Below are 72,089 nucleotides of genomic sequence, written 5' to 3'. Positions count from 1 at the left end.
ATTGAATCTTCAATGTTGGATTTTCCTGAAACCATGGAGCAAGCATTTGCAAAACAACAGATGATGACTTTTCCTTCTACAACAGTCATAACAGAAGTTCCACCTCTGGTAAGTACTGAAATTATTTCCACTGCACCTTCCACTCTCCCATCTATGGTTGTAACTGAAGAGGTGTCAGTAGCAGCTATTGTTACTACATCAGCTGGCATGTCATTTGATACTTCTGCTTTGATACCAATAACAACATCCACAACCGCTGCAAGTTCAAGCCAGTTTTCTCCTAAAATACCAATTGGTACTCAATAAGAAGCTACTACTCCACCTGCCAATCCAGAATTACCACCTTGGATGGAGGTAGTAGCATCCAAGAGAAAGAAACAAGTGATTTCACCTGATGAGTTTGATTTTGAGCAGTTGGTTCCCCCAAAGCCCAAAGGTACAAAAAAGTAGAAGACTGTTTCACAGGTATTAGTAGATCCAGCTACTAAGAGGAAATATGCTAAGGTCATGGTGTCGTTATCAGATAAAAGTAAAGATAATATACAACCTTAGGACTATACCATGCAAACCATAGAACTTAGAGTGGAAATGCATGAGAGCGTTAAGCTGGATTCTCAAACTGCTTTTGACTCTTTATTGTAGATATTTGATTAGGAAAGAGATGAGAAGAATGAGTTAAAACAAAAGTGTGAGCAATTAACCAGTGTTCTTCTCAAGATTACACAATCCTCCAAAGAAATCGAGCCTATTGGTTCCTCAATAGATACTGAGGCTCTAAAGAAAGTTGAACAGGTGGGAGTCAAGGGCCGAGTAGTAAATGAGTGAATTGCATGGTTGAAATTAAGGGGGTATCATCTTCTAACTTCAACGATTGGCTTATTGGCTGATTTTGAAGTATTCAAAGTCAAATGCAAAGTATCAAGACTTTAGTATCACAAGAAATTGAAGATATTGAGAGGAGTGGAACCCTTTGGAGCAAAATGGAGGACTTTAGAATAGACGTCCTCGTGGAGAATAAAGTAGTTCCCACAAGAGAAAAATATATCCAAATCTTGTCATTGTTGTCTCATAAAAAAGAGACAATAAGATTGATGATTGCAGAACTGGATCGAGAAAGGAAGGAAGGTGATGATGAGATTGATCGCATTTCTGCTGGAATTGCTGACATTCCTTGCTATCTATATGATGACAATCAGAATCTTGTTACTAGTGACGCCATCACGCAAGAGTTTCTTTCTCTAATGGATCACTACACAGAACAATATTTCTCTCTAAGTGCATTTGATAAGTTACTGGAGATTCAAGTCAGTTTTGAGGTCCTTGCATCCATGCTGAAAGATGGAAAAAAGAAATATATGAAGGTCGAGAATGCAATTTCCCGTGTTCGTTTTATCACAGATTCTACTCCAATGCCGGACAAAGTTGAGATGGAGGCCATCCTGACTAAGTTCAAAAAATTCCACAAATCTAATGAGGAGGAGAAAGACGAACAAAGTATCCCCTTTTGACATTTTCTTTTCATGTAGTTGTATTGTTAGATGCTGCAAGTTTTCTCGCAGCTGCATAATTTCTTTCTGTTGTAGTTGTAGTCAAGTGGGACTGTGCAGTTGAATTAGTCAATTGTGCCCACATTTTTCTCCACTCTTTTCATATATAAGGAGGACCCTCATTTGTATATTTTTTATCTTTGATTATGCTAAGCAAAACTCTGTCGAATTTTTGCCTCAACTAAGACTTTGAGCTTTTGTTGTGGAGATTCAATTAAGCAAATAAAGAAAACAATTTTATTTGATCTCAAACTTTGTGTTGTGTCAAAAATTGTTTATATGAGTTAATGTTCTTATGTTCATTACTTATATATGTTCTTTAAATCTTTGATATTGGAGATATTGTTATGTGGGTAAAAGAGCTCTTGAATTGTGAAAGTAGACTTTGTGCTCCTTGCATATTTGGGAAATTTTCTATTGTTAAGTGATTAGTGGTAGGCTTTGTATTGCTATTGTTGCTTGTAGTTTTAAGGATTGGAGAATTACACTTGAAGACTTTGAACTGGAAGTTGAATTTCTTACCATTTGTGATAATTAGTTTAAGTTAGTGTTACATTTAAGAAAGACTTTGTGCTTCTTGCTTGTAAAATTTGGTATAGTTTGTTGGATTAATTCGTTCATTTATTTAAGTATCAAAAGTGATAAGGAAATTTTAACAAAGTCAAGGGAGAATACATAGACTCTGAAAAAGGAGAGTTATATGCCCGAAACTAACCCACAAATTTTAATTTCTTGTTAATTAGAGAAGAAATTTCAAAGGGAACCTCCCCTTGATGAGAGGAGAGATTAATTTCTCAACATAGCTGTGTGTGAATCATATATTTTGTCATTGGTACGCTAGTGACAAAATATTCACCCAACAAGGGTGTGAGTAACTTCGATGTTCCTGTAGCGCCCTAAAATTGTGACACTTGCAATTTCAACTGCATTTCGGTCTTCACGATGGCGACGCAACATGCAACCTGAATGGAGACCCCGAAACCTGATTATGACACCAAAAACTGCATTTTCTTGCACCCTGGCCTGAACCTCCTTTGCACCCTGCTGTCCCGGGAGGTGGGACCAGAGCGCCCAGTGCCCTAGTCCCTGGGTCCTATTTTGGGCCCGGTCTCCTATGGGACTTCGGGTCTTTTAGTTTGCAAATTGGAAATTATCTTTCCTGGTCGGCCTAAGGTCGGGAAAATCAGTCTTTTAACCCTAATTGACAAGTATATAAACTACATTTTCCTCTTTCATTCGACATGATGGAAAAGGCGTGGAAATTATACTCAAGCATTCAAGCATTCAAGCATTCCTTCAAGCAATTGATCATTTCAAGTCTCCATTCAAGGCTAAGTGTTGCATTCAAGATAAGGATTCAACCATTGAAGAGGAGATCACTTACTACATACTACTACAACATACAAACATACAACATCTATACCTTCACACATAAGGATACAAACATCCTTACAACAAGGTATTAGTACTTGTTTTACATTACAGACATTTACATTTACAGCATTGCTCATTTCTTGGTTAATTCCAAAACCGGGGTTTGACCTAAAGGCAAACCCCTAATCCCTAATCCCCCAATCGTCTTCGCTTTTCTGTGTGTAGGTTGCAGGTACACGGCTGAAATTGAAGATCTGGAATCCTTGTGCAGAGACGAACAGATCCCCCTTCGTTTCGCGGATTTTTCGGAGGACCGTGGCGCTCGGGCGCCATCGTCCCGACAACTTTTGCTCAAATTTGCAGGACAGCGCCGTATCGACATTTTACTGCTAATTCCAGGTCCGCAGCTTCATCCTATATCCCTATCTTAGTTTATAAGCGAATCTTTGTCACTTTCTATGCATTCCTAGCTTAAATTCTTCTATGCACATTCTTTACAAAAGAGGGTAGCCTTGCTTTCTTAACCCTTGAAACACATTTAGCATCCAATCTTGCATTGTGTGGGATTGGATCTTGTGGGTTTCAACCCCTCTTTTGAATGTAAAGTCTCTCCCCTAAGTGAAAACCATCAACCCTAGTGAATCTCCCTTCTCTCTCCTTGGAGTTGGAAGAGGGGAGAGCAACTAGGGTTCGATCGCGATTTTCCGCTTTACATTTTGGTGAACCCAACGTGAACATCCTTTCTGATTATTCATAGTTAGATCTGAAAATTGGATTCCTTGATTACATTTCCGTGTTTGATCTTTTGCAAAATTTTAGAGGTTAATTGCATAAAAACCCTAAATTTTCTTTTTAGTAATTAAGCTTGTGAAATGTCTAAATGTTGATGCTTGTTTCAGATCTGCCCTTCTATTACAAATTATCAATTCATATTTGTGCTTTAATTCTGAAAATTAAGTGGTTAAGTGTCAAAACCCTAATTTTTGAAACCCTCTTGATTCAACCTTTGTCCGACAATTTCACTGATCAAAACATCTCCAAATCAGCTGTAACTTTGGATTCCGCAATAAAATCACAATATCTTTCATCCCTGAAAATTTGGAAAAAAGTTGCAAGGACCGTGTGCACTTCGAGCGCCATCGTCCCCGACATTTTTTTCGAAATTTCGGGAGCGAGATCTTACTGTATTTTCCTGCTAAAATCCAGAATTTTGGCTGATTTTATCAATTTTAACACCTTCAAAATTAAAGTCAAAGTTGGTCTAGGGATTGCTTGGATTAACGCTTCTAATCATTCAAAAATCATTGAAACTGAAATTTTGTGTCAAAATTGTGTTCTTACTGTCCTAAATCTGAAAAGTGTGTTTGCATTCATTAAAAATTTCAGTGCTTTATTCAAATTCTTACAATTTGTGACTTTTGAAATTAAGTGCTTAATTACAACAACTTTGATTTCCGCTTTCAAAATTGAATTTTGCGTGAAATTGAGTCAATTTTTAAATTTCAAAATTTGCATTTCTTTTGACATTCCCTCTAAAATCATAAAATTCAAAATTTCAGTTTCCCTCTCTTTTTCAAAATTCAAATTTTTGCATTTTTCGACAATCTTGGTAGGGTTCAATTTCGAGATTGCAACTTTAATTTGGCCTATCTACAGATCGTAAAATCACTCAATTTTTTCAAATTAGCTCTAAAATCATCATAACTTTCATCCCTGCGAATTTCGAAAAAAGTTGTTGGGACCGTGTGCACTCTGAAGCGCCACGGTCCCTGACATTTTTTCTGAAATTTCGGGAGATTGTCCATATTGTATTTAACAGCTTAAATCCAGAAGATTGGCTGATTTTACTAAAAATTGCTACCTCTAAAAAATCAAAATTTTCTCTCCCTCTCTAGTGCATGAGTTTTACAACAATAAGCCCTACTTACACTATTCCCGTTAGACGAAGTCGTAGAATTAAGTCTTTCCGAGGTTTAACTACTGAGGAGATGGAACCTAATTTGAATAGCCTTTTTAACGAGGACATGGGTAATTCCTCTAATCCTCCTAATGATGAAGAAGCTCTCCATGAGGTTTCTGAAGAACAACTTTCGAAATTGGATAACCAATTTGACGATTTTCGACAATGGATGTCTCAAGAATACCCTGATAGTCAAGCTCTTCCTTTAATTGAGGGTCTAAAATGTATGCTTCAAAGTGATAAGAATGGAATTGATATTTTGCGTGGTATTGCACACATTGTGGATTCGAATGTGATGCCTATGAAGAGTTGTGCTGAAAATTTGGGTTATACACAACCTCCTACTCAAGTCAATCATTCTATTCCTTTGATGACTTCTATTGCTAGCGTACTTACCTTTACATCAAACATAATGGCTACTTCTACACAAGACATTCCTCCTGTGATCACCAGTCATGGGGGCAATCCTTCTTCTTCAATTAACCCTCTTCCTTCATTTAATCCAACTTCTTTATTCATTCCTTCAATGAGTGTCCCTATTATATCTCCACAAATGAACATGACACAAGGGGGCAATTCGTTTAACCATTTCATTCCTCCTTGTAGTGTTCCTCCTGTCCAATCATCTCCTATGACTAATTATCATAGAGTCCCACCACCTTACTCTTTACCTTCTTTCAATAACATAACACCTCCATCACAATCTAACACATCTAATATGAATTCTTCGACTGAAGCGACCATTAACAATCTTGCACAAACTGTCTCTTCTTTACAGCAACAAATTGCCTCTATGAATCAATCTAAGTTTAGTGTGCCCACATTTGATGTTGCGAGCCCACTTTCTCTTGACATTGTTCGAGCTATTCCCCCTAAACATGTTGAAATCCCACATTTGGAGCTTTATAATGGTAAGGGTGATCCTCTAACACATGTTAAGACCTTTCAAACAATATGTACTGATTTTGCTTATGACCAAAGGTTGCTTGCAAAATTGTTTACTAGAACATTAAGAGACAAAGCCCTACAATGGTATTGCTCGTTGCCTTCCTATTCTATTACTTCTTTCGAACAACTTGCAAATGCTTTCATTCAACAATTTCAAAACAATATAAGTCCTAAAGTTACTTTGATTGATTTAATGCATTGTAAACAAGGTGTTAAAGAGAAAGTGACTAATTTCATTGGTAGATATAAGCATTTGTATGCTCAAATTTCTTTCCCAGTGCCTGACAATGATATTCAAAGAATCTTTATTTCTAATTTACAAAAAGATATTCGAGACAAACTTCTATTTTCTGAGTTTACTTCTTTCCAACAGTTGTGTGCAACTCTTCACAATTATCAACTGACTGTGAGTCAAATGGAACAATCACATCCTATGGCTCCGAGTGATAAGGGTGATAGCAGTCAACAACCATTTGGGAAGTTTAAACCGAACAGAGATTCCATCAAATTCAATGAAAACATCATCAACAACAATGTGAATGCAGCATCAAGTGTGTCTCCTATTTCTAAGTTTTTCAAGAAAGAAAGAAAGTTTACTCCTTTGAATGAATCATTGCATAGTATTATGAATAAGTTATTGGAACAAAATGTGCTTACTCTTCCTCCTATAAGGCAAATTGATCCTGCAAAGATTACTTCACCTTATTTTGATAACAAATCTTTTTGTCAATTTCATCGTCAGCCTGGGCATGATACTGAAAAATGTTTTTCTTTAAAGGGTAAAATTCAAGATTTGATTGATAATAATACTATTTCTGTTTCTGGAGTGAATGATAAAGGCAATACATCTGTAGCTCCTCCTAATCAAAATCTTCAGATTTTCACTGATCCATTACCTTCTCATACCTCTAATGCAATTGAGGCTAATGATTCCTCTCTCTCATCTGATGGTCTTGTGTCTATGACTCCGAATGTGATTAACTTTGTAGAGCAGCAAGAAAACCCTAAAGAACCTTCCATCACATTTGATTCCAGTGAAACCATTAGGGCACTTGATGGTCCTTTATACATAGTTGCAAAAGTCAAGAATACACCTTGCCGTGGAGTGCTTATTGATCCTTCGTGCATGATTAATGTTATTACTGAAGAATTTCTTTTTACTTTGCAATTGAATCAAGTGATTTATGACAAAACAGATGTGATTGTGAAACTATTTGATGCATTTTCTTCTCCTTGCAATTGGTTCTATTACATTGCCTATTGAGGTCCATAACAAATCCCTTGATGTGAACTTTGCTATTATTCCATCTTCCGAACAATTTCGTGTGAAGCTTGGCTATCCTTGGCTATCTTCCATGAAAGCTATTGCTTCTCCTATTCATAAGTGTTTGAAATTTCCCCATAATGGTGAAGTTGTTACTGTCAATCATAGTCTCTTTAAACCAACTGAAAGAACTTCTAGCATTCCTATTGATTACTTTTGGCCTAAACAATTCCAATCTCTTCCTCCGCGAAGTGATCATCTTTTCAAATCTTATCAAAAGTGGAAAACAGATATGATCCTATCTTTAAGTGAACCTAGAACACCTAAACTTGATATTCCTATCATTCTTGAGAAGGAAGTTCTTCCTTTGAAAGATAAAACTAATGTCTTTCCTCAAGAAGATTCCCAACCCGTTCCCATGGATGTGATTATGTCTATGCCTAATAAACCTTCTAAAAGTAGACCTATACCTCCTCGTCATGATGGACTTGGTCTCCTTCCTAAACCAAAAATTCCTCCTTTATATGGAGCAGCTCCTCCTCCTTCCTTTTATAGAGAGAAGAGACCTTCTTCTTCTCCTATTATCCAGCCTAAGAGACCACAACCTAAACACCCAAGTGCTAAGGATGAGAACATTCCTCCTCCTCAATCTTCTTCACTTCCTACTAAGACTAGACAAAATCGTTCTGCACGTGAACGCCGGTGAAAGCGTCGTCTTAGAGCTCAAACTTTGCAATCTCCAAAAACACCTTCAACAAGCATTATTCCATTTTCTCCTCAGCCGACAATTGAGCCGAAATCTCCTAAACATAAGATGCATGATGGTCTTGATCCTGTGCGAGTTAAAGATCCTATTTTTACAAATCTTAATGATGCTATAGATGAAAATGTTATTCATGATGAAAATGTTACTCCTCTTGCTTCTGATAGTGAATATGAACTTGTTGATATTGATAACCATTTATCTAATGAATTTTCTAAAGCACTTATCCTAGCTCCTAGACAAGAACACCGTGGCTTGGAACATGAACATAGCCCTTGTTTGGATCTTGTGATAGCTCCATCTGCTATGTTGAATGTTCCTCCTCTAGCGTGTTCCCTGCCTTCTCGAAACATTGATCAGCAAGATCGGGGGGTAGATGACGTGCTAGACTAGTCACATTAGCATAGCAGATTCTCTCCTCCTCTCTTGTGTTACTTCTTCTATGTGTTATTCTCATTCTTCTATTTGTTGTCCTTAGTGTTGTCTACTTGAGGACGATGCAAAGCATTGAGATCTCTCGATCTCTCTCATGTTGACTCAAAAGACACATGTGTTCCCTTCTTCTAGGTGACCTTCCTTGATTGGGGAATGAAGAACAATTATGCATACATACATATGATATACATGAATTATCATACGGCATACTGACCCCGAGGAAAGCGAAGTCACCTCGTGCTTTGTGTTTTGTGTCTATTATCCTTGGGCTTATCTCACACTTGGGGGCTAAATCCTTGTGATAACGTGCTCCTTTCCTTTCTCATTTCTTATGTGTATCACTACGTTAAAACAATCACCCCCGTTGAGGCGTGTGTGATCACTTTAACGTAGGGGGGCATACACCCTGTCTATCCCTTCAGGATACATGAAAATTTCTTGGAGAACTCAGCTTTGCCTTGAAAATTTTCGGTATTTCTCTTGCATGACTCATAGTGAGGGAACCTTACTGCTGACAGTCATGGTTCTCCCTCGTGATCTTCCCTTTTACTTTGTCAATCGAAGTCGTAAGATCCTTAGGCCACTGGGGGCTTGGTGTATCTTGCCTCCTTGACGTGGTGAAAGTTTTTCAATGTTGTTTCCTTGTACTTTACCGGAAGTATTGGCGTACGCTTATACTCCCGCTAAAGTGGGGGCTAAATGTAGCATCCTAAAATTGCGACACTTGCAATTTCGACTGCATTTCGGTCTTCACGATGGCGACGCAACACGCAACCTGAATGGAGACCCCGAAACCTGATTATGACACCAAAAACTGCATTTTCTTGCACCCTGGCCTGAACCTCCTTTGCACCCTACTGTCCCGGGAGGTGGGACCAGAGCGCCCAGCGCCCTGGTCCTTCAGGACCATGGCGCCCAGCGCCCTGGTCCCTGGGTCCTATTTTGGGCCCGGTCTCCTATGGGACTTCGGGTCTTTTAGTTTGCAAATTGGAAATTATCTTTCCTGGTCGGCCTAAGGTCGGGAAAATCAGTCTTTTAACCCTAATTGACAAGTATATAAACTACATTTTCCTCTTTCATTCGACATGATGGAAAAGGCGTGGAAATTATACTCAAGCATTCAAGCATTCAAGCATTCCTTCAAGCAATTGATCATTTCAAGTCTCCATTCAAGGCTAAGTGTTGCATTCAAGACAAGGATTCAACCATTGAAGAGGAGATCACTTACTACATACTACTACAACATACAAACATACAACATCTATACCTTCGCACATAAGGATACAAACATCCTTACAACAAGGTATTAGTACTTGTTTTACATTACAGACATTTACATTTACAACATTGCTCATTTCTTGGTTAATTCCAAAACCGGGGTTTGACCTAAAGGCAAACCCCTAATCCCTAACCCCCCAATCGTCTTCGCTTTTCTGTGTGTAGGTTGCAGGTACGCGGCTGAAATTGAAGATCTGGAATCCTTGTGCAGAGATGAACAGATCCCCCTTCGTTTCGCGGATTTTTCGGAGGACCGTGGCGCTCGGGCGCCATCGTCCTGACAACTTTTGCTCAAATTTGCAGGACAGCGCCGTATCGACATTTTACTGCTAATTCCAGGTCCACAGCTTCATCCTATATCCCTATCTCAGTTTATAAGCGAATCTTTGTCACTTTCTATGCATTCCTAGCTTAAATTCTTCTATGCACATTCTTTACAAAAGAGGGTAGCCTTGCTTTCTTAACCCTTGAAACACATTTAGCATCCAATCTTGCATTGTGGGATTGGATCTTGTGGGTTTCAACCCCTCTTTTGAATGTAAAGTCTCTCCCCTAAGTGAAAACCATCAACCCTAGTGAATCTCCCTTCTCTCTCCTTAGAGTTGGAAGAGGGGAGAGCAACTAGGGTTCGATCGCGATTTTCCGCTTTACAGTTCCTAGGAACAACCTTGTGGGAATGGGATCTATGAATTGAGACATGCTCAAAAGAGGAGAAAATATTATCACGGAGGGCATTTTTTGGATTTATAATAAGGGCTTTGATGCTCTTTTCTGGCATGATTCTTGGGATGGTCATCCCCCAATTCTTTCCAACTTCCCTTGTCTTTATTCCCTTTGTAACATTATGTTTGAAGTTGGTTGAGATAAGGTGGAGGATTTTAAAACTGTTAAGATTATGAGTCAAATAGAGGCGAATTGTTGGAAAGATCCTCAAGAGTGGCCTTAGGGTGGTACAGTAGAAGATCACTTGGAACTTTTTAAGATCTTGATGGGTAGGTTATGCAGCTCCTGTAAGGGGAGAGATATTCTTCCTGGGGTCTTGATCTAAAAGGAAATTTTTTGGTTGGTATGGGTTATTTAGAGTTGGATAGATAGTTGCATGGTCAAGTGGGCGTGTCTTTGTGGAAGTAGGTATGAAAAAAATTCTTAGCCTAAATGTAATTTTTTCTTATGGCTGGTGACCTAAAATAAGTGTCTCACCTAGGAGAATTTGTGAAGGATGAATTTCCAAGGACCTTCTATCTGTGTTCTTTGTTATAACACTGAAGAATGCACTTTACACCTCTTCTTTCAATGTGCATACTCTAGGGAGATTTAGCATTGTTGGTGGGAGGTGTGCCAACATGCTTGTGTTTATACCACCTCTTTAGTTGAATTTTTGGAAAGTATGGGTAGACCTCCAACTAAGACTGCTTTTCTTCAGGTTGCTTAGGTTATTGGCTCCACTTTAATTATTTGGAATCTTTGGCTGGAAAGGAATTGTAAGATCTTTCAGGATTCCAAACTGGTTGTGGTCCACTTGTGCCAAAAGATTATTAGCAGGCTTTAGGAGACTATTTCTACAAAATGTGATGTTTCTATGATAGTGGATCCTAGTGATTCCATTATTATAAGGAATTTGAATTTGGGGGACAATAGTTTGGGCTTCACTGTTGGTAGGAGGCCTCAACAAACCAAACAAAAAATTTATCAAGAAGGGAGATGACTCCCTCCTCCTATGGGATTTTTGAAGGTTAACACAAATGGTTCTTCTCGGGAGAATCTAGGACATGCGGGAATTGGTGGCATTGGTAGGAGCAATTATGGCAATATTGTTTTCCTTTTCTTTATTTATAAAGGACAACACTCTAATAATCTAATGAAGGCTCTTTCTATTATGTATGCAATTGAAAGGGGGTGTTCCCTTGGTTTAAAGAAGGTTATTTGTGAATTTGATTCATAGATTGTGGTGGATATGTTGAATGAGTAAAGGTTGGATGGATTTAATTGACAGTTAGCCTTAGTGGTTAAGCAGATCCCGAACCTTTGCAGCTATTTGGAATATATTTATTTTTGTCATCTTCCTAGGAAGTGAAACAAAATAGCTAATTGTTTGGCTAAGTGGGCTTTTGAGAACTTTCAATTTTGGTGATTAGCTGTTACCTCTGGAATATTTTGAGACTTTGAAGAAGTTAGCCATGGAGGACAAGAATATGTAATGGTTATTTCTAGGTTGTTCATTTTGGGACTTATTCTTACTGATTGAGAGCTATCTTGGTTGGGCCCGAGGCCTTTTATGTTGTACTTCTTGATTTATATTGAATAAATTTTTACCCCTTTTAAAAAAAATAAAAATAAAAAATAAATAGGGATTGAAAGATAATGATAAGTGGGAAGTATTTTAATAGTGAGTTAAATTATGATATTTTGTTAATATTTTGATTGTTTAGGTATATAATCTAATTTATTGATTAGTATTTATATTCATAGACCTTTTACTCTGAACATAAAAATAAAATACAATCAACATTTAAAAAAAAAAAAACTATAACTATAACATTAAAAATATCCCACAAAGGAAACCCTTCCACTACTAAACCCTCCTCCAAGAAACCCAGGAAAGATCCTAAAATTCTGTTAATTGAGTCTAGCACAGAGGATGGTGTGACCCCGCGAAGATCCCACAGGTTTGCTGGCAAACCCCAGATGAAACAAATTATTGTTAGAAAGAACTATGTTAATGAGGAGGATGAAGATTCTGAGAAGGCTGAAAGTGACAAGGTTGAGGATGAGATGGAGGCTACGGAAGGCTCAGATTCCTCTAAGCTGGGTACTAAGGCCCCTGACTCTGAGATAAACAAGGATGATAATAAAATCGCCTCCCCTTATTCTAACACTTCCCCCCTGCACATCTCTGAGGAGGATGGAAGAAAGTCTGAGGGCAGGCAGATTGCTGCTGAAGGTGGGGAGAAGGAGGAGGTGGTGCAATGTGTGGGTTGTAATGCCATCTTCGAGGACCTGAATGGAGTGAAGAAGAAGCTGGAGAATCTCGAGTCCCATGTCGACAAAATTGGGAAATTCGCCATAAAGGTCATGCACTCCTCGACTACTTCAATGTGCCTGTTGCATCAGGAGAAATTGGATCAGGGTGGACTGGAAGGCAACACCACGAAGGAACTGTTTGAGTTCCTTGCTAAAGATTGGGCTGGGCTCATGCTCTCACAACACTTGGGAGCTGGAAAACATTTTTAATGGTGGAAGTTGTTCCTTTTTGTTATAGTTTTATTTTTTGGATCAACTGGATCCCTATTAAGTTTAAGACTCTTGCTACTTTCCTCAGTTATTATACTATGAACAATATGTTGTGTATTTGCTGTTTAAGGGGCTATTTGGACAAGATTGGTTTCAATCTTGGGTTATCCAATAGCTATAGGCGGTTTTTGTTTTTGATGTTTAAGGTAGGGATTGGCTAACTGTTGTTTGACTGCTGTGTGTCTGCTGGTTTAGCTCTCTTTTGAGGCTTGTTGTTCTTCCGGGTCAACCCCCCTGTTTTGGCTACTTTACTATTAAAAACATTAAGAATATCAAACATATAATATATAGAAATAAAACATATACATATAAACCAAAAACAAACTACTTTGTCAACTAATTATTTTTTTTAAAGTAGAAAAGTAGGTATTTATAGTTTAAATAAAAATAAATAAAATTTTAAAATATATATTAGTGTTTACAAATAAAATAATTAAAAAATAACATATAAGTATATAATTTACTACAATTTTCAAAGTAAAACAAATAAAATAATTATGAAATAATAAAGGGTGACTTTTCAAAAAGTAAAATTAAATTATGAATAGTTTATTTAAATTATGATGTTTTATCAAGATTCAGTTGCTAAGATTTTGAGTCAAACTTATTGACTCATATTTCATGAGTAGTTCACATGGACTCATCTCCCATGAGTACAAATGGTCTACTTGGCACTCATTACATCTAGGTGATGATCACAAGGGTGAAACATATAGACTTCTAAGATCTCACCCATCCTAGTGCTACTTTGATTAAAACATACTTAATTAGAAAGTTTTCCTAAAGATAGGCCCATTTAGCTTGCTACTAGTACTATTTGCAAAACATTCAAAATATAATTCGTTGCTCAAAACATCCAAAATGCTAAATCATGTTCATGAGGGATGAGACAAGTAATTAAATAGCCTTGATCTAAGGAGAGACTATGATTAATTATACTCGAGTTGGAGTAGTATTGGGATGGGTGACCTCCTAAGAAGTATTGATGCCTTTGTACGCATCACCTTCGTCTGAATAAACATCACCTAGATGCAATAAATGAACCATTCACATTCATGAAAGATGAATTCTTTTAAATCACCATGCATAATATAAAAATCAATAAAGTTCACTAAAAAACTAGACATGAATCCTAATAAAACATAATATCTAAAAGACACCTTTTAAGAAGTGACATTTTGATCTAAATTTCCACTAATAATTTGATCTTTCCCAATAAGAAAGGTTAAGATAGTAAAACATCATATCTAAAAGACAACTAAGAAGTGATTTTTTAGTCTAAATTTCCTATAGTGATTTGTGCTTTCCCAATAAGAAAGGTTAAGATAATAAAACATGGTATCCATAAGACAACTTTTAAGAAGTGACATTGTAATCCAAATTTCTCTTAATAATTTATTCTTTTCAAATCACAAAAGATGAATATAATAAAACATCATATCTAAAAGACAAGTTTTAAGAAATGACATTTTAATCGAAATTTATTCTAATAATTTGTCATTTCCTAATGACAAAGGTTAAGATAATAAAAAATCAATATCCAAAAGACAAATTTCGTAAGCAACATTTCAATCTATATTTCTTCTAATAATTTATTCTTTCACAATAACAAAGGCTAAGATAATCAAACATCATATCCAAAGACAAATTTTAAGAAGCAATATTTTAATATAAATTTCTCTCACAATCTATTCTTTCCCCATGACCAAAGGTAAGATAATAGAACATCATATCTAAAAGACAAATTTTAAGAAACAAAACGACGTTTTAATCTAAATATCCACTAATAACTTGTTCTTTCCCAATAACAAAAGTTAAAATAATGTCTAGTGTGAGACCCACTAGGACACACTGTAAGGGCCATCTTGTTTACTTAAATCTCCTAGGAGTCACATAGACCAACACAGGTACTTTTCAGCTTTAGCACTTTGGAGAAGCTAAGCACTTATGTCATGCAATGGAATCAAATCCATGCAATCATGAACATCCAAGAAACTTACTACCCAATTCCTAGTTTCAAAGGAATCATTCAAAGAAACTGAAACTAGGAATCTATCTACTGGCCCAATGGAGAAAATAATTCACAGTGCTGCACACTTTGTAAGGTCAGGATTGTTGCCTACCATGGCTCCTATTCCTCCCCTCTAGTAAAGGGCATTCTGAAAGTCAGCACACCTTGGTGGGACCGTGAATGGCGCAGAAGGAAAATTAGATGCATCGTATGTAGACGCCTTCCCGTCCGAACAGGTTAGATTCTCTCGGCTTCGAAATCCCACGTCCTCAGTTTGACATTTTCATTCCTATCACCTTTTCATTCGGAATTCAAAACAAGTGTTGAAGGGCCAGCTATTGGAAACTATATAAGGACCACCCATGCTAGAGACAGAGTGGATCTCTTCCTTGAATTTGAAGCTTTAAAGAATCGCTCAATGTTATGTAGGCTTTCAATAAATGAATCGAATTTCTTGTTTACTGTGAAACGGTGGAAATGCACCTATCCTTGGTCCTAAATTAATTTGCATTTATGCTTCGAATCAATTGCCGCTTTCTCTAGCCCAATTTGGTAAATATGTTGTCTACTGGATTCGATTGTTTATTTTGTATGACATGAAAACAGATATTCCCTTGTCTTAATCCTAGTCGCTCTCTCAGATTTTTGACAAATTGCCTTTTGAATGTTGAATTGCATGGCACGCTATTACTTTGGCATGCAGCTTTTGTTTTACTTCTTTGACTTGACTAAGGATTTTTGTCTGAGAGAGATTTTTCTTTTTTTTTTTTGCAGTTGTTTGACACTTTGATACGTACATTATACTTTGGCGGCTTAGATGATGCGAGAAGCAGGATTCTAGTTGTTTAAAAATTCGACTGACTATGCAATGTAAAAAGCGCGAAGAATAATAATTGATTTTGCTGTTTTCAGAGGACCGCCATTGTCAGTTCTGACTTATCTGAACTGAAATCAGGAAATTCCAATCGCCCTAGTTGACGGTGGCTCACTGAGAGTGAAAATCTGAGGGTGTAGTATATGAATTAGATGTTAAAATCAGGCGGGATAAGAAAGCACGACAAAATTATATACTAGGCGGAAAGAATTGCAAAAAGATCTCTTTGGGTTTTTGGATAGGGGCGAGCTTTGGGTAAGGGGATAAAGAATTGGTTGGAAAACATTGAGGAAGTCGGCTAATTTTGAGGATTCTTTGGGGTAAGTAGTTAACATGGGGCATGTAAATCCTCCACCTGGGTTTGACCCGGCTGGCACTGGACATGATTCCAATGAATTAGACGTTGCAAGCTGCCCCTCTTCTCGTAAAACTATGGATGATGTCCCTGTATATAAGGTAGGCGCTCCGCCTCGTTTGGAGCTGATGAAAGAATTCAAGGCTGCATTGAAGGAGACCTTGTTTCCTGATGACCCTCTTCGCCAGTTCAAGCGCCAGCCCAGGTCGAAGAAATTCAAACTGGGTGCAGAGGCAGTGTTCCCCGTGCTTGAATGGGGAAAGTCTTATTCGTTGAGCAAGTTCAAGGGAGATTTGATTGCAGGCTTAACAATTGCCAGTCTCTGCATTCCTCAGGTATGGACTACCGCCTCCTTATGTTTTCAAGATTTTACAGGTTTTGCAAATAAACCTCTAAATTTTCGAATTTATTGGCAACACATGATAACAAGCGTGGTAACATTGTAGCCTTGAGTGCAGTTATTGAATGATTTTGTTATGAAGATTGCTAGCTGTTATTGCATTAATCTAAGTGTCCCACTTTTGGCCTGGTTAGGATATTGGATATGCAAAATTGGCTAACTTGTCTCCTCAATATGGCCTTTGTAAGTATCTTTGTCCACTTCTCATTAGGGCAAAATTTTTAAACAAAATTATTTATCAATCTTTTCGTTTCAAAAAAATAACATATATATGTAACATAGCCTATAGTAGTTCTTATAAAATTTTGACAAATTTCATAGCCTTACGCATATTTATGGAAAAAAATAGCCAAGAAAAACTTTAAAGACAGAATCTGCTTGGAATGACAGTTTAGCACTTCAGAGGAGTGGCTCGAATATTTTATCATCTAATCTATAGTTTTGAAATTAAGAAATGTATTTATATCACAGGCTAATGTTTTTTAAAAAGGTTGAGATTTACTGTCCATTGTAGTAGAATTTTCCATTCTGATGTTTTAAAAATTTGTGAAAATCGGCAAAATACAACCCAAACATAATCCTCTGTTTTGCATAATTGTTTAGAACTAAACAATAAAGAGTAGCTTAATGTGTGGACAAAGTCAGTTTTTGAAGATTTCTAAGACGAGCTAATTTCAAGATGGCAAAATTTATTTGTTGTTATCAGTGTCTTCAATCTAGTGGGGGTGTTTCAAGTTTAATTTCGCCCTTAGATGAATTTTTTTGTAAACAAAAAGGATTTTTAATTTCCAATCAAATACGTGGTTCTCGAAAAACAAGGAGTAGCCATATTTAGTTATTTGTAGTTTTTTTGTTATTGGGAATTTTTGGCAATATAATTCTTGAAAATAGTGTAAAAAATTACCTGATTCACTAGAAGTAGTCCATAAAAAATCACCTGTTTTGCATAGTGCTTTACCTTTTCATATTAAAGAGTCCCCGATGTATTTGTTTGTGGTTCATTGATTCTTGGAAAAGTTGACCAATCTACTTATTTTGAAAATCTTGTGAAAAGTTAGCATTTCATAATAAAGAATAATTGCTTGCGGTTTACAAGCTCTCTTAGATGCCTGTTCTAGGGGAGTCCTTTCTATAGCTTTAGTGAACAACAAAACTTGATTGTTATAAGCTTCTGGCTATTGATTAACGGCAGATTGCTAAAACGCAATATAATTGCTGTGCTATTTGCTCCAATGGTTAGATGGGTGACTAACTGTTTTGCATTTGTTTCTCTCTTTGACATTTGAAGACACTAGCTTTGTACCTCCATTGATATATGCTGCAATGGGAAGCTCCAGGGATATTGCAATTGGGCCAGTAGCTGTTGTTTCCATCTTGTTGGGAACATTGGCCAGGAAGGAAATAGATGATGTTAAATCTCATGATTACCTCCGTCTTATATTCACATCAACCTTTTTTGCTGGTGCTTTCCAGGCATTGCTTGGAATCTGCAGGTATGCATACATATATACACATTTGCAGAGCAAGTCTGCTGCTTTTAATGCACCATTATCTAATGAAATCTCTTTTGGTCAGGCTTGGTTTCCTCATTGACTTTCTATCACATGCATCAATTGTTGGTTTCATGGGAGGTGCTGCCATTACAATTGCACTACAACAGCTGAAAGGATTCCTTGGCATACAGAATTTCACAAAGAAAACAGACATTATCTCTGTAATGAAGTCTGTATTTGGCGCAGTTCATCATGGAGTATGTATTTTCAATCGTTCTCCTGTTCTTATGCTGTGCAATTGTATAGTATAATTTTCGTAACTATCTATCTTTTAATTCTTGGATCTTTCAAATCAACCAAATTCTTTTGAAGATAGATTGTTTATGCAATGCAGTACTGCTGAAAGTTAGAATTGCTTTAAGAAATCAAGCTCCTATTTTCTTGAGCCATATTGTTTAATTTATTTTATTATTTTACAGTGGAATTGGGAGACAATTTTGATAGGAACAATCTTCCTGAGTTTTCTTATGACAGCTAAATATATTGTAAGTCCCCTGTCTTAGTATTGCAGAAGAATATTCTGCTTTGGAAGTTTCTAATTGCAAAACTTATATCTCTGAAAAACCTGATCTGCAGTTGGCATTTAGGCAGTGTTTGTCATTGATGAAAGTTTCCATACAAATTCAATTAACACACTCTAAATTGTAATCAACTTTGAACAGGGCAAGAAAAACAAACGATTTTTCTGGGTGCCAGCTGTAGCCCCATTGATATCAGTCATTTTGTCAACTCTCCTTGTCTTTTTGACACGTGCAGATAAACATGGTGTGCAAATTGTAAGCCAACTTATCCTCTAGTTCTTGTGATAGTTCTTATTTATTTTTTGTTTGATGGATAAGGGGAAGGAGAGTCAAGTTGTGGTGATCGTTAGGTACTTTTAATTTAGGATGATTATACTGAAATATTCTATTTAACAGGTTAATCATATTAAGAAAGGAGTAAACCCTAGTTCAGCAAGTGAACTTGCATTCAGTGGAGACCTTCTTGCAAAAGGTGTTAAAATTGGTTTTGTGGCTGCTTTGATTGCTCTTACGGTATGGTAAAATATCTAGTGCAGTAATCACTAAATCTTCTTCATGCCATTTTTCTTGTTGATAAGGAGAAGATGCTTGACGCTGAGTGCCAATGATATATAGAACTTATTGTTTGACAATGTTTATGTGCTAGACTAAATACTGAGCTTAGACTTTTACATGCTTATGTTGATCAAACCAGATACTGATATCATTCATTTACATGAGGACTATTTCAGGAAGCTGTTGCAATAGGAAGGACATTTGCAGCATTAAAGGACTACCATTTAGATGGAAACAAAGAAATGATAGCAATGGGTCTCATGAATGTAGCAGGCTCATTGACTTCATGCTATGTTGCAACAGGTTATTTTAAAACTCTGCATTTGTGATCTTCTCTTCCCATTCTTTACATTTTGTATTTTAAATTCATCAATCTTATATATTTGTTTGTTTAAGTGTTTGCTCGTTTTCTTTCACAGGCTCCTTCTCACGCTCAGCAGTGAACTATAGTGCAGGCTGTCAAACAGCAGTTTCAAATGTTGTGATGTCAACCATGGTTTTGCTGACGCTTTTAGTGATTACACCACTCTTCAAGTACACTCCAAATGCAATCTTATCTGCTATCATCATCAATGCAGTCATTGGTTTAATTGACATCAAGGCAGCACGCCTCATCTGGAAAACTGATAAACTAGACTTTATTGCCTGCATGGGAGCCTTCTTTGGTGTAGTTTTTGTCTCTATTGAAATTGGCCTTTTGATTGCTGTAAGTTACTAAGTACCAAATAAGTGGTCTGGGTCTTTGCCATTTTGTGTAGAAAACTGAGGAGGGTAGTTGTTTTTCAGGCTTTGCTCTATCTCTAGACGCACACTTGTGTGTGTATAAAATCTGTGATGAACTTTAATTTATGCTTTCCTACAAGTGTTTATGTGTGTGTGTGTGGATAAAATTTGGAATCAGTTTTTACAATTGCTTTCCTACAAGCATTTATTCTCAAAGAAAGTTGGCTTCTTAACCTTACTTCCAATGGCTTTGAAACAGGTTTCTCTGTCATTTGCGAAAATTCTTCTACATGTGACAAGGCCACATACAGCTCTATTGGGGAAAATTCCTGGAACAAATATTTATCGGAATATTGAACAATATCCAGATGCTGCCAAAATTCCTGGCATTCTTATTGTCCGCATTGATTCTGCATTGTACTTCTCAAATGCAAATTATGTCCGAGAGAGGTAAGAGTTGTTTCATTTGGTTTATTTATGGGGAATATATGCGTTCTTGTATATAGAAGAGTTTCTTAATAAGCACTGTGCTTCCATCTGAATGCAGATCTATATTACAATTCTTATTGCATTTTGACCATGTTCTTCTTCATCTTTTCAAGAATTTATTTTGTGAGATGTGTTCACTCTTTTAATATATAACATTTCAAAGAATATGTGTTTTTGATCCTGTTAACAGCTAAACACCTTTATGAGCGTGCAAACTAGCATCCACTTGAGCCTCTATTGACTTTATCTTAACATATTAAGTGATATTTTCTTAATAATTCTTTCTTAAATGGTATGATGGTGAAATATCTTCCAATGGTAAAAGAAGTCAAACTGATAACATACACAGCCTTTCTGGTAACAAGGTCAACAATCAGTATGGAGCAAACATTGCCATCCTCTATAAACAGATATTTTATTATATATCAAGCTTGAAGGCTTACTAGCAGAGGAAGAGAGGAAATTGCTAAAATAAGTGTAATGGGCAAGGCCAAGCAGATAAGAGTAGAGTGGATGCCTAGATAAACTATATTCTAGAATCTAGATCATTCTCACCGTGCTTGAAACCATTGTTTGTCTCATTCATAGCTTGAATTTATCTTTGAGTATGAGATTAAGTGTGCACCAAACCAAAGAAAATGATGAGGCCAGGGAAGTTGAAACTGTTGGTCCTGTTCTTTTCTATATAAGACTCAGAAGAATCAGTCTGCTTCCAGATGAAAAGTATTATATCAGTCCACTGGCCAAGCAGAAAGATTTTTCCCTAAGACTGAATGTCAATGAATAACATGCTATAATTGGCCATAGAACTGTCAACAAATGATTTGAACCTCTAAAGACATAAAAGTCTACTTCCTTTTCAAGTCAATAAAAGCTTCAACCTTCCGGCTAACAAATGGAAGCCAAATAAAATTAGTGACTTAGAATATACGAGAAGAGCCCCTAAAATGCCTTAGACTTGATAAATAATTTCAAGCATTGATATTTCCAACAATTAAAACATTCATAGACCTTTCAGACCTGGTGATACAAGTGAAGTTAAACAGAAGTCCGTGTTAGTATGATGATTTTGTCTTTTTTATATTTTATTTTAATGAATCAGTATTTTCTGTGTGTCAAAAGCAGTTTCAGCTTTATATTTCTTACCGAGATTCTTGACACATACATTAATGATTGTATACGGTGAAACTGGAATGTTAAATTATTGTAAATCCAACAAAGATCCAACCACATAAAACCCTAGTTCTACAATTAAGATCTACTATACACTAATGAAGAACCTAAAACATGCAAAACATCAAAAACATGAAAGATGATACCATTCACATGCTTAGTAGGGTTTGATCTCCATTATTTCCTATATCCATTGTTTCTCCTATCTCCTTTTATGTAGTCAGATTGATTTTTCATTTTAGTTATCTGTTATGTTATTTGCATCAACTTACAGCTGAGCACATAAATAAGCAGTTACTAGACAAAGTCTTTAATGCAGTAACATAAGCAAATGTTCCAAAGAAAAAATAGTCACTAAATTAGTCCAAGGTAGAAGCAAAGGTTATTAACAACTAATTATCACAAAACCAATTAGGAATCCTATGATAATAGTGAGTGGAATTTGAAAATATTTGCTGAAATTGTTGTACAAAGACACAAATTTATAAAATGATGCAGTGCAAGGCAGTGAGAGCTACTGAATTTGGTTTATATATAGAGGAAATTCTTATCTTCCAAAGGAATGCTGAAAAATGTCTCTTGAAATTTTCAGTTCTCTGCGATAAGTCATGACTAAAAACACTTGCACATGATTTAGCTGCATCTTAGATGGATAATTATAATTTAGTGGAGTTACTAAAATAGAATATTTAATGTTTGGAGCTCTAATTATTGGCAGGCATTGAGGTGTGCCAAATTAATATTGGCTCTTCACAGAGTCTTTTCCATAGTAACTTGTAAACATCCTCATGATTTTTAGCAAAAACCTGTGTTGTGCTGCTAGCCACTAGCTTTGTCATAACAATAAAAGCATACATTATATTCAATGTTTGGAGTTCTACTTATTGGCAGGCATTGAGGTGTGCCGAATCAAAATTGGCTCTTCACAGAGTCTTTTTCAGAGTAACTTGCAAACATCTTCATGGTTTTTAGCAAAAACCTGTGTTGTGCTGCTAGCCGCTAGCTTTGTCATAACAATAAAAGCATACATTTTGAGTATGAGGGATCAAATGCTAGTGTCAAGAAGCTAACAGCAAAATAACAAATGATTCTGACGTATGGGCTGTCCTTTTGCAGGATTCTTAGGTGGATAGATGATGAAGAAGAAAAACTACAGGAGAAAGGTCAAATGAAACCACAATTCCTAATCATTGAAATGTCCCGTAAGTTCCATTTCAGAGATTTCACTTTAATACTCTCATAAATATAAGCTGATTATCTTCTTAGCTCTGAACTGGGAAAATTGAGTAAAGTACTGGAAACACTGATCAATGTATGTGGCTCACCGGCATCTTGGTACTCACTTATTAGCTCTTAAATGTTTCTTTCTTGACTAATGATGGTAATTATCTCTGGTTGCAGCTATCATCAATATAGACACTAGTGGGATTCATGCCTTGGAGGATCTCCATAAAACACTACATAAACGTAATATGCAGGTTAGGTCTTCACCCAGTTTGTTTAAATCTTTGTTGTAATGGTGAACCTTAACAGATCCAAACGGTTAGTAAAGCTTCTGCTTGCTGCTTGGAATTACCGACCACCATCTGTATACTCTTCTTCTCATCCTTTAGTAGTTTTCTGTTCACAGCTAGCACTTGCAAATCCAGCAGCATCGGTAATTGAAAAGCTTCATGCGTCCAGCTTTATTGAAGAAATAGGACAGGATCAGATCTTCCTCACAGTTGGGGAGGCTGTACAAGTTTGTTCTCGTCACTTAAAATTTGATGTTTGAGGAAAACACAAGGCAGGCATGTACAGAAGCCACTTATGGGTGTCAACTGATCCTTCGCCAGATTTACATAGAAGAGTAGGATCAGTGTGTGTGAAATCTACTTTTTTAAGGTTTGGGATCGCTCGGAATGAAATATTGATTCCTAACGAATCAATCTTCGACCAATTTATGGTCTTTTGTTTGCAATTTCTTTCGCTAGTTCTGCAAAGCCCTTGAAAAAATAAATTTAAAAATAAAATAATCTGGTTAAAGCAGATTGTAAATTAGTTTTCATATGCGAGCTCCAAGAAGAGTGTATGGGTGTGGGTTCCTATTCCTTTATTAGGTTTTGGAGCAGTATGTTTAACTTGTTCTGCAAATCCCCCTTCTTAAAAATAAAGATATTAATAAATTGATTTAAATCAGATTGTAAATTGGTTTTCTTTTATGTAATTACAAAGATGGGAGGAAGAATGCACGGATATAGATTCCTATAGAGTCACAGAACTGAAAAAATACAGCAGCTTCTCAAGTTAAAACATTAACGTGCAATGGAGTAAGCACAGTTATGAGAGAATAACTTATACATACCTAAAGATTATGATGAAAGTACTGAGAGAATAGCTTATGCATACCTAAAGATTATGATGGTTCATCTCTTGCAATACATTTTTGAAAAGGAAACAACCCTGAAAATCAAAGAAACAATTATATCAATAAATAGGTAGATAAAATCCTCGCACATGCTTCAGAATTCAATGGCTATATGCCCAAAAAGAGAATCATGGACCGGCTCTGGAAATACATTCATAATGCCTGTTATTAATGGGGATAAGAAACATGAAAATGAGTTAAGCTAAACTTTGCACGAAGTTAATTTGAACTTTGAGGTATTGTTCGTATAAAGGGATTATGGCATGCAATTTTTTGCTCAAAATCTTAAAGTAGCATCGCAATGAAGATTGGCGCCCTTTAGTCCCAACTTCGTTGATATCTGGACTTTGTAAAAGAAATAAAACACAGAACAAACTTGGCAAGTAATGGAGTTCTGTACCAGAATTTTTGTTGTCTCGATTCTCAAGGGTGATACTTAAATTTTGCCAATTTTGCTGTTTTTCTTTTAAGGTAAACTCACTATGAGGATACAATTAAATGCCACATCAAAATTCTAAACCGACTGAGCATATAATCCAATTACAGGTAAGAGAGCTCCCTTGCTTTTGCAAATAAAAATAAGAGATAAGCTTATGTTTACAGAGCTTTATGCAAGGATAACTCAACAAATAGATCTCAAAGCAATTTTCTGCAGCATTCATTATTCTTCTTACCCATGTTAGAGTAGGCGATTTTAAGATGAAATTATAGTGCTCGTCTTTGTGAGGTCCTAGATATTAGGACCTAGCTGTCTCCCATCATACGATGGAGGACCATGTGGACATCTATTTGAGAGGTAGATAGGGAAGAGGATTGGCAGATGAGGTTTTCTTTGTGAGGTAGTTAGGGGAGAGGATTATCGGATGAGTCTTAATAGTTATGATGTTGTGTATTAAAAGATAAAAAGTTTTATAGGGCATATCAAAGAAGCAATTAATTCTATGGTGATATCAATTAGAGGCATCATCCCTATAGTAAATGGGGGTAGAGTGGTAGATAGTAAGACATAAGGGGTTTCAGAGTTGGGTTTCAAATCTTTCAAAATATAGCATGACAAATAGCTCTCTATCATGTAGAGGGGCATGGGAGTGCCTCAAGGGCTTATCAATGTAGTCTTAATTGTGTGCTACAAGGTGATTAATAATATATATTTTGATGTATATGTTTCAGTCTTAACATTTTTTTGGGTTGGACAAGTGTAAGTGAATTGTAAAACCAATAGATCAGCAATGATGACAAATCCAAAAACTCAAATTGAAAATATATACTCATGTTAGACTAATGATGGAGATGAATAAACAACAAATGTGAAACAAATAATTGAAACAACACATCGAACCTCCATTATTTGGGATAAGCTCCAAGGATTGTATGTGATTGCACTTGTGCTAGTTGCTGCTCAAATGGACATCATGACATTTAGACGACTTATAAAAAAATGGAGAGCATGATGATAGTGTGTGAATAGTTGATTATGTTGTTCTCAAATTTTGATTCCCCCTAAAACCCCTTATAATAAAATAATAAAATCTGTCTGCAAAAGAGAAATCAAGGAGAAGGAAACTTTAGAGCAACATATGACAAGGTTTGATGAACCTTCTACACTTTGAACTTATCCAAAGTTCAGGCGAGTATACCTTATGTGAATTGACTTCACACTTTTAAAAGACAGACCCACAGTAAGCCAGTTTGAAAACCAATGAATCTTATCGCCTCAAAACTAACTGAAAAAAAGGAATAAAACTTATGCTCATATTCAGTATCGACCTACAAGATATGTAAAAGATAACCACAAATAGATACCAGTGCCTTATCCAGGCCACAGAGTCATATAAGTTCAAACAATAATCTCACAATTAAACATCTCCAATCATCCCATCACTTCGGCTTCTATAAAACCCCACATATGCCTGACATACATAAGAATTAGCCCTTATCACAACTAGATAGCATTCATCAAATTTAAAGTCTCCCACAAAGAATTTACTGATAGAAATGATTCCTGCATATTTGATTCCCCTCCTGAAGAGAAAAGCTAAGAAACGCATCTATTTAAGAATGCCTTACAATCCATAGTCAAATGAATAACCCTAGATTACTCAAATTGAAAACAACAAATATTTGCAAACACACTTGAAGACAACACAGATTCTAGGCTCAAAGTTGATGGTCTGTATATTGATATTAATTCAGAAAATATTACAAGACACTTAAATGTTCTCCATAAGACTTAAAGAAAGCTCAGATAAATTTATGCAGCGTTTTCTTAAAATTTACTTGTGATCGTTTTTTAGAAGTCCTGGTATCCATTTATAATAGCATGGATGCACACAAGCTTCAGACCTTTCAAAAGAAAGTTTGTTACAAACAACCATCTTTTCCAAGAAGCGGTTACAAGTCCTTTTCAACATCTGTGGCTTCCTCTTCTTGTTGTTATGTTGCAACTTCTTATAACTGCTCTACATCCAACACCGTGTAATTTCTTGTCCACTTCTGGTATACATCATCAGCAGGCCACGAGAAGTTAATCACTTTTCCCTTTATCTTGGCTAATCTTTTCCAAGAGTTTCTCATTTTGTTGACCTCTGAATTTAGAAAACCATAGTGTGATTTGATTTTCTCTATTTCCTCAATTGTTTTGACAAATAAGGAAGTATCATCTGTATTAATGATTCCTTTTATTCTTAATGATAGGTTAGATTCTAATTCATTAAGCCATATTTGTTTGTCCTTCAATTGAGTTGGACTAGCAAAACCCCTTGGGAGTAATTCAAATACTTGATCAGTGTACTCTTTCTTGTACAAGTTGATCTTTCTATCTGCATTATCTACTCCTTCTGCTAACTTTGCTAGATCCTTTGTTATGTCACAAGTGGATTTGACAATGGGGTCAGTCTCTGCCTCATCATAAGATACATAAATAAGTTCTAGATCCTGCTCTCTGGGTTTCCACTTGTCAAAAATAGGCATTAGAACAGCCTTGTCTCCATTTAGCTCATTCCACATGTCCAAAATTTTGCTCATGTTGTTGTATATTAATGAGGACCCTATGGTGTCAACAAAACTCAAAATTGTAGCCCTCACTCTCTCTTCATAGTTCTTTGCAAACAAGGCTTGGGCCTGTTTTAGCTTCTCCAACTCATGGGGAGTGATCTCAACCAATTGGGAACTAGAAGGTGCTAGAGATGGTGGGAATTCAATGATAGGGCTAGTAGGTGGAGGCCGTGCAGGAGAAGAAGCGATCATCAATGTTGAGGACTCACCTTGATGGTATTGTCCTGCCAACTAGCTTTTCAACTTGGCAATGATGTTATCTTTACCCAATACCTCTTCCTTGGCATTGTTGTAAGCTTTTAAAATTGTCTCCAACTTAGCTTGGAGATCTGCCCTTTCCCTTGCTTCTTTATTTGCCACTGCAACATTGAACTTTGCAGTCTCTAGGACTGTGCTAGCGGCCTCCACCACCCTAGTGCTTTGTACTCTTTTCACTATCATACCTCCAAGGTTGCTTGACCCTGGGGTGTCCTTTTTCTTTCTATTTTCATCTCTTTTCAGAGACCACATGACCAGGGTAGCATTATCCTTGCTGAAGGTGACTCCTTCCACACGCTTGGTCTCTTTCCTTACTGCCTCCAAAACCAAGGCATCTGCTATATCCCATTCAGGGAGAATGAGTACACCAGCCTTTGCTACCATGTCTCTTCCTTGCTCAGGAGTGATGGTCTTGAACTCGGTGACCATTTCTTGCTTTATTTCTTCCTCCACCACAACTGGATCCTTGTGGGGCTGCTCACTTTTCCTCTTCTCACATCTAGCATTAAACTGATCAATATTCTGCTTCCACACGAATTGCATGAAAGCTCCTGATGTGACAAAGTTTCTATCAGCCAAGAAATCCTCATTGGCTTGTTTAATATCAGGATCCAACTCCTGGCTTTTAAACTCATTAGTGGTTATGTTCATCTCAGCATTAAGGGGATCTTCTGACATTCCCTCTTCTACTTCATCATAGGTGTAGGCTATCTCCCCAAGACTGCCTAATTGTAATAGTTGCTCAGCTGTTGCATGTTCATCTCCTATATGAATAGGGGATTGAGATGGGGAATACAAGTGTTCATCAGATTACACTTCCTTTCCCACCCTTTGCTTCTTTGGGGAGTCCTAAATGTCAATGACATCTTGTATTTTCCTCTTCCCTCTTGAAGTAGAAGGCTCCCCTGTTGTTGGCACTAGCACACTATATTTGGACTTTTTATGTAGCACATAATCACCTGGAGGGATTGCTTTGGCAGATGTAGACCTAGTTAAAACTAACCTTGCCTTCTCAGGGTTATTTTTAATCACTGCCCCCCTCTTCTCTTTCAATGTCTGCATTACATCTTCTAAACAAAGAATTAAGAATTTTGCCTTTTCTTCAAAGCGGTGGAAACTGGACAAAGGGTCATAGCTGGTGTCGATTAGGTGCACAAAATCTAGGGCCTTCTTGCAGGCCACCCACTTTTCTTTCCTTAGCTCTTGCTCATCCAAATCGAACTCATTCCTGATGAGGTCTTCAGGGAATTGGAATTGGTGAGGTCTGACTCTGCATACTGCCCTTTTTCTGAACATGTCGTTGAAGAAATCTTCAGGGTCGGCACACCTTGATATTGCAGTTGACAAGTGGTAAGATTGAAGGAAATCGTCAAAACACTTCCAACCCCCTTTAGTTATTACAAACTGATGTGCTATAGTTATTGTAGGGAAACTGGTCCCTTTACCTCTACCTGTTAGCTCTGCCTCTTGCACACTTACAATCTGCCTGAGGACTTCTGCAATTCCTATTTTTAGTGGGACCTGATATGGCAACAAAAATGGAGTGCCTCTGGAACCAAACACTCTGAAAACTGTGGAAACAGGGTATAAGTACATATCACCCCAATTGTGGACAATTTTGATATCTTCAACAAACTCCTTTGGCCTAAGGAACTCCAAAAGAGCTTTAGGGACTCTTGGATTCTCTGAGCATAAAACAGTCCTAATCTTGGATGCAAAGCATTTATCAAACCTCAAGTAGATAGCATCTTCTCTATCCCATGACAACACTATGCTCCATAACTGAACTGTCATCTTCTCTCCATCCTTTTCTTTCACTAGGTCCATTCCATTTGCAAAATAATTGCCACCCTTGAATAGAAACAAGTGCATAAGGAGGGAGTACCATCCAAAAGGCCTATCCACTTTTCCATTCTTTATCCCTATCAAGCCTTCATGGATGGCATCAGTAATATAGGGGGCATAATCAAATGTCACTGCCAGAGAAGGATTTAAAATTTGAGCAATCAATAACATGTAATGAGTTGGCATGTTTGCTTCAACATCCTCTCCAAAAATTTGGCAGAGTGACCAGTATAATCCCTTGGCTCTAAGAGTGAACAAATGTAAGGAGAAAGGCTCCATGGTATTAGGTCCTACAACAGTTAATCCGCCTACTTTAACAAAGAACTCTTTAAGAGGCCCATTCCTAAGATGATTCCTCTGTGCATTGTAAACTTGAGGCAATGATTTAAAATTGATGGGTTCCAAGTAATTGGACACTTCACTGAGCCCAAATACATCTCTGAACACCTCATCATTTATTTCAATGAGGGTTTTTCCATTTATGTCCCCAACACTCTTTGTAATGGGGTCATAGTTGTGTGCAATCTGAGTTAGGAGATCCACATCCATGAACACTCTAGGGACCACCAATTTGCCTACATCCAACTCCCAAATACTATTCATTGGGGCTGGGGAGTGTCTCATACTGAATCTGACCTTGAATAAACCCAACCCAGACAATGCTATCTATGAGTCTCTCAACCAATTTCCTTTGTCGTATAATCCTTCTCCTATTCTCAGGCGAGGAGCTTTTGCCACCAACTCTTTAACCTTAGCTGCCACGTTAGTTGACATGGTTAACTGCTCCAGGAAACCATCACAGATTGCCCTCTCATGGTAATTAACTTTCCCTGAGAACTCCCTTTTAGGTGCCATCTCAATAATACTATGCAAGTAACTTAATTACTAACCACAACAATTCTATAACAGAACAAAACCCTAATTCAAACAAACTGTCAAGTAATTGATAAGCAAAAATACAAGAAAACCTATTCTTGGCTTGAAGAAATCTACTCTGCACCTGCCTTTTTGCAACAGCTCTTCGAAATAATGCCTACATTCAATTGATGTGAGACCATATATGGTAATCGGGCTCTTAACTGTGATATTGATACCGCATGCTTCGGTCATCCCTTCAAAATTGAATTCATGGAAGAATTCAAAAATTTTGCTGCAACGGGTGATAATATGTCTATGTATTTTCTCTTTGCTCTTTCGCCATTTCGTAGAGCATAACACCCTTACATGTTCATCTAGCGAAGTCACGCCAACCGCTAGATCAAATAAAACTTGCACTACCTTTACCCTTTTACCTTTCCTCATCTGGCAACGGGCTAGAAATCCTTTCGCTATTTCGCAGACAGTAGCCAACGTGCACTTTAACCCAACAAAGCCTCGCCAACCATTCGATCGGATGGAACTTGATCGATCTTTATTCTCTGCTTAATGTTACTGTGTTAGTGTCAGGCCCTACCTCCTTTTCGCCACTTCGCGGGCTTTAACCCTCGAACACTTTTCTTTCACGAAGCCACACGAGCCATCAGATTGAGCTCAAATCACCCAGTCTTTAACTCTAACTAGGACCGTCAACCTCACTAATTAACCACGCTTCATCTTGACAACTAGTGCTTTTCGCCATTTCGTAGAGGTTAAGCCACGGGCATCTTTGGGGCACGAAACAACGAAAACCGTTGGATTGACCTTGAGATGGATACCTTTTAACAACTTTCGAACCTTTTAAGTGGGCCCTTTAATCTGAAGTCACTTACCCTACTTGTTCTCCGGTTAACGAATTCCACATGGCAGTCGGCCATTAGCTCTGGAAGCTTCTTCAGGTTCGGTTCTAAGTCAGCCACGTGTATTACTTCACTACCCCACATAACTGCCAATTACGCCTAGGCGGGCCCTCAACTACCCTTCAGAACCATGTGGCATTCGACACATCACTATCAAACCCTACGAAATGCACCAGCTATCATGCCACGTCATGCCTTCATGTGATTTCCACCTATCTTTCGCCATTTCGCGAACATTAATCTTCATTCATCTTGTGGCCACGAAACCACGAGAACTGTTGGATCAAAACAGAGTTGATCGGCTTTTACCTTCGTGCCTTGCCTGTCCTTTGGGCCCACCAGCCTTTTTGCCATTTTGCAGGCTTTAATTCACTAGAATCTTACCTTCGTGAATCCACGTGAGCCGTCAGATCTCAAGAACCTGCTCGTTGTTTATTCCTTTTATGACAAGCTTTCCCGAGCCTACTGCGAACCACCAACTGGGTGCCTCGTCACTGCTATGTCATCACCAGCTGGACCAATCATCTTCACTGCCAACTTTAGCAGGACCCGCCAACTTTTCGCTACTTCGCGATTAATAAACCGTGAGCATCTCCCGGCCATGAATCAACATGGGCTGTTGATCTCTTTCAAACCTGATCATCTTTTAGCCTAGGGAGAAGTCCTCGCCGCTAGGTCCCGCCAAACCTTTTCGCTATTTTGCGATAGGTAACTTGCGTTCTTATTTCGGCTGCGAATCAACGCGAGCCATCGGATTCAAAATGAGATGGAGTTTCGTTAAGCTGGCTGCCAGTGCACCCGGTCAAGCCCACTTATGTCGTTCGCTATTTCGCAGAGGCTAACACACTAGCAACTCTGCCCAATGAAACAACGAAAGTCATAGATTTATCTGAGAGTTGCACGATACTTACGGGGCCCGACAAACATTAGGAAAAGCCATATGAGATAGGCGTAAAATTTTACAAGTATTTAATGACCGCCTAGGAAAATAACAATGGGGGGACACTCGAACGACTAAGGGACCCATCACTTAAGTGAATAAAGTAACGCAGAATTAGAAGCCAAAAGGTTTTTATCAGACATTAAAGTGATTAAAACCTAAACCCTAAACCCCTTTGGACTTAAAACAATCTTTGAAGCAACTAGGGCATACCAAACTCAAAATTTTCAAAAACCTAGCCAATTATGGACTGAGAATATCTATTTTTAAAATAGTGATAACAACGGCTTTGACTGGGGATGGTTGATCGCAAGATCAACACAAGAAACTCAGAAAACTCTAGAGAAATAGACCAAAAACAAGCCCAAAAACAACAACTAAAGCAGACCTAAATATATACAAACAGGGACCTACTATGCATGGACTTTAAGAGAAATAATGCTTCAGGAATTGTCCATGCACTGGAAATTCCTGTATTTCATCATTCATATTCTTTAGAAAGTATGAGTCTTTTCCATTCACATCACAGACCACAGAAGGGCCAATCCATAATGACTCAAAATTCTTATGCTTTCCCTTGTCTTGTCCTTTTGCATTCCACTGAAGAACAACATCACCAATTTGAAACTTTCTCAATGATGTCCTTTTGTCAAATAGATACTTAGAATGCAATTGGATCTTCAAATTTCTGTTATGGGCTAAAGTTCTGATTTCTTCCACTTCCACCATCTGAATCATTCGATCCTCCATAGAATCAGACAACTCCATGTCTTTGGCTTGTAGGAATTTATATACTGGAAGAAGATTGTTTACTGGCACTCTAGCTTGTGTACCATAAACCAGTTCAAAAGGTGACATTCCAATCGCCTTCTTGACAGTATTTCTGTCAGCCCACAAAGCTAACTTCAACTTTTGATCCCATGACCTCTTGTTCTCTTCTAAGGTTTTCTTAATAATGTTCAAGAGGCTTTTATTACTGGATTCAGCTTGTCCATTCCCTTGAGGATGATAGGGTGAAGAGTATGACATAATTATCCCATGACTAGTGCAAAAATATAACAAACTCTTCAGACCTAAAACTCATAGCATTATCCATTAGTAATTCTGCAGGGACCCCAAATCTAGTTATAACATTATCTATCAGGAAATCGATGACAACTTTACTTGTAGCTCTCCTGGTGGGTATGACTTTGATCCATTTAGTAAAATAGTCAGTTTCTACTATAATCCACCCGTGGCCTCTTCCTGATCTTTCAACAATTTCTCCAATAAAATCAATGCCCCACTGGACAAAAGGGGCTTCCACTGTGACTGGATTTAAAGGTAGAGCTCCTTCATATTTTAGCTTTGATGAAAACCTTTGGCATGAGTCACATTTCCTAACATGTTCATGAGCATCTTTAAATAAGATAGGCCAATAATACCCAGCCCTGACTATCTTTCTAGCAGTTGTCTTAGTAGAGTAATGACCTCCGCATACTCCATCATGCATTTGAATCAACACTTTCTTGGCCTGAAATTCTTCCAAACACATTAACAATGCTCCATCTCTATTTCTCCAAAAAAGGTCACCCTGAATGAGAGCATATTTTTGTGACTTAAGTTTTAATGTCCTTTTCTGATTATGGGTCATCCCCTCTGAAAATGTAGCATCTCTCAAGAAATGTACTACTTCTGAATACCAGGGTTGCTTTTCAATGCTGGTGATTATAATGTTTTCAACTTCAACATTGTTTATTTCAACATCAAGAAGATTGGATTCAGCCATAAGCTTGGCCAGGCCTAAGCCTCTCACCAATTTGGTGATCTTTATTTCCAAATCAAATTCTTGGATTCTGTTAATCCATCTGCACCTTTTGCCTGTGACTTCAGATTGGGATAAAATGTCCTTGACTACAGTATGTGGAATATAAGCAACTACTTGTGCATTTACAAGATATGGCCTAAAAGCCTTGACAACTTTAACCAAAGCATATGCCTATTTTTCCATGATCTCATACCTTAATTCTGCTGCTTGTAAAGACTTGCTATAGAAAGCTATGGGATGTTCAAATCCTTCATTATCCTTTTGCAACAACACTGCAGCTACTATATGATATGAAGCAAAAGAAAACAAAGAAAAAGGCTTACTATAATCCGAAGATTTCAACATAGGTGCTTCCTGAATAGCTCTTTTAATCTCAGCAAAATCTTTTGAAGCTTCTTGATCCCAACAAAATTTTGTATCCTTCTTGAGTAGTCTAACAATGGGCTTTACCACCCCTACAAAGTTTGCAATGAACCTTTTAACAAAATTAACTTTGCCTAAAAAAGATTGAATACCTTTAACACTCTTTGGTTCAGGCACATTGTTTATTGCTTCAATCCTTTCAGGGTCTATCCTTACCCCTTTATTGGAGACAATATGCTCCAACAACTTCCCTTTAGTAACAACAAAATGACATTTCTTGGGGTTTAATGACACACCAAATTCCAAAGCCTTACTAAACACTTGTTCCAAATGTCCACAGTGGTCATCAGCCCTTTTGGAGAAACATGTTAAATCATCTTGGTACACAACCATGATGATGTTGATAAATTATTTGAAGGCTACAACCATTGCTCTCTGAAATGTAGCTCCAACATTTTTTAATCCAAATGGCATCCTTACATAAACACATGTTCCCCATGGGGTGGTGAAAGCAGTTTTGAATTGCTCAGATTCCTTCACTAGCACCTGATTATACTCTGAGAAACCGTCCATCATTGACAAAAGATCACAGCCAGTTACTCTTTGCAACATGGCTTCCATATTGGGAGAAGAATAATTATCCTTCAGGGAAGCAACATTTAAATTTCTAAAATCAACACACAATCTTATGTCCCCATTTTTATTTCTAACTGGGACCAAATTGGAGACCCATGAAGAATGTCTTATAGGTTTAATAATCCCCCCTTCTCTTAGCTTAGTCAATTCTTGCAGCATCTTGGTTTCTAGCAAGGGGTTAATAGGTCTCTGCTTTTGTTTGAAAGGCTTAGCATCTGGAAGTAAAGGAACTTCATGCTGAAAGAGGTCTTGTCTATACGCCTTTAGGTCTTCATAGAACCAAGAAAACACATGCTTATATCTCTTCAATGAATTAATAAGATTAGTTCTGATATGAGGAGGCAAGTTTTTTCCAATTATACCATCTTAGGGGATAATTCAGTCCCAAAGTTTACTTCCTCCAATTCTTCTAATGTGGTAGTAGATTGCTGGTGCAGGTGACTGTCATTATAGCTGAACATGCCCTCAAGCTCTACCAACCCTTTTGGTATCTCATTTGTTTCCAACTGAACCAAGTCATTGCCGAATATTGTCTCTCTGTTGTCAATCACCTCTACTAACGCATTGCAGTCAATTTTCTGTCCATCATAATCATCAATGCATTGTATGAACCTAAGAATATCTTCATCATCGGTAAAAACTTGCCAATTATACACATTATCAGGGATGGCAGGCCTAGATTTTATTTCCACACTCGATATGTCGGTTAGTGTTGCATCATTATTTTTCAATGCAACATTGGCTAAAAAGTCTGCCATGATATTCTTTGATCTTTCTATCCAATTAACAGAAAAAGCACTAAAATGCTCAATGACATCCCAAACTACATGGTTATATCTTTTCAATCTATCATTTTTGATGCATATTTGGATCTTACCTGAGAGACAACCAATTCTGAATCTCCTAAAACTTTCAACAGTTGTATCCCATGCCTCTTTGCAACTTCAAGCCCCAATAACAAAGCTTCATATTCTGCAGTGTTGTTTGTGCATTGAAAGGCTAGTAAAAAAGAATATTTCAAAGTTATACCTGATGGGGATATAAAAAGAACTCCTGCTCCAGACCCTTCTTTGGAGCAAGCTCCATCAAAATACATTTTCCATAGACCATGCTGTTGTGATTCTAATTCAACCACAATAGAGTTAGTATTCTTTAACTGAGGTAAAATTGGTTGCACTCTAAAGTTGTCAAGATCCACATCAATCATACAATTGAGCATGTTAGGATCTACATTTTCAATTACCCTAGGAGCACGTGGTCTCTGTATAACTTGACTTGATTCCCATTGATTGGGATAGTAGCATAAGATAGATCCAATTGGACATTTCTGCCTATTGCTGCTGCCCACTGCCTAGATAATAACATGCCATAATGAGGCTTAATGTCAGTAACAATAACATCCATCTTATAGGCTGCTTCAGGGAATGCTGCTATCTTTACTTCAACATCTTTCATTGTACCTATCACAGGTACTTCTCTGTTATCCATAGCATAGCATTTCCCATATATTGTAGTCACTGACAATCCTAATTCTTTCATAACACCATGAGGCATTACATTAGCATTTGCACCTGAATCTATCTACAATTTTTTATCAATCGTTTATTCACTAACAAAGTGACATAAAAAGGATCTACCTGTGAAGGCTCTTGAGTAATAGTTGTTCCAACATAAACCTCTGGGGTTTGGAACTCTTGATCCTTTCCATTTTTAACTGAACTGGTGGGCAAGACTGTGTTACTGTCAGATATATTAGAAAACAAAGACAAGGCAACCTCTCTATGTTCTTTTATTTTCAGTAACTCTATTAACAGACAGTAACTTTCATTTGTGTAAGAGCCCGAGCCATGTCAAATGTGGAATTGCTGCTCAACTCAGCATTAGCTTTAACTCTTTCTACCTTAGGTTGACTCGCCTTCTTTATTGTGGCAGCTCCTTGTGTATCATTTATATTTTTATCATCTGTACTCTTGGGTACATCTTTAATCTGATCTTTCTTTTCTTGACCCATCTGGGGGGTAGTAGCACTACTTGTTGCCTTTTTCTGAAAAACCTCTTTTATAAACATAGAACCAGGTTCACCCTGATCACTATCCTTTTTGGTGCTCCTTAGGTTATAATTGTGCTTTGCCTTAGCTATAGCAGCCTTGGTGAGATTTTTCACTTTTTCCTCACTAGGCCTCCTAAGATGAACTTCTTCATCTTCAATGGTTACCACATTCAGAATAAGATGCCAATCAAGTGTTAGTTTTTCTTGAAAGGACCTTTTACTGTCCAACACATCACTAAAATCACTTTGTACAGATTCCTCATCACTTTCTACAATGGTTTCAAACATATTAATATCAGGCTTGACCTCTTGTCTCATGGACTCTTCTAGGGCTTGAGCTACTGCACACTGATGAGGAGAATGTGGTCCATCACAAGCAATACACCAAGGAGTGTTCTCTATGTTGTGAACATTTTTTCCTTTTAAGGGATCAGGGGTGTCTTGGCTCTGAACATTCTTAGGCTTTTCATTCTGAGGTTTACCATCCTTCCAGTTGGTATTATAAGGCATATCATACAATCTGGGAGGTCTATCTTGCCAGTTATAGTGAGGCTTATCATTTTTATTTACTTTAGCAGTTAGATCCTTCATAGCAGTGACTAACTTTTCTATCTTATCTTCCTCCTTAGCAACTTTGTTTGGTTTCTATTTTGTTTCCTGCCATAGCCTACCATCAGTCCTTCTTCCTAATTTTTCGGATGCTTTCCTATTGCTCTCCACATTGATAGTAATTCTGAATGCATTTCTCAGGCCATGTGGATTCTTATCCCTTAAAATATAAGCCATTTTGGAATCAAATACATTATAATAAGTGTTCAGGCACATGTTATCATCTAGTCTCATCACCTGATACAACCTATGCATGGCTTTCTGAAATCTAGCATTGAAATCGGTGACCATTTCATTATCAGATTTTCTAATATTATTGAATTCATTTAACATGAAACTCACATTTGTTTTGTCACCATATTGTTCTTGAAAGCAATTTTTGAAATCCTCCCAAGACCCAATGCTATTAACAGGGAGACCCCTATACCAATCTCTTGCATCATCTATTAGGGATTGGACAAATAATTTCATTATGACATCTTCATCTACTATCTCATAATCATTTATCAAATCACCACAAGATTTTAAATGCTCCTCTGCACTAATTGTATTATTTCCTGCAAATTTATGGAGTCTATCTCTTAACTCAGTAGGAACATGGTTGGGATATCCTGGGATTCCATCAAAAAATAACTGCTTGTACTGCTCTAAGTTGATAGGTCTTCTTTGGAAAGGGTTAACAACATTGTTATTACCGATGTTCATTCTCATAGTAGGGATTTGAGTCTGAGAGATTTGATTATTTTGGTTAATTACAGGGGCTTGACTGGCTATTGCTATATTGACAGGCAAAGTGGGATGAATTTTAACAGGGGGGAGGGAAACTTGCTGAGGAACAGGCTTATTGAGATCTTCTGATGGGAAAATGATAGGGGAAGCTTTTAGATAACCAATTTTTCTTTTGACTTCTTGGTTAGCTGCCTCTAACTCAACTTTCTCTAACTCCATTTGTAGATCTTCTTTCTCTTTCCTCATTTTTTCCATCTCCCTCTCATGTGCTAATAGTCTATGGGAGATCTCCACCGTAGTCTTTGATCTTGACCCGCCTTCCATGCATTTTTGCTTCCCTTTATCAACCTTATTTCTAATAGGTTGTGGGTCACTACAAACCTCCTTATTTGGTTGGATCACTGACTTATATGCTGGTTTGGCTTTGGGAACTAGGATCTCCATGATCACAGGACCTTCATCATCACTCTTTTCTTTTTCTTGGGCCGACAATTCAAGGTCAGCAATCTGCCTGAGAAGCCTATCTCTTTCCATCAGTTTTGCTTTGACTTCCTTCTCCCTATTTGCTTCTTTTTGGGCTCTTAAGGAGATTAAGTGATGAACCTTTCTATTTAGGTCTTCTATTTCTTGGGACACTTCATCTTTATCAGGGAAAATTTCCTCAGAGTCAGATACATTAACTTGGTCTATATCAATCAAGCTGATGTTTCCATCAACTGTTCTAGGCACAAAACGTCTGACTACATTAGAGCTACTTCTGTCTTTCCCAAAAAAACTAGCATGAGATATATCTTGATTTAAAACTTGAACATCATCAATATTTCCAAATGATCCAGAATGAAAACCTAAAACATCATGTTCAGATTCTCGAGAAGAAGAATTAGACTTTGCATATACAGGTCTATCAGATACCTTACCAGTATTGTTACTTTTCAGCACCCATGCAGCATTTGATGGCTCATGTTGTACTGATCTTTTTTGATCTCTTCGTGACTGTTCAGGTAATCCCTCCTGCAACGTCTCACGAGGATGTTTCTTCATGAAGGACCTAGTGTTCTTTCCTCCTTGCATTATGCTTGTTTCCTTTTCAAAATTTTCTTATTTTAAAAGGACTGGTTGAACTAATAGAGTCACCACCCACAAATCTATGGGAAATATGAAAACAAGCTTTGAACAAAATACTGCAAATCTTCAGACCAACATCACGTATCAAATATCATGCAAATTTATTTAAATGAATATATCAAGACAACACCAATATTTTATTGAAACACTAATCTGCATCTGGATTCATAGCATGACTCTCCCCAGCAGAGTCGCCACTTTTGTTGTTCTCAAATTCTGATTCCCCCTCAAACCCCTTATAATAAAATAATAAACTCTGTCTGCAACAGATAAATCAAGGAGAAGGAAACTTCAGAGCAACATATGACAAGGTTTGATGAACCTTCTACACTTTGAACTTATCCAAAGTTCAGACAGGTATACCTTATGTGAATTGACTTCACACTTTTAAAAGACAGATCCATAGTAAACCAGTCTGAAAACCAATGAATCTTATTGCCTCAAAACTAACTGAAAAAAAGTAATAAAACTTATGCTCATATTCAGTATCGACCTACAAGATATGTAAAAGATAACCACAACTAGATACTAGTACCTTATCTAGGTCACAGAGTCATATAAGTTCAAACAATAATCTCACAATTAAACATCTCCATTCATCCCATCACTTCAGCTTCTATAAAACCCCACATATGCCTGACATACATAAGAATTAGCCCTTATCACAACTAGATAGCATTCATCAAATTCGAAGTCTCCCACAAAGAATTTACTGATAGAAATGATTCCTGCATATTTGATTCCCCTCCTGAAGAGAAAAGATAAGAAACACATCTATTTAAGAATGCCTTACAATCCATAGTCAAATGAATAACCCTAGATTACTCAAATTGAAAACAACAAATATTTGCAAACACACTTGAAGACAACACAGATTCTAGGCTCAAAGTTGATGGTCTGTATATTGATATTAATTCAGAAAATATTACAAGATACTTAAAGGTTCTCCATAAGACTTAAAGAAAGCTCAGATACATTTCTGTAGCGTTTTCTTACAATTTAATTGTGATCATTTTTTAGAAGACCTAGTATCCATTTATAATAGCATGGATGCATACAAGCTTCAGACCTTTCAAAAGAAAGTTTGTTACAAACAACCATCTTTTCCAAGAAGTAGTTACAAGTCCTTTTCAACATCTGCGGCTTCCTCTTCTTGTTGTTCTGTTGCAACTTCTTCTAACTGCTCTACATCCAGCACCATGTACTTTCTTGTCCACTCCTGGTATACATCGTCAGCAGGCCATGAGAAGTTAATCAATTTTCCCTTTGTCTTGGCTAAGCTTTTCCAAGAGTTTCTCATTTTGTTGACCTCTGAATTTAGAAAACCATAGTGTGATTTGATTTTCTATATTTCCTCAATTGTTTTGACAAATAAGGAAGTATCATCTGTATTAATGATTCCTTTTATTATTAATGATAGGTTAGCTTCTAATTCATTAAGCCATATTTGTTTGTCCTTCAATTGAGTTGGACTAGCAAAACCCCTTGGGAGCAATTCAAATACTTGATCAGTGTACTCTTTCTTGTACAAGTTGATCTTTCTATCTGCATTATCTACTCCTTCTGCTAACTTTGCTAGATCCTTTGTTATGTCACAAGTGGATTTGACAATGGGGTCAGTCCCTGCTTCATCATAAGATACACAAATAAGTTCTAGATCCTGCTCTCTGGGTTTCCACTTGTGAAAAATAGGCATTAGAACAACCTTGTCTCCATTTAGCTCATTCCACATGTCTAAAATTTTGCTCATGTTGTTGTATATTAATGACGACCCTATGTTGTCAGCAAAACTCAAAATTGTAGCCCTCACTCTCTCTTCATATTTCTTTGCAAATAGGGCTTGGGCCTGTTTTAGCTTCTCCAACTCATGGGGAGTGATCTCAACCAATTGGGAACTAGAAGGTGCTGGAGATGGTGGGAATTCAATGATAGGGCTAGTAGGTGGAGGTCGTACAAGAGAAGAAGTGATCATCAATGTTGAGGACTCACCTTGATGGTATTGTCCTGCCAAGTGGCTTTTCAACTTGGCAATGTTGTTATCTTTACCCAATACCACCTCCTTGGCATTGTTGTAAGCTTTTAAAACTGTCTCCAACTTAGCTTGGAGATCTGCCCCTTCCCTTGCTTGTTTATCTACCACTGCAACACTGAACTTTGCAGTCTCTAGGACTGTGCTAGTAGCCTCCACCACCCTAGTGCTTTGTACTCTTTTCACTATCATACCTCCAAGGTAGCTTGACCCTGGGGTGTCCTTTTTCTTTCTATTTTCATCTCTTTTCAGAGACCACATGACTAGGGCAGCATTATCCTTGCTCAAGGTGAATCCTTCCATAGGCTTGGTCTCCTTCCTTACTGCCTCCAAAACCAAGGCATCTGCTATATCCCATTCAGGGAGAATGAATACACCAGCCTTTGCTACCATGTCTCTTCCTTGCTTAGGAGTGATGGTCTTGAACTCGGTGACCATTTCTTGCTTTATTTCTTCCTCCACCACAACTGGATCCTTGTGGGGCTGCTCACTTTTCCTCTTCTCACATCTAGCATTAAACTGATCAATATTTTGCTTCCACACGAATTGCATGAAAGCTCCTGATGTGACAAAGTTTCTATCAGCCAAGAAATCCTCATTGGCTTGTTTAATATCAGGATCCAACTCCTGGCCTTTGAACTCATTAGTGGTTATGTTCATCTCAGCATTAAGAGGATCTTCCGACATTCCATCTTCTACTTCATCATAGGTGTAGGCTATCTCCCCAAGACTGCCTAATTGTAATAGTTGCTCAGCTGCTACCTGTTCATCTCCTATATGAATAGGGGATTGAGATGGGGAATACAAGGGTTCATCGGATTACACTTCCTTTCCCACCCTTTGCTACTTTGGGGAGTCCTAAATGTCAATGACATCTTATATTTTCCTCTTCCCTCTTGAAGTAGAAGGCTCCCCTGTTGTTGGCACTAGCACACTATATTTGGACTTTTTATGTAGCACATAATCACCTGGAGGGATTGCTTTGGCAGATGTAGACCTAGTTAAAACTAATCTTTCCTTCTTAGGGTTACTTTTAATCACTGCCTCGCTCTTCTCCTTCAATGTCTGCATTACATCTTCGAAACAAAGAATTAAGAATTTTGCCTTTTCTTCAAAGCGGTGGAAACTGGACAAAGGGTCATAGCTGGTGTCAATTAGGTGCTGAAAATATAGGGCCCTCTTGTAGGCCACTCACTTTTATTTCCTTAGCTCTTGCTCATCCAAATCGAACTCCTTCCTGATGAGGTCTTCAGGGAATTGGAATTGGTGAGGACTACCTCTGCATACTGCCCTTTTTCTGAACATGCCGTTGATGAAATCTTCAGGGTCGACACACCTTGATATTGCAGTTGACAAGTGGTAAGGTTGAAGGAAATTGTCAAAACACTTCCAACCCCCTTTAGTTATTACAAACTGATGTGCTATAGCTATTGTAGGGAAAATGGTCCCTTTACCTCTACCTGTTAGCTTTGCCTCTTGCACACTTCCAATCTGCCTGAGGACTTCTGCAATTCCTATTTTTAGTGGGACCTGATATGGCAACAAAAATGGAGTGCCTCTGAAACCAAACACTCTAAAAACTGTGGAAACAAGGTATAAGTACATATAACCCCAATTGTGGACAATTTTTATATCTTCAGCAAACTCCTTTGGCCTAAGGAACTCCAAAAGAGCTTTAGCGACTCTTAGATTCTCTGAGCATAAAAGAGTCCTGATCTTGGATGCAAAGCATTTATCGAACCTCAAGTAGCTAGCATCTTCTCTATCCCATGACAATATTGTGCTCCATAACTGTACTGGCATCTTCTCTCCATCCTTTTCTTTCACTAGGTCCATTCCATTTGCAAAGTAATCACCACCCTTGAATAGAAATAGGTGCATGAGAAGGGAGTACCATCCAAAAGGCCTATCCACTTTTCCATTCTTTATCCCTATCAAGCCTTCATGGATGACATTAGTAATAAAGGGGGCATAATCAAATGTCACTGCTAGAGAAGGATTTAAAATTTGAGCAATCATTAACATGTAATGAGTTGGCATGTTTGCTTCAACAGCCTCTCCAAAAATCTGGTAGAGTGACCAATATAATCCCTTGGCTCTAAGAGTGAATATATTTAAGGAGGAAGTCTCCATGTTATTAGGTCCTACAACAGTTAATACGCCTACTTTAACAAAGAACTCCTTAAGAGGCCCATTCCTAAGATGATTCCTCTGTGCATTGTAAACCTGAGCCAATGATTTAAAATTGATGGTTTCCAAGTATTTTGACACTTCACTAAGCCCAAATACATCTTTGAACACCTTATCATTTATTTCAATGAGGTTTTTTCCATTTATGTCCCTAACACTATTTGTAATGGGGTCATAGTTGTGTGCATTCTGAGTTAGGAGATCCACATCCATGAACACTCCAGGGACCACCAATTTGCCTACATCCAACTCCCAAATACTATTCATTGGGGCTGGGGAGTGTCTCATACTAAATCCGACCTTGAATAAACCCAGCCCAGACAATCCTATCTACGGTTCTCTCAGCCAATTGCCTTTGTCATATAGTCCTTCTCCTATTCTCAAGTGAGGAGCTTTTGGGACCAACTCTTTAACCTTAGCTGCCACGTTAGTTGACATGGTAAACTGCTCCAGGAAATCATCACAGATTGCCCTCTCATGGTAATTAAGTTTCCTTGAGAACTCCCTTTTAGGTGCCATCTCAATAATACTATGCAAGTAATTTAATTACTAACCACAACAATTCTATAACAGAACAAAACCCCAATTCAAACAAACTGTCAAGTAATTGATAAGCAAAAATACAAGAAAACCTATTCTTGGCTTGAAGAAATCTGGTCTGCACCTGCCTTTTCACAACAGCTCTTTGAAATAATGCCTACATTCAATTGATGTGAGACTATATACGGTAATCGGGCTCTTAACTGTGACATTGATACTGCATGCTTCGACCGTCCCTTCATAATTGAATTCATGGAAGAACTCAAAATTTTTTCTCCAATGGGTGATAACATGTGTATGTATTTTCTCTTCACTCTTTCGCCATTTTCCAGAGCATAACACCCTTGTGTGTTCATCTAGTGAAGTCACACCAACTGCTAGATCAAATAAAAATTGCACTGCCTTTACCCTTTTACCTTTCCTCATCTGGCAATGGGCTAGAAATCCTTTCACTATTTTGTAGATGGTAGCCAATGTGCACTTTAACCCAGCGAAGCCGCACCAGCCGTCCGATCGGATGGAACTTGATCGGTCTTTATTCTCCGCTTAATCTTACTGCGTTAGTGTTGGCCCTACCTCCTTTTCGCCACTTTCAGGGCTTTAAGCCTCGAACACTTTTCTTTCACGAAGCCCTTCGAGCCATCAGATTGAGCTCAAATCACCCGATCTTTAACTCTAACCAGGACCATCAACCTCACTAATTAACTGCGCTTCATCTTGACAGCTAGCGGTTTTCGCAATTTCGCAAAGGTTAAGCCACAAGCATCTTTGGGGCATGAAACAATGAAAACTGTTGGATCGACCTCAAGATGGATACCTTTTAACAACTTTCAAACCTTTTAAGTGGGCCCTTTAATCGAAAGTCACTTACCCTACTTGTTCTCCAGTTAACAAATGCCACATGGGAGTTGGCCATTAGCTCTAGAAGCTTCTTTAGGTTTAGTTCTGAGTCAGCCACGTGTATTACTTCACTATCCCACATAACTGCTAGTTATGCCTAGGTGGGCCCTCAACTACCCTTCATAATCACGTGGCATTCGACACATCACTATCAAACCCTATGAAATGCACCAGCTGTCATGCCACGTCATGCCTTCGTGTGATGTCAACCCGTCTTTCGCCATTTTGTGAACATTAATTTTCATTCATCTTGCAGCCACGAAACCACGAGAACCGTTGGATCAAAACAGAGTTGATCGGCTTTTACCTTCGTGCCTTGCCTGTCCTTTGGGCCCACCATCCTTTTTGGCATTTCGCAGGCTTTAATTCACTAACATCTTACCTTCGCGAATCCATGCGAGCCGTCAGATCTAAAGAACCTGCTCGTTGTTTATTCCTTTTATGACAACCTTGCCTGGGCCTACTGCGAACTGCCAACTGGGCGCCTCGTCACTACGCTATCATCACCAGCTGGACCAATCATCTTCACTGCCACCTTTAGCGGGACCTGCCAACTTTTCGCTACTTTGCAATTAGTATACCGCGAGCATCTCCCGACCGCAAATCAATGCGGGCCGTTGATCTCTTTCAAACTTGATCGCCTTTTAGCCTCGGGAGAAGTCCTCACCACTGGGTCCCACCAAACCTTTTCGCTATTTCGTGATAGGTAACTTGCATGCTTATTTCGGCTGCGAATCAACGTGAGCCATTGGATTCAAAACGAGATGGAGTCTCGTTAAGCTGGCTGCCAGTGCACCCGGTTAGGCCCGCTTATGCCTTTTTCTATTTCTCAGAGGCTAACACACTAGCAACTCCGCCCAATGAAACAACAAAATTCGTAGATTTATCTAAGAGTTGCGTGATACTTATGGGGCCCGACAAACATTAGGAAAAGGCATATGAGATAGGCGTAAAATTTTACAAGTATTTAATGACCGCCTAGGCAAATAACAATGGGGGGACACTCGAACGACTAAGGGACCCATCACTTAAGTGAATAAAGTAACGCATAATTAGAAGCCAAAAGGTTTTTATTAGACATTAAAGTGATTAAAACCTAAACCCTAAACCCCTTTGGACTTAAAACAATCTTTGAAGCAACTAGGGCATACCAGACTCAAAATTTTCAAAAACCTAGCCAATTATGGACTGAGAATATTCATTTTTAAAATAGTGATAACAGATTAAATGAGGGTTAAGTCTCCATTAAATAGACTTCTCCAATGGAGAATTGAGAGCCAAGATGTAAAATCAAATACAATTTTGATCTAGGATTAAAGTGACATAGATAAAAGTCATAGCACTTGAGTGTCCCAATGGGGAGGAAGATCCAAGATGAATGGATGGGATTTGATCTAAGTGTACGATTAAATGAGAAGAGGGTAAGTGGCATGTGATGTAGAAAATCTAAGCATGCTCACACATGTGTGAGAGATATACTCACAAATGTAAGGAGGTAGAAATGAGTTACAAGTCAAGGGGCGAGGTGGAAGATTAGCATTCCTTAAAGTTAGTATGTATGAGAAAAGAGTGGAATTAGTTAGCATGCTCACATGTGTTAGCAAGAAATGGGCTAAGTAGGGATTCTTGTGCATGTGGGAGAATGGGGAGGAGTGAGGGCACATGACAAGAGGATTAAGATCCATGTAAATTGATTAAATGGTTAGGATTAAAAGGACAATAATTGAGGATGATGTGGATTTAAAAATAGATGAAATGTTAAGTGGGGTCATTTAGTCTTCATTAATTAAATAATCATGGGTTAATTAATTAATCAAGTTGGAAGAATTAGGAACTAAGGCATTTTAATTAAGTTGATTTAATTAACCTTGGGGAGGAATAGGAATAAGAATAATTAATTTAGTAATGATTAATTAATTTCAATTACAAGAAGGTAGGATAATGGTTGATTGTGGGATAATAAATTGAATAATTCTTATTTAATTAATTTACAAGAATTTAGTTAATGGTGAATTGGGGTGTCTACATTTTGTCCCTCTTTGATGTGGCATCATGCCAAATAAGAATAAAAAGTAGAGAGGGAGATGCTTCGGTGGTGTTGGTGTTTTCAACTGATTGCCCAAATTCACCTAAGAATGAGCCAAGTTTTGTCACCACGAATTTGGATTAATGGCCAACGAATGAGATCTCAACCAAAGGTTGAATGATCTCCTGCACTTTAGGCTCTACCCAAAGGTTGAATGATCTCCTACACTTTAGGCTCTACAAGACCTAGGGGGGTGACCCTTTGCAATATTTAAAGAATTTTCAACAAGATAAACTAATATTGCACTAATACAGATTATCCCAGCACAGATTAACTAGAATGCATGTATTTGAATTCAAATTGGCTCAATTCACAATTATTTAACATTTTCATGAACAATTGGGAGTAAATTTTAACCTACACCTACTCCTACTAATAGAAAAGGAAAATTGAGATCAACAATATTTGAAGTGGTATTGAAAATTCACTTGGAATTCTTATAAATGAGTGCCTAATCAAGGCAATAGATTCATAATTGAGAAATCCCATGGACTTTTAACTACTTAGATACTTAGATCTCATATAATGATGCCTACCACCAATGTAATTTTGCAAATCACTTCAAATCATTCTTATTGATCACCATTGCATCCTCCATCTTGTTGAACTACATTCACAACATTTAATCCTTCCCTTAGAAAGAACCTGTCAACATAATTCACATCCACAATGCAAATTTGTCAAGACAAATGTTCCTATCCTTAATAGAAACAATTCATACAAAATGAAAAATCACAAGTAGGAGACAATTTGAAGCAATTTTTATTCATTCATTCTTTCAAAATGGCTAGTACATTCATGAAAGACCCAGTTCACACAAAATGACATTCTATTACTCAGACTTGAAACTTGCTATTCTACCCTCTCGTTTAAAAAAATTGGAATCTTAGAACCCCTTAAAATTGGCCTTGAATTCCCTTTTATAGAAAAAAAGGGAGCAAACCAAGCTTTGGGCCAATTGTTGTCATGTCAAAATCTAATTTGCCTATATGAGAATATTCGAAGTACCTTTTATGACTTCATATAAGACAAAAGTTATTTGCATTCAAAAAGGGAAAATTGCAAATATAACTGTCTTTACAAAATTGTCGCTACAAAAAACTGTTGACGTAGCATGACAATGAGTTGCATTACTTAGACAACTGTTGACGTAGCATGACGATGAGTTGCATTACTTAGACAACTGCTTCATTTTGGAGACAAAATTTGTTGATGACTTTGTTGAACACTAGATGTCACTGAGAGGGGGGGTGAATCAATGATTTCCAAACTTTTTCCTTTTCTATCCTATGTGTTTATACCAGTTAACAAATCTAACATAAAGCAGATATACCAGTTAGATGGGAGACTAACACAAATGCAACCACACATAAAAGAGACATCACATAACACAAAATGTACGAGGAAAACCCAAGATGGGAAAAACCTTAGTGAGAAGTGTTGTTGGAGACTACTACTCCAATCCAACCTCACAATGAAAACCTCGGTTACAACATTTAGGGCACCAACCCAAGAAGCACCAACCCCTACACCGAGCTCCAACTCAGTGATTACAAAAACATATTTTAAATACAAAAGTTATCTTCTTGTTACAAAAGCACTTTGTAACTCTCATGTATGTTTCTCATCTGATTCTCCTCTCTTAAATCCTCTGTCGGTTCTCTCCTCACCTTCTCACTGCAGCAACCTTATCTCCTATTGCGATCCACTCTCTACTTCACCCTTTCTCTCTACTGCACCCTTGCTAGTTTAGCCTCTTCTTCTTCTCTGTCAGTTCTGCTCTTTGCCAGTTCTCCAACTTTTCTATTACACTATTGTTGGCCACCACTGGTCTACTTTACTCAATCAGTTGTATGATGTTTGATTGCTACTAATTCTTAGCTTACCTTCTTTGCAATCTTCTTTTCCTCTCAATTGTCGGTTCACCACCACCACTGCACTCCTCTGTCAGACGTATTGGCAAACTACCAGTTGCCTCATTGTTGTTGGTTGAGCTCTTCAACCCATTTCTCACTAACACACTCATTCTCTTCTCTGATTCTCGTTGATTACTTGACTCATTTTCTCTCTCATGGAGCAGCCTCAACAACATCTTTGGCTCACACTCTTATGGCTATATTTTCCTACCTAAATGTGAGTTTGAACATTTGCACACTAGGGTTTCTGCCTTGCATTGAATCTACATCCGATCTGATCTCTGATCATCGTGAAATATCATATCCAATCTGATATCATGTCCTTGATCGATGTTTAGCACTCAATCAATGAGCATCACCATCTGTTTACCTTGTGAACCATGTCTTCTCTCTTTTGTCATCTATAGCATGATTTTCAGCCTTTTGTCTAATCAATCATGTGCGTGATACGGTTTCCTTCATCCTCTTCGATCTGCAAGATTAGTCTTTTCTAGATATCTGTTGTTTCCTTGATCTCGAGCCACAATCCTCTGCATTCATTCCTCGAGCTTCGTAGTTGTCATAAATGTTGGACCAGTCACCAACAACTTCACTGACTCACCACACTGACCTATGCATGCATTCCACTTCACCTCCACGTGGCCCCTTTGTCGGCATCCACCTTCGCTAGGTTAGTTATGTCATTCTAGACAAGATCACTGACCAACCACTCAACCGGGTTCATCTACCAATTCCCAGTGTTAGATAGTTCAGATAACCAGAAGACAACTGAGGGGGGGGGGGTGAATCAATCGTCACAAATTACCAAAAGCTTTAGCAATTTAAAATAACAATACTGGAATAGTAGTTAATCCAATTAAGAATAAACAATAATCATAGAATAAAAGCCATCCACACAACACCAAGATTTCTACTTGGAAAACCCAATAAAGGGAAAAACCGTGGTGGGAGGCCTACCCACAATCAGATAATACTTCTACAGTAAGTATGTAAATTTACAATGAAGGGGCTTGCACTTGCAGGAAGGCCAACAACCTAGAGCACACTGCTCATCACAAAAGGAGTCTCACTGACTACATACAAATCCAGACTGCAATCTAGAGAAGTGTTGAACTGCAAAAGATAACATCTTGTATGCTTGATTACAGTTCCGGTTAAGCTCAATACCGCAGGACTAAATTCTCTTACAAACCCAATTCGATCTCCAATGATTGACTGACTCCTCTACCTGAATGATATTACATTATTCACACACTACATTCCTTGACCATGACCTCTTACAATAACCATGATGATCTACAATGAGATATTATATCTTATTTATACAAACCCTCGACTATAAACAATCAGGTTGGCCAACAGACAATAAACCAATTACATAATTATAAACCATGTTGGCTTTAGACTAGAACAAATAATATCCAACACATAAGGCATCCATAACCTAGATCAACCGGGACCAAGTATAGGTCCATGTGCTTCAACAATGATCTCCAAACACCAAGTCTTGAACATGATCACCAACAACATCTTGAAACTCCATCAGAAGCTGCACCAAATATCTCCACCAAAATCTCTATTGGTGAAATCCTCACCGCAACCAGAAACCAATCTTCTAAGTAAGTAGGATAGTATCCAATCACCAGACCAAAACCAACTGACCAAATATGAGTATAAGCATCAAGAACAAGCCAATTGCATCACCAGATTATACCGGAGTCAACCAGATCATGTCGGATCCAAGTTAGCCAAAAACTACTCAAACTACTAGGACCAAAAGGGTGCCAATAAAGCATCCAAACAACTAGTGTTGACATCAATGACAAAACATCAATTCAACACATAATCAATTCCACCAAATGGCCAACAATCTCTCCCTTTGGCATTGATGGCAACACTAGATGTGAAAAATATCTAAGCACCAAGAAATGTCAAACAAGTCTCCCCTTGTGGAAGACAACCAACAATCTCCTGCATATAGCTCTGAATATCAATGTCTCTCTCCCTTTCAATAATATCTTTGTAAAGTTCTGAATTTCTTTTTCACATCACTATCTCTCCCCCTTTGACATCAATGCCAGAAATCTGACAGAAATATCAAAGCAAAAACATAAGCCTCTGAATCTCAAAGCTGACTACTCCCCCTGAGCAGTAGCATCCCACATTAGTGCCAAAATGAATAATATATTTGATAATGCATACCAGACTGATGCCAAACTGCATCAATCAAGTCTCTACCAGAGGGGCAGAAATCCCCAATCTGTCTCTTAGGTACTCAAATGATTCCTTGGATAGAGGTTTAGTGAGAATATCTGCAATTTGTTCTTTATTGTTCATGTAAACCAGTTTAACTTCATTTGCTTCCACTTTCTCCTTCAAAAAGTTATACTTGATAGATATGTGCTTTGTCTAAGAGTGAAATATCAGATTCTTTAATATATCAATAGCAGCAGAGTTATCACAGTGAATAACTACCTGTGCATCACAATCCACCTTTATATCCTTCAACATTTTCTTCATCCATAAAACTTGTGTACAATTAGTAGCAGCAACAACATACTCAGCTTCAACAGTAGATAAAGAGGTACATGACTATTTCCTGCTGATCCATGAAACCAACTTCTTTCCAAGAAAGAAAGCTCCACCAGAAGTACTTTTCTAATCATCAACATCTCCATCTCAACCAACATCTGTATATGCACATATATTAAAGTTATCATCCTTAGGATACCACAAACCATATTTTGATGTACCTTGCAAGTATCTAAAAATCCTTTTCACCACCATCTCATGATTTTCTCTAGGATCACTCTGAAATCTTGAAACAATACAAACATCATTCATAATGTTAGGCCTAGTCCAAGTTAAATAAAGTAGATCTCCAATCATAGATTTTTATCTTGTAGGATTTATCGGTGTAGAAACATCTTTCCTTGTCAATTTCTCACTTGTAAACATAGGTGTACTTACTGGTTTAGAATCTCCCATACCAAATTTCTTCAACAATTCCTTAGCATACTTAGTTTGACAGATAAAAATACCTTTGTCAGTCTGAGTAAAATGTAAACCTAAGAAATTTTTTATCTCACCAATCGTAGACATCTCAAATTCTTTCTTCATGTTCTTAGAAAATTCTATGCATAATTTATCTTCACCTCCAAAAATAATGTCATCAACAAATACTTCAACAATCAGTATGTCATCATCAGTGATTTTACAATATAAATTACTGTCAGCACTGCCCTTAGTAAAACCAAGCTTCAAAAGATATTTATCCAAGCTTGCATACCAAGCTCTAGGTGCTTGTTTCAATCCATATAAAGCTTTCCTTAACTTGCAAACCATATTAGTATCATCTGATAGTGAAAAACCATCAGTTTGCTCAATATAAACTTCTTCATCAAGATCCCCATTCAAGAATGCACATTTAACATCCATCTGATAAACCTTGTAGTTTTTATAAGCAACATAGGCAAGAAATAATCTTACAGCTTCAATCCTAACTACCAGTGCAAAAGTTTCTCCATAATCAATTCCTTCCTTCTGAGAATATCCTTTACAAACCAATCTAGTCTTATTCCTTATAACTTTACCATCCTCATTCAATTTATTCCTAAAAACCCATTTAGTTCCAATAACATTTTTATTTTTAGGCAGGGGAACCAAAGTCCATGTGTTATTTTTCTCAATTTGATCTAATTATTCTTTCATAGCTTTTAACCAAAATTCATCTTTACATGCCTGAATTACTGATACCGGTTCAACTTGTGAAATTAAACATACCTCATTAGTTGCTAGTCTTCTTCTTGTCATCACTCCATTGCTCTTATCCCCAATGATTTGATCTTTAGAATGATTCAATCTCACATACGTAGGAGTCTTCTAACTCTCTGTTCCTCTTCCCTGTTCTTCAGTTACTATATAATTCTCTGATGTTGCTGGAGTAATTGGTTTAACTCTTTGTTCCAGTAAAGGTGCTACCGGTTTAGATATAACCATTTCCACTACTAGTTCCTTCTCATAATTTATGATTTGACTTTTTCTGAGCTCATCTACTTTGACATTAGCATTCTCCACTATTCTTTGCAATCTCTTGTTATAACATCTATATGCTTTGCTTTCATTAGAATAACCAAGAAATATGCCTTCATCATTTCTAGGATCAAATTTCCCAATAGTATCATCTCTCCTAATATAACTTTTACTACCAAAAATTCTGAAATATTTAACTGTAGGTGAATTGCCAAACCATAATTCATAAGGTGTCTTATCGATTTCTCTTTTGATATGTATTCTGTTGAATGTGTAAACCGCTATACTAACTGCTTCTCTCCAATAGATATGAGGTAGATTATCTTTCATCATTGTTCTAGCAACATCCAAGATAGTTCTATTTTTATTTTCCACAACTCCATTCTGCTGAGGTGTTCGGGGAGCAGAAAATTATCTTCTAATACCCTGTGTGTCATTAAAGTTATTAAAATCTCCATATGTAAATTATCCACAATGATTTGATCTCAAACATTTAACCTTCAATCCTATCTTAGTTTCTGTATGCGGGAAAAGTGGGTCAATAAAACTTAAAATGTGAAAATATGACTTGTCCACACACACACACAAGACTTCTTGATGCAAGCCATGGAGTAACGTAGTGTTACTCAGCTTCCCAAGGAGGGTCCCATGGTTCTCTATCTCACAATGTCCCTCAAACCAACGTTTTTGCTCTCAGATCACTGAGCAAAATGGTTTAAGGATGACAAATATGAGAACAAGAGATGCTTTTGCTAAATTTAGTATGAAATAGATGTGAAGCTATGTATGATGCTAAAATGCAATAAACTAAATGATAAGATGACAAGATTAGTATGAATACTATCCTAACATGATATATTTAATCTATGATTGAGCTAAAATGATAAAGAACTTATTCTAAACATGCATATTTAGTCTAATTCCTGATCTAAAAGAGGCTAAATGAGGAGCATAAAGATGATATGAAAAAGCTTGAAAGTATTTGAGCATAAGTATGATGCTTCAAATTTAAAAGATGATTGTTAAGAATGGAGGAATGAGGGCTCTATTTATAGCACAAACAGGGCAATAGATGGTCAAGATTGAATGGTTTAATCAAGGGCTAGGTTTGAAAGTTGGGGATCCATGTGCACAATTGGCACCAATAAAATGGTGACAAGTGTCAACATAGGATTGGGTTGAGAAAAGAGGTTGGAGGCATTAAAGGCCTGAGAAGACCTCATGGTTATCTAAAGGCTAAGGGTCGAGTCTAAGTTAGGCTTACCTACTGGATTAAGAGTTAATCCAAGGATAAACCTTTGTGCAAATGATTAAGAGATAATCATGGTCAAAGCATTAATGGCCTGATGAGACCCTTGGGTTGGATAGAGGTTGAGTCAAAACAAATGTTTTAACCATGTGGGAAGGTTTGAATTAACCATTAATGGTTATTGGAGACTTTGGGGATTAAGTGGTTGAAGATTGGAAGCCTTTAATGGTTTTCAAAGACTTTAAGGGTTTTAGTGGTTGAAGGTTGAAAACCTTCAATGGTTATCAAAGACTTTAAGGTTTTTGAGAAGTGACTTCCCTTTTCTTAGGGATGTGACAAAGTTTAGGGGAGGGTTAGGTTAATTAGAAGCGATTAGAAGATTCTAGAAGGGATTAGGAAGGGGTTTGGGATTTTGCAAGTGGATGGAGGGATAATAGGATTTAATTGAATTAAATGATTTTCATTCAATTTGGAGAAATTAAATAAATTAGATTTATTCAATTTGGGATAGCTTATTTAATTAAATTTGAATTTAATTAAAAGTGGATAGGGGGGATTTAATTGAATAAAATGATTTATTCATTAAATGGATATAGTGAATTTTATTTAAATAAATTGAGTAATTTATTTAATAAAATAGAAGAATGTGGATAATTTAATTAAATTGGATTTAATCAAATAGAAAAATGAATATAAAATATTCATTTAGGAATGTGGTCATTTTTATATGTCTACATTTTGCCCCTCTTTGAAGTGACGTGTGTGCACATGTTATTTCAAAGAAATGATGTGTTTTTGTGATGATTTATGATCAAATGCAATTTTTGTTGTGTCGCTCTTTTATTTGCAAGTCATGCCCCAGATTCGATATTTGATGTGTGATGCCCCAGATTTGATTTGATGTGTGATGCCCCAGATTCGATATTTGTGTCGTGTTGTCATGATTTTATGTAGTTGTCCAATATGAGTGTCGGTATAACTTGTTTTGATGTGAGATATTTCAAGTTATGTAGATATCAATGTGTTGTTTTGATCAAAATATGATTTATTTGCGTGTTCTATTTCAAGTTCGATGTGGGAAGCCTGATGTGTATTACAAGCCGATATGGGTTGGAAACTTGAGTTGTGTTACAAGCTGATATAGGTGGGAAACTTGAGTTGTTTTACAAGTTTTGATATGGTTTTTGAGAACTTGAGTTGTGTTACAAGTTGATATGAAATGATAGGTTTTTGAACTTGATGTAGATGAGCAAATTTGTTTCATGTTGTTGATGTGAGTTTGATTTTGATATCTTTGTTGTGATGTGGAAAATGATATTGGATTTGTTTTGAGATTTGATATGATAATGCCCCCTCGGGAGATCGTTCGTGCACACAAAGCATGAATGATCTCTTGAAAGAAGAAGAATGTTGTTTGAAAGATGGAAGAGTAGATAGTGATGGCATGCATGGGTTTGATAAGATTGATTAGATTGATTGGAATGAGAGCAAGTCTTGTTTCAGGTATGACACCTCCTGTATAAGACATGGATGATCGAGCGTCTGGTTTAAAGAATGATACCACCTGTATAAGATATGGATGATCAAGCATCTGGTTTCAAGAAGGATACCGCATGTATAAGACATGGATGATCAAGTGTCTGGTTTTAGGAACGATATATCCTGTATAAGACCGATCAAAATGCCTGGTTTCAGGAACAATATATCCTGTATAAGAGCTGATCAAAACATCTGGTTTTAGGAATGATATATCTTGTATAAGAGCTGATAGAAGATAGTTTGGAAGAATGATGAAGATAGTTTAGAAGAATGATAGAAGATAGGTTGGAAGAATGATAGAAGATAGTTTTGAAGAATGATGAAGATAGTTTAGAAGAATGATAGAAGATAGGTTGGAAGAATGATAGAAGATAGTTTAGAAGAATGATGAAAATAGTTTAGAAGAATGATAGAAGATAGGTTGGAAGAATGATAGAAGATATGAAAGTGAAGAAAGATTCCATGATGATGTGATAGATATGCATGCGAGGGATGCAATGATGAATGATGAATGATATTTTGAAAATGAGATGTATGATATGATATGCAACTAATTGTAAAATGATATGCAACTATTTTTTTTATTTTTTATTTTTTTGGTAGCATCCTCATTCTGTATTTGCCATCCGATATAGCCATTTGTTTGCTTTCTTTGTAGATATCATCATTGAGCATTGATTTGTTTAGGATATGTTGAAAATTTATACAAGCATAATGGTATAATTGAACCATAATGACCTAAGAAAAATTTACATGATATTTGATTTTGCAAGATAGCACAAGCGTTAAGGTATAATTGAACCAGGACGACCTGAGTGCATATTGCGTAAACAGACAAGAGTTAACCTTTGTCCCATACAAATCCGAAATGTCCTCAGCGATATGCCACCGGATTTCTTCATAGGACAAATTTGCATGATAAAAGACTTCACTCACAGATAGAAGACAAATAAAACATCACACTCCTTCCTTGCTTCTCTAGTCGTAAGACATCCTTGAGTCACTTAGGAGATATGATAAGCAAAAATTAACAACCATAAGTAAGCATGCATGCTATTTGGGATGTATTCTTGTCAATTAAAACATCTTGCAAATAGATCTTTGTTTAGTTGAAATCAGTTCAAGTTCGTGATGTTTAGCCTTCTTGCATTGTCATTTGTCATTTGTTGGTTGTTTTGATCCTTGTTGTCTTACTACGTGTTTGGTCTGATGTTGAAAATCTTGAAGGCGAAATGCCCCAAGCGAGGTCAGGATTTTGCCCCTTGTTGTTGATACTACTTTGATATGGATATGTACACTGATCACCAAGCCATGGTGGGATATTATTTGGATAATTGTTTCAGATAAACCAAGGACAGTGACTACACTAAGTATGTCCAAGATTGATAAGCTTTTGTGAATTTCTGGTGACGTCTCAGATGGGTGGATATGATATGTACAATATGATTTGTGAAACATGTATTTCCATCAATTGATAAAGATAAGACTAACTAGAACAAAACCCAGCAGTCAGATTGATTGATGTCATTGTTATGATGTGGTTGATGATTGATGTATAAAAATTTATTTCTCTTGATGAATTTGGAAAAACTAGGTTGTTGTTTCTTTAACGTGATGTTACGATAGAGGTTCTTTCTTCTCAGAATAAGGAGATTAGTCATGCATGAGTGATCAATGGTTTCCTTTGATTGGTTTGGATTCAGTTGATTCTTGTTTTTGAAAATTTCAAATCTTACTTTATCAGGGTGAAGGTTTAGTTGTCCCTTCACGACAAAGTGTGTCAAATGATATGGATAAAAGCTTCCCAATCTGGAAACTGGATTTGACAATTTGAAAGTTTTAAACAAGTGTTTTTGAGATAAAAATCTGTAAGATGGAAAAGGATTTTGTTGATACTGATGATGAGATTTTCCGGATTATGATAGGAGAGACGTCCTTTATCGTGCGATTCGTTTAGGATTCTGACAACTTTTGTTTTGACACAAATTTAGCTTGAGAAATAGTTTTAATGGTTTGTTTGTCACTCTGCTTTGATGAAAAATGATGTTGATGGATGGATTGATTATCAAGACTTGATGATTGATAGGAATGTCTAGTTTCAAAGAGTGAGTACCCCATATAAGACCGATCTGTCTGGTTTCGAGTGTACCTATCCCTGTATAAGACATGTTTGATGTTGATGTTGATTTCGAGTAATGAATTGATTAACAAGACATGTGATAAGTTTCATTGCAGATTTTGAGAGTTTTCTTGTTGTTGATCTGATTTGATGGATGGTCCATGTGTTCATGCTTTGATTTATTTTGTTTTGATTTTTTTTATTTTTGTCGATTTTTAGTTTTTGGATATTTTAATTTTTTTGAGTTTTTGGATATTTTGATTTTTTTGAGTTTTGGGATATTTTGATTTTTTTGAGTTTTTGGATATTTTGATTTTTTTGAGTTTTGGGATATTTTGATTTTTTTGAGTTTTGGGATATTTTGATTTTTTTGAGTTTTTGGATATTTTGATTTTTTTGAGTTTTTGGATTATTTTGATTTTTTTGACTTTTGGGATATTTTGATTTTTTTGAGTTTTTGGATTAGAAGAAAGATGTATTTGGTTGCCCCAATGTATATCAAGACGAGGAATGGATGAATGAATGACTGAACCATTGAGGTGGAAATAGATTTGTTGTCCATAGTTTTGATCAAGATCAAGGATGAAAAAGGGGATATGGATAGAGATAGGATATAGATAGCACTGGATGATGGAAGCAATGAATAGATAGGATAGATAGATATGGATTAGAGTGAAGCAAGATTGTAGAAAGAATTGGAGGATAGAAGAAATGAATATATAGGATAAGGGATATGGATTAGAGGATTTGGGAGATATGGTAGGAAGAATAGAGTAGATGAACTTTGCCCCCAAGCATAGAGGTTTCCATTTGCAAAAAGGTGATATGTAAGATTGTCATAGTATTTAGCACCATCTAAATAAGTGTTCTCGAACTTTTCAAAGATAGAGACCCAACCCACACTTAGAACCTCTGGAAAATTCAACTGAACATTTCTAGCAACTAGGAAGTAGACTCAAAAGGGAAGAAGAATCCCAAACTGGATCAAGGTACTTAGTTCTTTGATTACCCATGTGTGTGCAAGTGGGTTCATTCTGGCTCATATGATCATTGTAATCTTCAGAATCCAACATGGCTAGCTACATGAGTTACCTTAACTTCAAAAGCATCCTGGATAGAGCCTCGCTGCCAACGAGCGTCCATAGCCTCGACGAGGTTATCGCTGTAATCTCACAAATATTGCTCCATTGCCAGCCAGGCGTCCATAGCCCCGATGGAGTTACTTGCATGTTCCCATAGCCAATCATTTTGATATTGCATTTCATTGCATTTTGCTTTTTTTGATATTCATTTTCTTGCTCATGCTTTTGATATATATATATATATATTTTTTCTCTTTATTTTTCTTGCATTGGCTTGTAAGTGATGAAACTTACATAGGTGTGATAATTACAGTGGCATTGAAGCAAGATTTTAGATTTTTCACTAGCCATGTCTTCAATTTAAGAGATCACAATGATTTTTAGAGCAATCGATTAAGTGTATGAGATATAGTAATCAAAAGATGTCGGTACCAAGATACGATAAGTGGTTCTTTTCTGGATTGAGTGTGTATCCCAACCAAAGAAAATGTTAAAGAGGAATAACCTTGGATTCTGAAGCATTTCATGAATATATATCTAGGAAAAGGACTAAACATTAGATTCGAGCATGGGAAAGTATGTGACAAAATGACACAAACACCTATTTCACAGATGAAGGATGTATGCAAAGGATTGAATGATAGGGATGGAAGGATAGAAAAGAGGTGTTGGATAATAGATAGAATGTTTGAAGATTTGTGCAAGGATAGAGGGAAATGTATTCAGGATGAGTGTTGGTACTTGAGAAGTGATGAAGAGATGGAGGAAAATTGAATTTTGGGACAGAAGGACCCAAAATAGATAGAGGAAATGATAGAAGAAGTTTTGGAAAGATGTTTAGATAGAGGATTGAAAGAATTTCAAAGATGTGCTCCTCATTGATCTTTCTTATGGATCATTTGAGGTGATGGATTTGTGGATGGAGGGAAGTAAGGACCCAAGATGGATGGAAGGGATGGAGAATTCGATTGTGGAATGAAAGGACCTAAGATAGATTTGGAGGATGAAGAGATTGACTTTGGATTGAAAGGACCTAAGATAGATTTGGAGGAAGAGATTGACTTTGGAATGAAAGGACCTAAGATAGATTTGGAGGAAGAAGACATTCCTTGATCTTGATCTTGACTTGGAGTAGGATCATTTGATTTTGTGCTTTCCTCTTGATTTTGAATTAGATGAGTGGAGGAGATGGAAGGGATATCATGCTCTTGCTTAGGAGGTGGATGTTGAATGGGACTCTGCTCTTGAGATGAAAGGGGATCATCAGGGACGGAATACCAAAATTTTAGGGGATCATCATAAGATTCTTGACAGGTGGGATCTTGATCGAAGATGGGATCAGATTGGAGAGCCATGATATTGTGATCTTGATTTAGGCTAGGACTGATTTCCTTTGACTGAGTTTCCTTTTTCTCGGTTTGATGGTCATATGAATGATCAAAGTTGATGTTTTTGATAGGTTGATGTAGAGAAATTTACTCCTTTTGGTAAGGGTCTTAGGACTAGGTTGTCTCTTCTTTAACTTAGTTTTGTGATGAAGACTTGTTTGTCTCAAAATATGAGGAGTGGTCATACACGAATGATCATTGGTTTCCTTCGATGTTTGGATTGAGATACTTTGTTTGAAAACTTAAGTCTACTTTTATCAAATGAAGGTTTAGATGCCCCTTCACGACAAAGTGTGTCAAATGATATGGATAAAGTCTCCCGATATAGAAACTTGATTTGACAACTTAAGGTTTAAACTTGGTATGTTGTTTGATAGAATCCTTTAGATGATGGACCTTTTGATCAAGGTGATGATAATACCTGATTTAGATAGGATAAAGTTTTATCTTTAGCTAGTTTTGGATTTGACAACTTTTGTTCTAAGACTGACTTGTTTGATTTGAAAATGATTTCTCTAGTGTTTTGATTTGATTTCTTGTGATCACGTTTGATATTGGACTTGAAAGGATACTCAAGAAGTTTGAAAACTGTTTCTAGAAAGGATTACTTGGTTTGGTATTCCCCGAATCTTGTTGGATGAAAGTCTTTCCTAAAGATAGTTGAAATGTTGATAGCCATCTCAAAAGATGTTTTGTTGGATATGGAAATCTTCTCCACTTTATGATTTTTTCTTGTTTGAACTGACTTTTGAGTTTGATTGTTGGATACTTTGCAAGATATTTTAACATTTGTGACTAGAATACATAACACACATGAAGACAATGATCATCCTAATGCTATACATTGAGTGTATATTATTTTGAGGATGTGTTCAAATCCTCGATGTTATCACTGGTTTGATCTACAACAAAAGACACATCAGATAGACTCTTTATTCAAAGGTCATTGACAATATCATAGCCCACTAGTCTCGATACTCCGTCAGCTCAAACAGCCTTGTCACCCCCTAGAGGGCACCTATTTTTTTGCCTTTTGCCAGAAATTAACTCAAAGTGAATTGCTTCACAATTGAGTAGTTATCTTGGGAGATATATGGTGAGTAATCTTGGGGGCAGATTCTTCCCCACCCTTGCACTATGATATTGCCAATGTTTGGCGACTGACTTGGTTCAAGGTTTCTATTTCTAAGGTTCATAATCAGGCTTCCTGTTCGGCCGTCAGTGATAAACTCCCTCAGGAGGCTTCCCAACCTTTAGAACAAAGGCTTTACGTATCGTAAAGATACTGGGGGAAGGCTAATCGCTGCGCGTAACCGTTGAAAGGGACTTTCGTCACCCTCCACTTTTGATTATAGTGGGTTGGAACACTTGGCTTCAAAGTCGTTCCCCACTTAGGTTGTTCCCTTCACACCGGCCAAAGAATGGCTTTAAGAGTTTTTCAGCCCCTCGGGAAGGCAGGCCCGCTAAAGGATTTAAATGCTTGAAGTACAGAAAGTTTAAGAGTGGCTTGGCTTTTTGGTCACCCAGTTATGGGGATAGCATATACCTTCCACTTTCAAGACAAGGCAAACAAGGTTCTTTTTAGCCTTCAAGACAATGATTTGCTAACTTCTATTTGGAGATGTTGCTCCAAAAAGCATGGTGTTCCTTTTTAACCTTTTATAGCAAAGTGTGTATTTCCAAAACTTTTGTAAAACAAGCCTGGTCAACAAAAGTTAATCGTGATTTTTGGTCAACAAAATTAAAGTCGATAGGGGAAAAATTTCCCTCTTTGCCTTGCACAAAATGAAGATGAGGTTCTTTTACTTTGCAAAATGAAGTGAATCCTTTTAAACACCAAAGGATGGTGAGGTTCTTTTTAAAACTTTTGCCAAAGTAAAGATTGTTGGTTCTTTTTACAGCTTCCAAAATGAAGTGTTTTTCCTAACTTGCAGGAATGAAAGATTTGCTTTGTTGTTCTTTTTACCATGCAATAAAGAAAGATGAATTTTCTTTTAAAACACCAAAAAGGAAGGCATGAAGTTCATTTTATGCATCCAAATGAAATGATGAGGTTTATTTTAATTTGTGCAAAAAAGGAGAGAGTTCTTTTTAACCAACTTTTGTTGAAAGAAAGTAAAAAAAGAAACTTAAAGCCTCTAAACTTGCTCCTTCCCCTGCACAAAAAATATTAGAACCTGCACACAGTCAGTGATCAAGTGTTGGTGTGGGCTTACACAAGCCTAAATTCTGATCTTGGTTACAAATTTTACAATCCTGATCCTGAAATGCCCTGAAATTTGACTAAGTCTGAAATTTGGAAGATCTTCCAAAAACTAGATTTTGCATTACAACTCCTAGAGGTCTGAAACCCCTCTCAAACATCCTGAAAGTAAGAGGAAATGTCACTTATACTTAAATGTTATATTCCATATATATTATGTCTCCCACAAGCCTACTTTTTGACTCTGTCGTAAATTTTTGGCTCTGCCAACTCTATGCGCTAAGAAATGATGTCTATGCACTAAGAAAAAGCCCCTACGCGCTATTATGTGCCCCCAATGCGCTAAGCTATTTTCTCGATGAGCTATTCTTATTTTCTCCCGCATTGATACCTACAGGAAAATATTAGTGTTTTGATGCGCTAAAAGATTGACTTCATGCACTGGATGATAGACTCCATGTGCTAAATAGTGGACTAGATGTGCTAGGCTATTAACCGGATGCGCTACTCTATTTTGTTTCCACGTCGAGGCCTACAGGAAAAACTTTAGCCTTAAAGATTTTAAACTTTTCAAATGCTTCAAATTTTTCTCTCAAAAAAGTAATCCACATCATTCTAGAATAATTATCAATGATTAGCATGAAATATCTATCACCTTGAAATTTTTTAACTCTAGCATTGCCACACAAATCAGTATGAATGAGATCAAGAACACCATTTGATTTATCTTGTATACTCCTAAAAGAGGTTTTGACCTATTTACCCATTTGACATTCTTTACATACTGGATTATAGGGCTTCATAATCTTAGGTATATCCTAACAACCTTAGTTGAATTGATCTTTACAATGCAATCAAAATTCACATGACACAACCTTTTATGCCATAACCAACTCTCATCAATCTGTGTAATCAAACATGTCTTCTCACCGAAGTTCAAATGAAATATGTTACCTTTTGTTTGCGTACTAGTTGCAATCTCCAAGCCATATCTATTAATGATTTTGCATTTTCCATCCTTGAACTGTAATTGAAATCCCTTATCTACCAATTGCCCTACACTCAAAGTTTATGCTTCAAACCTTCATCAACATAATAAACATTGTCAGTATTGTTCTTACCATCCAATGATATAGTTCCTTTTCCTTTAATCATACATGCCTTTTCATCTCCAAATCTAAGTAGTCCACCATCAATTTCTTGCAAAGACATAAAATTTCCTTTATCTCCAGTCATATGATGTGAACAACCACTATCAATTACCCATTCATCCTTATCCTCAATTTTAGCAGCAAGTGCCTTCTCCTCAAGTACATTCTCTTCCAGTGCCGGATCATCTTCCTTGATAGCCATGAATACCCATTCTTTCCCATTGCCGGATCCACTAATAGAGTCTTCTCTCAGTTCATCATCTGAATCAGTAATGCCTTCCTCATTCGCTATGTAGCATGATTTGTCTATGTTTTTCTTGAATCTATACTTGTTCTGATATCGAGGGTTAGGTTTAAATGATCTCTTAACTCTTTCTTCAAATCTTGAATTTCTCTTAGGACATCTAGATGCAAAATGACCAATTTTATTACATGCAAAACATTTAAAAGGTGCTTTTCCTTCATACTTACTTCCTACCAGTCCTTTTGGTACTCTTCTAGCAAATAATGCTTCAAGTTGCTCAAACTCATAATCTTCTCTCTTCATATCTTCTAATTCTTTTGCATATAAAGCTCTCCAATCTTGCTTACCAGTTGTAGATTTAGATGCATGAAAAGAAGGGTCAGTTTTTAAAGCTCCAGAAGGTCCAAATTATTCAAGTTCAAAAGCAGATAGTTTCCCAACCAAAGTATCTCTGTTGACAGATGTATTAGCCATTGTTTTCAACTCATTAATAACAGTAGCCTTCATTTTGTAAGCCAGTGGTAGGGCTCTCAGGACTTTAGAAACAATCTCATCTTCGCTCAGAGTTGCACCACAACATTGAATTCCCATAACAATCTCATTTACCCTTTCCATGAATGCAATAATCCTTTCATCTTATTCCATCTTCAGGTTTTCATATTTCACCTGGTAACCATCAAGTTTAGCAATCTTCACTATAGGGTCACCTTCATTAAGAGTCTACAATTTATCTCATATAGCCTTTCCAGATGATTTGTCTATTAATCCCATTATTTTCCGATCAGAAAGTGCACACAAGAGGGATTCTCTTGCTCTACAATCATTCTCAATCTGCTTATCTAGCTTTGTCGGAGGAGGATTGCCAGATCCAGGATTAAAGGGTATCAGACCACTCTCTTTGATCTTCCAAATCTCCTTGCCAAGACATCTTAGATGAGTCTCCATCCGAATCTTCCACATTGTATAATTTTTTCCTTCAAGCCTTGGTATATCCCTTCGGAAGATAGGTCCAGAAGAACTGGATGAACTTGAACTGTTAGTCACCATAGGATCTTCCTCAAGTGGTTAAGCTTTCTGCAGAGAGGACCAAAGCTCTGATACCAATTGTTAGACAATTCAGATAACCAGAAGACAATTGAGAGGGGGGTGAATTAGTTGTTATAGATTACCAAAAGCTTTAGCAATTTAAAACAACAATACTGGAATAGAATTTAATCCAATTAAGCATAAACAATAATCATAAAATAAAAGCCATCCACACAACACCAAGATTTGTACATGGAAAACCTGGTAAAGGGAAAAACCACAATGGGAAGCCTACCCACAGTCAGATAATACTTTTGTAGTAAGTATGTGAATTTACAATGAAGGGGCTTGCACTTGCAGGAAGGCCAACAACCTAGAGCATACGGCTCATCACAAATAGAGTCTCACTGACTACATACAAATCTAGACTACAATCCAGAGAAGTGTTGAACTACAAAAGATAGCATCTCCTATGCTTGAGTACAGTTTTGGTTAAGGTCAATACCGGAGAACTAAATCCTCTTACAAACCTAATTCAATATCTAATGATCGACCAACTCCTCTGCCCAAATGATATTACATTATTTGCACATTACATTCCTTGACCATGACCTCTTACAATAACCATGATGATCTACAGTGAGATCTTACATCTTATTTATACAAACCGTCAACCATAAACAATTAGGTCGGCCAAAAGACAATAAACCAATTACATAATTACAAACCATGTCGGCTTTAGACCAAAACAAATAATATCCAACATATAAGACATCCCGAAAATACAACAATAGGTCCTATCCACACGTTACATCAATGTCGGTCCATAACCTAGATCAACTGGGACTAAGTATAGGTCCACATGCTTCAACAATGATCTCCAAATGCCAAGTCTCAAACATGATCACCAACAACATATTGAAACTCCATCAGAAGCTGCACTAACACCATTTATGCAATGCACCAAAGATCTCCACCAAAAGCTCTGTCGGTGAAACCCTCACCGGAACCAGAAACCAATCTTCTAAGTAGGATAGCATCCAATCACCAGACCAAAACCAACTGATCAAATATGAGTATAAGCATCATGAACAAGCCAATTTCATCACCAGATTATACCGAAGTCGACTAGATCATGCCGGATCCAAGTTAACGAAAAACTACTCAACCTAACGAGACCAGAAGGGTGTCGGTAAAGCATCCAAATAGCTAGTGTTGACGTCAATGACAAAACATCAATGCAACACATAATCAATTCTACCAAATGGCCAACACATGTCGGTTATACCTTAACCGGTCTGCCTTCAACCTTGCACTTTTTTTCTCTTCTAGTGGAATAGCTAAATCGGTCAGCACACATGCCAACCTACCTCATGCACATCTTCATCAGATGGGAGCCGTCTACATCTTCACTTTTTCAGAATTACCAGTGGACATACTTACCGGTAAATACCTTGATGACACCATTTCATCAACCTTTAACTACCTCCATCTGTTTGCATATGTGGTAAGACCTTTCTTCACCATTGGACCGGTTCTGCTATTAACATGTTTGTTAAAGTGACAAACATATCCTTCCTTCTCTGTATTGGCAAATCATCATTGTCTACATCTATGATTTGGTACATATCTCTAATCTCATGCACCTAAGGAAACTTAGTGTTTCACTGATTCATCCGGTGGGAGCCTTCAATCACCTACCTTCTACTCTTTTGTCTTATCTCGGAGGTCTATGATGCATTCCATGTAAAATAGGAGATAAGTTGCACTTACTGGTGGGAGTGGATCCTTTTCATCTACATCCTGCAATGCACCAATGTGGATTCCCTATTTGAGTAGCATATCTTCAATCAGGCACATGTGAATCAGTTGGGCACATTCACTATCAATCATCTTTGCAAGTGGTGACTGCATCTTTATCCAGTGGGAGTCCTATTGTTGGACACCCACACAGCATACCTGTGGCCTGCACATACTTCACCTCTAGTGTTGATGTTATTTTGTTAACATTCCCCCTCTTCATCAAAATTAACATCCCAACATCTTTCTCTCTTGTTGGTTGGCAACTATGCATTGCCAACATGTCACTTACCAGTTTTACAGTCATTATGTCTTCAACACGAGTCAACACTTACTTGTCTATCGATAACTCCAATGGCCATTATGCTGAAAGACATTCTCTCCCTTACCAGTGACCTACTAAGCTAGGTGACATCAAAGACATCACATCTGGTATGCATCAATGACAGTCCTACGTATACATCTCTTATATAGGTTGCCATCCTATACTGGTTGACATCAATGACAACACAATGCTAACAAACTCCCCCTTTGGTATTGCTGTCAACACATGTAGTATTCGACATACTACATATTCTCTATCCCCCTTTGTGTGATTCATGGATTCCCACACATGTAGTATGCGACATACTACAAAATCTCTCTCCCCCTTTGATAATAATGGCAAAGGGCACTATCAGGGTTTCTCTCCTCCTTATGTCTGAAGAGGGAAAAATAGATTTGAAAGGTAAACTGATCAAAACATAACAAAATAAACATGCAGAATGCTAAAATATCATAAAAAGACCATTTCACCTTGCTATTTTACCTTCTCCTTCAGATTGAGCTTGATGAAGTGAAGGCGCCCCTTGATAATGCTCCACTTGATGTGCTCCTTTGATTGCTGGATGTGGATGGCTCTCCAATATTGTGCACAAATGATAAGGATGAGATGATCAAGTTGCCAAGATGATTTCCTGGGCTTAAAAGGGCAGCATAAGCTTACTGAATTTCAAGATGATTTGAATGAAGGGATGGAACCCTATTTTATAGGAAGAGGAGAGGAAAACGGATGGCTAGGATGAATTCGAGATGAAGGGCTAAGATTTACTTGTGAGATCACACAAGGTCCAAGAGAGGGTGTGGAGACCAAGAAATATGCCTTAAAGACATTTCGTATCTCCACACTCTACAAGATGCATTGGAGGAATTAAAAATTTTCCAAAAATGGATATTATGGGGATTAGAAGAATAAAAAGGAATTAAAAATTCCTTGGGAGAGGGAAATGCCTAGAGGAATGTAAGATTTCGAAAATCTTACATTCATCTAGAAAAAGAGCATTTAAAGCTAGTGGTTGGATGAAAGAACAAAGAGTTGACTTTGTGGCTAATCATGATGATTAGCCATTAACGACTCATTAGGAGGGGAATTAGAGGAAATGTTAGGTGGGATTTATATTTGTAGGAGAATTTGACTAAAAGAATAATGTTAAGTGAGTTTAGGGAGTTTCTAGAAGAATTTATTAGGTTAATGATGAATTAAGAAGATGATTTGTAGGAATCATGTAGGTTAACTAATTAATTGAAATTAATTAGCTAAGAGGAAGATTTGTGAGGATTTGATTTTTTAGAAGAATAAAGAAAGGGATTGATTTATTAAATAAATCAATTATATGCTATAGTGACAATATTAATTATATTTAATTAATATTGAGAAGAATTTTAATTAACATAATTAATTAATTAATTATGTGAGGAATTAAAAAATAATTAAAATAATTATTTTTAAGTGTCTACATTTTGCCCCTCTTTGAAGCGAGGTGTGATGACGCATTGATTCAAAGAATAATCTTGTTTTGATGTTGATATTGGTTTGATAGGATGCCCCGACTCTTGATTTATAAATTACGGTATGGTGATGCCCCCTCAGGAGATCAATTGAGGTATTTGATCTTTGGAGTTTTGCGAAATTGATATCCCGATAGATTTGATTTGATTCGATTGATAAGATCTAGATTCAGTCTGGTTTCAAGACGAATTCATCCTATATAAGACAAAGATGATCAAAGTGTCTGGTTTCAGGAAGGATTCATCCTGTATAAGACATGATTGATCACAACGTCTGGTTTCAGAAAGGATTCATCCTGTATAAGACATGATAAGAGCGTCTGGTTTCAGGAAGGATTCATCCTGTATAAGACATGATTGATCACAATGTCTGGTTTCAGGAAGGATTCATCCTGTATAAGACATGATCAATCACAACGAATGTCTGGTTTCAGGAAGGATTCATCCTGTATAAGATATGATCAGAGCGTCTGGTTTCAGGAAGGATTCATCCTATATAAGACATGATCAGCTCGTCTGGTTTCAGGAAGGATTCATCCTGTATAAGACATGATCAGATCACAACGTCTGGTTTTAGGAAGGATTCATCCTGTATAAGACATGATCAGATCACAACGTCTGGTTTCAGGAAGGATTCATCCTGTATAAGACATGATTAGAATCAGAATTGATTATGTGAGGAAAAGAAAAAATAAATAAAAATTAGAGGAAGAAAATTAGGGTGGAAGGAACAAATGAGGAAGATATATGAAGTAGTCATGAGGTATTTGGAAAGAAGAATAAGAGATGCGAGACCACGGAGGAAAATGGGGGCAATTGAGAACTCCATGAGATTATTGAGTTTAGGATTTGATGGAATGATGGTGAGATTTTGTGCACAACAAATGTGGAGAGCCAACCTAGTTTGATGTTGCCCTGAGTGACTTGCACCACTGCTTATAGAAATCAGGATGCCATGAGAAACCCGGGGCGTGGACTGACTCTGTAGACAAACGGGAATTTCTTGCACACAATGATGTAAGTGTTAAGAAACACTAATACAAAGTTGTGGGTTTGTGCAAGGAAACCCTCAGACACACCGATACCTCTTGTATACGAGAAGGTAAGTGTTGATAAACACTAGTACCAGGTCGCCGGTTTATACAAGAAAGATCCAAAACATGCCATACTATGAAATATGCCCCAGTATGCACCTATCATAACATACCTGGATATGGAAGGACCCAGGCAGTCATAAATAGTGGCATTTGTAGAGCAAAAGATGCAAGCCTATATGAAAAAAAAAAAAAAAAAATTAAAAAAAAATAAAAAAAAATAAAAAAAAATCCAACAAGTCTCTTCCTTGCGACCAAATGATACCTCTTGCCAAGAGTAGAACTAGGATGGACTTGGGATTGTTTCTCAAGACTTCTTGAAGCTTATACAGAGGCATGAAAGCTCAGTTTCACTGGGACATGTCTTGTTCATGACTTAGGCGAAGACTCATCATCATACGCATGTTTTATTGGGAGGTGGAAAAGAAGAAATGTTGTGCATGGGTGGGCTAGATGGCAAATGATTTGTAGTATTGACCTGATAGACAGTGGATCCGGTTATTTACCTTGGCACCCGCACAGAAGTTTTCACCAAGATACTTGCCCATAGCGCCACAAATTGTTTTTCTTTCTTTTTTTTTATTTATTTTCTCTTCTTTTTTTTTTTACACCATTTAAGACTTTCTGAGGACTAAGCATAAAACTTTTTGAGGTGCATGATATTCATTGGATCATCCAAAGGATCGCCTTCAGGAGTAGCCAACTGATAAGCTCCTGATCCATATTTCACTGTGATTACATATGGTCCAAGCCAGTTAGGCTCGAACTTGCCTTTCTTTTCTCGTTCTTGTAGATTTTTCTGATTCTCCATGAGGACAAGATCACCAACTTGGAATTCTCGGGTTCTGACTTTTTTATGATAACTTGTGCGCAGACGGTTTTGATATACCCGGAGATGATTCAAGGCCTTGAGGCACCTTTCATCTAACAATTCTAGCTCTTGTAAGCGGGCAATTCTGTATTCTTCCTCTGGTAGGATGTTTTGTAGCGATACCCTTAGAGAGGGGATCTCGATCTCAAGGGGAAGGATAGCTTCAGAACCAAATACTAGGGAATAAGGAGTGGCGCCTATGGGGGTGCGGATGGAGGTGCGGTAGGCCCATAATGCAGGATGGATTTGGAGGTGCCAATCACGGCCCACTTCATTGACTATCTTTTTGAGGATTTTTATTAGGGTTTTATTAGAAGCCTCAGCTTGGCCATTGCCTTGGGGATAATATGGAGTGGAGAAGCGGTGTTGGATGTTGAATTTTTGGCAGAGTTCTTTGACATCCTGGTTTTTAAACTGTTTACCATTATCTGTGATGATAACTTTTGGGATGCCATATCGGCAGATTAGGTAATTCAAGATGAATTTGGATATTTGCTTGCCGGTGGTGAAAGTAAGAGGGATAGCCTTTACCCACTTGGTGAAGTATTCGGTGGCAGTGATAATGAATTTATGTCCATTGGAAGATGAAGGGTGGATTTTCCCAATGAGATCGAGCCCCCACTGCGAGAAGGGCCATGGTGTAATAAATGGCTGCAATTCTTGTGACGGTGCATGAATCTTGTCACCATGTTGCTGGCAAGGGATGCATTTCTTCACATAATTGTATGCATCTTCTTCCATTTTAGGCCAATAGTATCCCGTTCTCAAAAGTTTTTTAGCCAATGTGAGTCCACTTGAGTGTGCCCCACAGATGCCCTCATGTACTTCACGTAATGCCCATTCGGCTTCTTGTTTATCTAAACACCTTAGGAGGGAACCATCAAAATGCCTTCTGAACAAGGTGTCTGCAAGGATGGTGTAACGGGCACATCGACGGATGAAAGTTTGTTGTTGGGTTTTGGTGAGATGTGGGGGAATGGTGTTGTCTTTGAGGAAAGCGAAGGTTTCTTGGTACCAAGGGGACTCTGGACCAATGAGAACACACACCATTTCAGATTCTGGTAGGTCGTATGCCGGTATAAACAATTGCTCGACCAAGAACTCACACTTTTGACTATGTGCTGGCATTTGAAGGAGGGAGCCAATGGTGGCCATTGCATCTGCAGCCCTATTGTTTGTTCGTGGGATTTGATCAAACTTGATTGCCGTGAAATGTTGCTTAAGATCTTCAACCATGGTACGGTAGGGAAGGAGTTTATCATCTTTTGTCTGCTATTCATCATTGACTTGTTTTATGACGAGCTGGGAATCGCCATAGACTTGTAATTCCTTTATTTTCCAATGGATAGCCAAGCATAAACCTGTGATGAGGGCCTCGTATTCTGCTATGTTATTAGTACATGCAAAGGCTATCTTGTATGATTTGGGGATGCCATCTCTTTGAGGTGTGACCAATAATATTCCTGCCCCCGATCCATTTTGAGTGTAGGAGCCATCAAAATACAATTTCCATGTGGAGGATGTGGTAACAGTCATAATGAACTCATCTGGTAATTCTGTGAGAAGAGGATGGTCGCCTGGAAGTGGAGCTTCGGCCAGTTGATCTACAATGACTTGTCCCTTGATTGCTTTTCTGTCCACATATTCAATGTCAAACTCGCTTAAGAGCATGACCCATTTAGCCGTTCTGC

At 37.3% G+C, this 72,089-nt stretch overlaps 1 protein-coding gene and 1 long non-coding RNA gene across 6 annotated transcripts; one reads left to right on the top strand and one right to left on the bottom strand.

The window, feature by feature from the left end:
- Positions 1-13,452: 13,452 nt before the first annotated feature.
- LOC131071880 (uncharacterized) lies at positions 13,453-24,675 on the bottom strand. Of its 2 annotated transcripts, none has more exons than XR_009112606.2 (3): positions 24,596-24,675; positions 23,903-23,956; positions 13,453-13,885 (listed from the first exon to the last, which is right to left on the bottom strand). It is a non-coding gene; the product is annotated as an uncharacterized LOC131071880 (long non-coding RNA). The 2 variants fall into 2 exon arrangements; XR_009112607.2 differs by lacking the exon at positions 24,596-24,675 and adding an exon at positions 24,322-24,590.
- Positions 14,760-23,689, top strand: LOC131071879 (sulfate transporter 1.2). Of its 4 annotated transcripts, none has more exons than XM_058007843.2 (14): positions 14,760-15,107; positions 15,784-16,435; positions 16,635-16,683; positions 17,789-17,993; positions 18,076-18,250; positions 18,473-18,538; positions 18,716-18,829; positions 18,971-19,087; positions 19,306-19,432; positions 19,549-19,835; positions 20,112-20,302; positions 22,631-22,716; positions 22,916-22,992; positions 23,145-23,689. In XM_058007843.2, exons 2-14 carry the CDS (start codon positions 16,079-16,081, stop codon positions 23,286-23,288), a joined length of 1,995 nt encoding a protein of 664 aa, XP_057863826.1. In that variant the 5' UTR covers positions 14,760-15,107; positions 15,784-16,078; the 3' UTR covers positions 23,289-23,689. The 4 variants fall into 4 exon arrangements, with proteins under 4 accessions (XP_057863826.1, XP_057863825.1, XP_057863827.1 ...); XM_058007842.2 differs by having other exon boundaries at positions 15,646-16,435; XM_058007844.2 differs by lacking the exon at positions 14,760-15,107 and adding an exon at positions 15,130-15,423.
- Positions 24,676-72,089: the final 47,414 nt, after the last annotated feature.

The sequence above is a fragment of the Cryptomeria japonica genome, chromosome 10 (assembly GCF_030272615.1).
Source record: "Cryptomeria japonica chromosome 10, Sugi_1.0, whole genome shotgun sequence".
NCBI classification, from domain to species: domain Eukaryota; kingdom Viridiplantae; phylum Streptophyta; class Pinopsida; order Cupressales; family Cupressaceae; genus Cryptomeria; species Cryptomeria japonica.
The sequence above is the reverse complement of the archived record's forward strand: the minus strand, read 5'-3'. Positions and strand labels throughout refer to the sequence as shown.

Excerpts from the sequence above, each read along its gene's own strand:
- LOC131071879 (XM_058007843.2), top strand. The coding sequence starts at position 16,079 with ATGGGGCATGTAAATCCTCCACCTGGGTTTGACCCGGCTGGCACTGGA. Across the intron at positions 20,303-22,630 it reads GCAAATTATGTCCGAGAGAG|GATTCTTAGGTGGATAGATG; the intron begins GTAAGAGTTGTT and ends GTCCTTTTGCAG. Across the intron at positions 22,993-23,144 it reads TACATAAACGTAATATGCAG|CTAGCACTTGCAAATCCAGC; the intron begins GTTAGGTCTTCA and ends TTCTGTTCACAG.